This window comes from Podarcis muralis, chromosome 11 (assembly GCF_964188315.1).
Source record: "Podarcis muralis chromosome 11, rPodMur119.hap1.1, whole genome shotgun sequence".
Lineage (NCBI taxonomy): Eukaryota > Metazoa > Chordata > Lepidosauria > Squamata > Lacertidae > Podarcis > Podarcis muralis.
Genome location: NC_135665.1, coordinates 47,512,305 through 47,578,281, shown reverse-complemented (window position 1 = coordinate 47,578,281; position 65,977 = coordinate 47,512,305). Strand labels below are relative to the sequence as shown.

General features: G+C 45.0%; 3 protein-coding genes across 3 annotated transcripts; 2 read left to right on the top strand and 1 right to left on the bottom strand.

The window, feature by feature from the left end:
- Positions 1–5,325: 5,325 nt before the first annotated feature.
- On the bottom strand, positions 5,326–12,279 carry LOC114606712 (F-box only protein 4-like). The gene is made up of 7 exons (XM_028749206.2): positions 11,955–12,279; positions 11,344–11,579; positions 10,067–10,287; positions 8,457–8,526; positions 7,299–7,468; positions 6,871–7,049; positions 5,326–6,292 (listed from the first exon to the last, which is right to left on the bottom strand). Exons 1-7 carry the CDS (start codon positions 12,144–12,146, stop codon positions 6,203–6,205), a joined length of 1,158 nt encoding a protein of 385 aa, XP_028605039.2. The 5' UTR covers positions 12,147–12,279; the 3' UTR covers positions 5,326–6,202.
- A 6,175-nt stretch (positions 12,280–18,454) lies between these two features.
- On the top strand, positions 18,455–28,782 carry RIMOC1 (RAB7A interacting MON1-CCZ1 complex subunit 1). Its single transcript, XM_028749051.2, has 6 exons — positions 18,455–18,809; positions 20,946–21,052; positions 22,691–22,837; positions 24,698–24,829; positions 25,549–25,663; positions 26,754–28,782. Exons 1-6 carry the CDS (start codon positions 18,470–18,472, stop codon positions 27,038–27,040), a joined length of 1,128 nt encoding a protein of 375 aa, XP_028604884.2. The 5' UTR covers positions 18,455–18,469; the 3' UTR covers positions 27,041–28,782.
- An 842-nt stretch (positions 28,783–29,624) lies between these two features.
- LOC114606640 (F-box only protein 4-like) lies at positions 29,625–39,476 on the top strand. Its single transcript, XM_028749090.2, has 7 exons — positions 29,625–30,145; positions 32,275–32,510; positions 33,290–33,510; positions 35,295–35,367; positions 35,848–36,017; positions 37,777–37,955; positions 39,322–39,476. Exons 1-7 carry the CDS (start codon positions 29,975–29,977, stop codon positions 39,409–39,411), a joined length of 1,140 nt encoding a protein of 379 aa, XP_028604923.2. The 5' UTR covers positions 29,625–29,974; the 3' UTR covers positions 39,412–39,476.
- Positions 39,477–65,977: the final 26,501 nt, after the last annotated feature.

Genomic DNA, 65,977 nt, shown 5'->3' with positions numbered 1-65,977 from the left:
CATACATTGAAAGCAGTATGGTACCACTTTAAGAGTCTCTGCTCCCCAGAATTCTGGGAACTGTAGTTTGTTCAGAATTAGAGCCTCACAGAGCTACACTGCTAGAGTAGTGCAACAATCCCTGCCCTTTAGCTTGTTGATGTTTGGGGGGTTTCAAGGGGCTAATCTCCCTTTTGGGATGGGTGTTTCACCCCTTGATTAAAGGAACCTAGTGATGGTCTGTCCTCTGAGAACCTCTTGAAGTCTGGCCTGCCATAAGTTGTATGTGCAAAAGACCTCTTTTGTGCAGTTTTACATTGGATTTCTCTGTGTTTAATGTCCCTGCTACGTCCAAATAAATGTATTCAATCACTGTGAAGCACCCCTAGAGCTGGGGAGCACATTTTTTTAATCACGGAGTCCAATCAGTTTTGCAGCACAATACCTTTCTATCACTCAGGCTACTGTCTGCAGAACAGAGCAGGACCCAAAAGTAAAGGATGTGTCTGTCCCCGGCTTAGAGCAGTCAGCTTCTATGTCAGCAACAGACATCTGACAGCCTGAAGTTAGCATTTGAACCCTGCAGTCATATGTCATGGTGTCATTTTTCAGGAAAAGCAGGAGTCAAATGAATATTAGGGTTTGGGTTTCAGGGTTTAAATATGCCAGTGCAATGAAGCAATTGAATTAATGCACGTTATGCATAGTCATTGCATGGCTCCTTCTAATGGTACTTTTTTATGGCTAAACAACAATACGCACAAAGAAACATGAGAGTGAGCATCTACATTGGCTGATAAAACTGTTTCCCAAATATCAGGCATGCCGTAGTTGTGGCACATTTCAGTTTTTTAGTCAGATCAGTGCAGTTTAGCGGCTAAGAGTTATGAATCAGGAAGACCCTGGTTTGAATTCAGCCTCTGGTATGAATTTCCTTAGCAAGCCCCTCTTTTGCAGCTTCAGTATGGCTATTGGGAGGCTTGGGCAGAGGAAGGGGAGTGCGGTGGGGGCGGGGCACCCCAGGTGTCACTACCGAGGGGGGTGACAAAATGCCGGGCGGCACTCATCATCATCATCAACAACTTTATTTCACTAGCCAAAGGCCATGGCATCATTCACAAAGGGAACAAAAAGAAAAGCAACAATAACCATAAAGACATCAGGCACTGCAGATGCAATAAACCACTATCACGTCTCCTAAGAATTATTTGTTGCATACGATAGAATAGCAAGGGTTTCTCAGGTAGAATGTGCCAGGTTAAATGTCCGAATCACCTTTGCAATTGACTGCTATTTTATCTAGTTCTTTTCTCCTAATCTTCTTAGCTGCCAATGCATATTGTTGCTGTTTAGTCGTGTCCAACTCTTCGTGACCCCATGGACCAGAGCACGCCAGGCACCCCTGTCCTCCACTGCCTCCCACAGTTTGGTCAAACTCATGCTGGTAGCTTCGAAAACACAGTCCAACCATCTCGTCCTCTGTCATCCCCTTCTCCTTGTGCCCTCAGTCTTTCCCAGCATCAGTGTCTTCTCCAGGGAGTCTTCTCTTCTCATGAGGTGGCCAAAGTATTGGAGCCTCAACTTCAGGATCTGTCCTTCCAGTGAGCACTCACGGCTGATTTCTAAGTTACAATCACCACAGGGCCTGCAGCGCACCCGACCCACGCATCTCTCCTGGGAGTGACGCGGTGGGTTGGGCGCGCACAGGCTCCCTGCTGCCCAGAAATTCATCCGCTGCCTCCCCTCCCCCCAGCTGTAGGGCAGCTGAGTGGGAGGAGACAGCCAGACTCCTTGGAGGCCCCACAGAGCATCCTGCCCTGGCTGGCCCCATCCCTGGGCGCAGGGCATGCGCGATGCCCCGGGCGCCCAATTGGCTTGCTCCTCTGCTGATTGGAGGTGGGTGGTATGGATATTATAACTTTAAAACACAGGGCAAATGAATATTAACTTACCTAAGCTTGGGATACCTCACTTGGTTAGAGCATGGTGCTGGTAACACCAAGGCTGCAGGTTTGATGTCCATAAGGGATAGCTGCATATTCCTGCATTGCAGCGGGTTGGACTGGATGATCCTTAGGGTCCCTTCCAGTCCTATGAGTATGTGATTACAACCAGCTAATGTAGGATAAGAACCTTGAGCCTGTTACACAGTGGACCTGGTTATGAATTTAAGATCTTCTTTATAGTTGACTGCATAGTTATGTACTCACACATCTGATTCTGTGCTGCTCAGCAGTCTGACCAGCTTTTGTAGACTGATATTGCTTTTAAATTTGATCCTATATTCTAACATTTTTTAACTTCTTCCTAGTTTTTTTATTATGTGCGGAAATACCCTATCTACCCATCTATGTTCTTAATGTTTGCTGGCAGTGGAGATTCAGTGATGCAATACATTGGAAGAAAAATAGGAATTAAAGAGATGGAGAATGAATATATAATGTTATAAAAAGAACTGGGATATATATGAACTGATTCTTTTACTTTAAAAAATCAAATTTATCTATTTTTCTAGTTTTCTTTTTCTACATATAGCTGCAAATTAAATTAGATGTAGATGTATCATACTTGCATTTTAAAAATTAAGTGCATACTGTACTACTGAACACACATACTCCCATCCTTGCCATTCCAGAAAGTACAGTACGTTTGACGTGAATTTTCCACTACCATTTTGAGTTTTATTTGAGTAACACTGGCCAGCAAAAACAAACCAAAAATCATACATTTTGCAGGGAACAGTAGCTGGAGTTTGGAACTTCTTATGCTGAACAGGGATAATTTGCCAGAGTTAATGTGATGGAAGGAACTAAGTTAAACCTGTTGCAAGTTAATCATTACTGACACCAGTCTTAATTTTCTTAAACCTTAATCAAAACCATTAGAACACTAACTGGTCATAGCAGTATTGGAAGCAATCCAAGGAAAACACGGTGTTAAAGGAATGAATAGTCATGAGAACTTTCCCAAATTCATCTCCTCGGATGGAGCACACTTTTTATTTTTATTCCTACTTTTCTTTTCCTGCCATGTTGCAAGGATGAATTGCAGTGCATGTTCAATTCATTTTATTTGAACTACCACCACCTAATTTGGTTGCTTAGACAAAGAAATCATTAGTTACACAAGGTCACCCATGGAGAATCATGGCTCAAAAGGGATTCCAAGTAGAGTAGGAGGAGTAAATTGATTTTGTGTTGTTTTTTTTAATAAGAAGCTACCTGATCTGCACTTCTTGAACCGGAACACAGCTATCCTTTGAAACTCTTATTGATCCCAGTTTTGTGACACAGCCTTCCAACCAAAGAATACGCACAAAAGTCAATAGAATGGGGAAAATAACAAATTAAATTTATTATATATGCTACCCTACTAGCTGCACTTTCTGAAAACAATGGAAGAGGTTTTTGTGCCCAGTTGCATGAATGTGTCTCTGTCATGTTGCATATATTTTGTATTGCATTGTCCAGGACTGCCTTTCATTTGGTTAGTGCTGGGTCACGGGAGATTCACATTCACAACTCCATTTAGCTGTGATCTTAATTGGGTGATCATGGGCCAAACGCCATCTCTCAGCACAACTTACCTCACAAGGTTGTTGTGAAGATAAAGGAAAGGGGAGATAACCATGTGTACAGCCTTATGCTCCTTGGACGACAGCCAGGATATAAATATAACTACAGTGGTACCTTGGTTTACGAACTTAATCCATTCCGGAAGTCCGTTCTTAAACCAAAGCGTTCTTAAACCAAGGTGTGCGTTCCCATAGCAGCGGGGGACTCAATTTACAAATGGAACACACTCAACAGGAAGTGAAACGTGTTCTTCTTCCAAGGCAAAGTTCGCAAACCGAAACACCTACTTCCGGGTTTGCAGCGTTCTTAATCCAAGCTGTTCATAAACTAAGCTGTTCTTAAACCAAGGTACCACTGCACTCTGCTCCTTGCAGTGCTAGTCACAGATGATCTGTGACAACAGCCATATCCGATCATCCCTGGTTTCTTTACTATTAGCAGGGGAAATCGCTACATGAAGAGTACATAACAAGATGATGAGATTGAAGCTAAGACAGTAGCACTGTTATAAGCAGAATCCTCTTAGCAGCTGACAACCAACATGCCAATTCATGTCTGATAAAACCTTCAAGAACAGGATTTTCTGGACTGTAATACAATATTCAAAGGATTATTTCTACTCTGTTCATGTAACACACTGTACGTGTTACACTCTCTATATAAGCTCCATGGTGATATTGTCCTTAAGGATTCTCAGGAAAAGGCAGGAAAGTGCTTCAGGCGGAAAAACGCCTTGATCCAGTCCTGCCCTGCTCAATACAGCAATCTCTGCAACAAACTCTAGATTTGCTGAACACATTGCAGTACTATAACTGCAGTCACAAAACCTTTCGCCAGTTTGAAAGCCTTCAACAGGTATGTTCCCAGCCTTGTTCTCCTGACATCAATCAAGAGCTTGACTGGCAAAGGAGCTGCTATATGTGAATGATTAAGCTGGTTGGATTGAGGTACGTCTAGAGGGCTTGTCATAAAGACTAGGGCTAAACACAGACCTCAACTAGACACAGGCAGGAGAGTTCGGAGCTGACTTGTAGGTGCCCCTGGAGAAAGCAGGTGATCAAGACTCTCTTCAGTCTGTTGCATTATCAGCTTACAACACTTTTTAGTGATACCTGATCCATGGCCATCTGATGTACCTTTGGGGACTATTAATTTGGTATATATTTATTATTGGTTGGTTAACATGCAGGCCTGTCATTTCTTTCACTGGACTGTATTTGAATGTAATGGTTTTCATTTCATATTATTGTTAGCTGTTACAGTCATACCTCATGTTATGTCCGTTTCATGTTACGTTCTTTCAGGTTACGTCCCGCGGTAACCCAGAAGTACCAGAAAGGGTTACTTCCGGGTTTCGCCGCTCGCGCATGCACAGAAGTGCAAAATGACGTAACCCGCATGCGCAGAAGCGGCGAATCGCAACCCGCGCGTGTGCAGATGCGCAGCTGCAGTTGCGCTCTTTTCATGTTGCAAACGGGCCTTTAGAATGGATCCCGTTCGCAGCCAGAGGTACCACTGTATCAGTTCATTATCTTGGAAGAACTGTACTGTCTGCTGCTGTGCTCGGAACACCCTATTGCAATGTTTGGAGCACCCATCATCTCATGTTTGTAGGATATTGTCTGTGGAAAGGCATTCTGCCTCCATTTCAGTAATCTTTGACTTACCACTCCTACCATTCATGGAACATTTATTTGATTCTTATTCGTTTGTGACTCCATGCACATATTATATGTCTTCTGTTTATGAATTTTGAAACAGCATAGCGTAATAATAATAATATTTTATTATTTATACCCTGCCCATCTGGTTGGGTTTCCCCAGCCACTCTGGGCAGCTTCCAACCAAATATTAAAAACAATACAGCATCAGACATTAAAAACTTCCCTAAACAAGGCTGCCTGTTATAAATAATATTATCAGTATATTATCAGTATGTTGATGACACACGGCTCTGTTTTCCCATTCCATCTGAACTGGGTGTGCTTTTCTGCCTGTGAAGGTGTTGGACCTGGAAGCTATGGTGGACTGTATGGGGCCAGTAAAGTGAAGTTGAATCCCAATTCAATAGAGTTGTTGTAGTGGGGGATTCTTATGTCTGAGTATTAGGTCTGAGTATTCATTTACCAAGTGGCGCTGTGGGTAAAACCTCAGTGCCTAGGACTTGCCGATCGTATGGTCGGCGGTTCGAATCCCTGCGGCGGGGTAAGCTCCCGTCGTTCGGTCCCAGCTCCTGCCCACCTAGCAGTTCGAAAGCACTCTTAAGTGCAAGTAGATAAATAGGTACCGCTTTATAGCGGGAAGGTAAACGGCGTTTCCGTGTGCTGCGCTGGTGCTGGCTCGCCAGCTGCAGCTTCGTCACGCTGGCCACGTGACCCGGAAGTGTCTTCGGACTGCGCCGGCTCACGGCCTCTAGAGCGAGATGAGCACGTAACCCTAGAGTCGGACACGACTGGCCCGTACAGGGCAGGGGTACCTTTACCTTTTAACTTATCAGAGTAGACAAACATCAGTGGAAGAAACTGTGAACACACACGTGCCAGGGAGAAATTTATCCACCCATTCATGCCCAAGGACATAGTGACATTCTCCTTTGCCACAAGTGGGCATGCAGTAATGTATATGTGAATGAATGTAAACAAGCCTAGTTACTGGGCATTTTTACATTTGATTTGTTCCAGTAGCCACTGAATTCCATCTACCAGTCCATCCAAGGTGGAAGTTTCAGTGTCCTGAACCTGTGAAATGCAAGAATAAGCAAATGTTAGTATCTTTCACAAAACAAAAGTGCTTGAGGCTTCAGCTTGATTGGCAAAGATGAAGGCCTGTTTTCTGCAGGCATTGCCTCTATGAGCGAATTTCCTGTGGGGTGAACGGGTTCACACTGCTGATCCAGCAAGTGTTGGAAGCCCACTTTCTCTTGGCAATGGTGGTGCACCTTACGGCTCCCAATTGGGTGCTGGTAGCTGCATCTCTACCTGTTCCTGATGGCGTCAGGTGTGGGCAGGTGAACCCGGTGTGGGGAAAATGGCCTTGTGGGCTAAATCTGGCCTGTGGGTTGCTATAGACACAATCTCAATGAATTTGACCAACCCTTAAAAAAAGAAAAAGGCATCAAAGGTATAGGCCAGTTCTGTAACCTACAGTGAAATTCTATGCATATATACCCAGAAGGCAGTCCCTTTGGTCTAACAGGCATTACTCCCATATAACTGAGAATAGGATGGCACGATGTGGAATGGTGCTTCTAGAGCCTGTTGTCAATCAGTTTCATGATCCCAGATACTTAAACAAATGAAACAAATGAAAATGCTACCATCCATGGCCGCGGGCCAAGCAGGTTCAGCTGCAGCTGATGCGCCATGTAAACACAAGGAATTCTTTCGATCTCAGCACAGGAAACGCAGGACAGGACAAGCAGAGGCCTATCTGTAGGGCCAAGGACTGGGTCAAGCATCGCGGCCAACCAGTCAAATTCAAGTTGACGGTTGTGTCCTGCAAAAAGAGAGTGAGGGAGATAAAGGATTTGCCACCCTCTGCCAGCTGTACGCTAAAAGCTATGTTGGCATCATTCAGAAGCCCTTACATTTATTTATTTTAATTTTTAAAAGGTTTTTGTTGGTATAAAGCACGTGCACACAGCAAACAATAGAAAATACAACAGATCCCCCATTCTTAGACCCTACTGGGTTGTATAGCCACATAATTATTCCTTTTTGACCCTTATGGCGCAAAGCTCCTTACTTTCATGAGTGTCAGCATATGCAAGATAGATGAACCCATCCATTAGTCTGCATACGTTTTTTAAATGTTTGTTCAGACTGTAATGCATTTTCCCATCAACACCGGACTCCGCAGAGATCACCTTGTTGACAGGACTGGTGTTCTCTTCCTTTTCTGTGAGACTTTCCTCACTGGAAAGAGAGGAGAGAAACCAGTTTGGTTTTTTCCAGATACTGTGCAGTAAGAAAGGGAGAAACTATGCAGAACTGAAGGTGTTGAGGACTAGTGCCTTAAGAAAGAACAGTGTTGTCTTTTGTACACATCTAGGCCAGGCAGTTCAAGCAAACGAACAATTCACAGGTCTACTCTGGCTCCTAGTAATCTAGGTCCCCCAATTCCTGAGTGAACTGAGCAAATTAGGCCATGTCCCAGACTGTGGCCAAACGTTTCCTTGAAAGAAACGTGCACAGAATGAGCACTTAGAATCATAGAGTTGGAATAGACCACAAGGGCCATTGAGTCCAACCCCCTGCCAAGCAGGAAACACCATCAGAGCACTCCTGACATATGGTTGTCAAGCCTCTGCTTAAAGACCTCCAAAGAAGGAGACTCCACCACACTCCTTGGCAGCAAATTCCACTGTCGAACAGCTCTTACTGTCAGGAAGTTCTTCCTAATGTTTAGGTGGAATCTTCTTTCATGTAGTTTGGATCCATTGCTCCGTGTCCGCTTCTCTGGAGCAGCAGAAAACAACCTTTCTCCCTCCTCTATGTGACATCCTTTTATATATTTGAACATGGCTATCATATCACCCCTTAACCTCCTCTTCTCTAGGCTAAACATGCCCAGCTCCCTTAGCCGTTCCTCATAAGGCATCGTTTCCAGGCCTTTGACCATTTTGGTTGCCCTCCTCTGGACACGTTCCAGTTTGTCAGTGTCCTTCTTGAACTGTGGTGCCCAGAACTGGACACAGTACTCCAGGTGAGGTCTGACTTCTTGAAACGGGCTTGCTCTCATCTTCAGACAATCCTATTACTATTACAAAATTCCCACATGCATTGGCATGATGATGGAGATCTAGAATTTTCTTATTTGGGGATAATCCTATCACCGTTGGAATACTGTTACTTGAAGGGGTGGGGACGCAAGCAAGCAAAAAACACCTCAGATAACACTTACATGGTTTCTGTACACAGTGTAATATTGAATTTCTGGCCATTCAAATGATATGTGACTCCTAATTCTATCCCTGTTTGAGACAAGGAAAGAAGAAAAGAAAGGTGAAGAATTTGAGACCTGTTTAAAACTGATAAGTTCTTAAAAAGGTAAAGGACCCCTGACAGTTAAGTCCAGTCGCAAACGACTCTGGGGTTGAGGCGCTCATCTTGTTTTACTGGCCGAGGGAGGAGATGTTTTGTCCACAGACAGTTTTTCCGGGTCATGTGGCCAGCATGACTAAGCCGCTTCTGGCGAAACCAGAGCAGCGCATGGAAACGCTGTTTACCTTCCCGCCGGAGCGGTACCTATTTATCTACTTGCACTTTGACGTGCTTTCAAACTGCTAGGTTGGCAGGAGCAGGGACCAAGCAACGGGAGCTCACCCGGTCGCGGGGATTCGAACCACTGACCTTCCGATCGGCAAGCCCTAGGCTCAGTGGTTTAGACCACAGCGCCACTCACGTCCTTCTAAGTTCTTAGATTATAAATGGCAGCTAACAGATTGAGGTTGAATCCTGACAAGACAGAAATACTGTTATGGGGGGACAGGGGGCAGGCAGGTGGGGGGGGGACTCCCCTGAAGGAGCAGGTGCACAGCCTGGGAGTCATTTTGGACTCACAGCTGTCCATGGAGGTTCAGGTCAATTCTGTGTCCAGGGCAGCTGTTTACCAGCTCCATCTGGTACGCAGGCTGAGACCCTACCTGCCTGCGGACTGTCTTGCCAGAGTGGTGCATGCTCCAGTTATCTCCCGCTTGGACTACTGCAACACGCTCTACGTGGGGCCACCTTTGAAGGTGACCCAGAAACTGCAACTAATCCAGAATGTGGCTGCCAGACTGGTGACTGGGAGTGGCCACCGAGACCATATAACACCAGTACTGAAAGACCTACATTGGCTCCCAGTACATTTCCAAGCACAATTCAAAGTGTTGGTGCTGACCTTTAAAGCCCTAAACGGTGTCAGCCCAGTATACCTGAAGGAACGTCCCCACCTCCATCATTCAGCCCGGACACTGAGGTCCAGCGCCGGGGCCTTCTGGCAGTTCCCGCACTGTGAGAAGTGAGATTACAGGGCCTTCTTGGTAGTGGCGCCCACCCTGTGGAATGCCCTCCCACCAGATGTCAAGGAAATAAACAACATCTGACTTTTAGAAGGCATCTGAAGGGAAGTTTAAGGAAGTTTTTAATGTTTGAAATTTTATTCTGTTTTTAATGTTCTGTTGAAAGCCACCCAGAGTGGTTGGGGAAACCTAGCCAGATGGGCAGGGTAGAAATAATAAATTATTATTATTATTATTATTATTATTACTATTGGAATACACAGAGCCTCTGTTCTGCCACGGACTCATTGTCCCTCATAAACAATATAGTACTACTAGATAAGTACTATATATTTTTGAAAAGCTGTTTCTTCTCTTTCTGTCTAATGGAAGGGCTGGCCCCACTCTGCCTCCAGTTAAACTGCGTTCTGTAGCTGGGTTAGAAAATATCCCACTCAGAATAAGGAGGCTTCAAATGTTCACCATTGCCCTTTCTGTTTGCTTGCTTAAGATAAAGAAATCATGTTACCATGCAATTGTCCAGAAGGAAAACCAGCCAGCGGCCAAATCTCCGGACACACCGCCATTCTGTACAGCAAAGAGTCGTCTAGCACTTCCAACACAGGCCCAAACATTGCAAAGCGAGGCTCTGTCTGTGTGATCACCGACTGTAACATGGAAGTGACAGATCCGGAAGTGGGTTGGCTGGGTTTTGGACATCTTTTACGCCAGGAGCAACACTTTCTGTACCTGTGTGTATATAGAATGTGTGTGTGTGTGTATATACCCAGAAAAAGCAACAACATATAGAATGTGTGTGTGTATAACCAGAAAAAACAACAACACACACCATAATAATGAAAACTGATTGTAAAACCTTAAAAGGAGTAAGACAAGTTTTTCAGCATGAGCTGAAAGGTCCCACAAATAACAAAAAAAATGCTCAGCACTGTTAACGCAGCTGAAGCTAACTAGGTGGGACAATTCTGCGAGCCCAAAGGAAGCTGCTCAGAGCTTTCCAAGGAAGAGTGAGCTGTACATTTGTTAGCTTTGAAAGTACTCAAACTTACTGTGACACTTACTGTTAACAACTTCATGGTGAGTACCAGCACCTATTTTTCCTAGAAAAAAAAGCACTGCCTAAAACCAACACTTTGAATATATGCTAATAGCAAACTCAGTTCTCTGAGCGTGGATCCTTATGCCATCAAAACATCGCCATCTATGGTCAAGAGGGAAGCAACAAAGAAGCCTTAAGCAAAGGCTGTGTTGTAAACAATGGAGGTACAGTGGTACCTCGGGTTAAGAACTTAATTCGTTCTGGAGGTCTGTTCTTAACCTGAGGCACCACTTTAGCTAATGGGGCCTCCCGCTGCTGCCACGCGATTTCTGTTCTCATCCTGAAGCAAAGTTCTTAACCCAAGGTACTATTTCTGGGTTAGTGGAGTCTGTAAACTGATGCGTCTGTAACCTGAGGTACCACTGTAATATGATTCTATGATGGCATACACTAACTGTCGAAGGCAATCTGCTAACACACAAAGGTAAATCTGGGGTGGCATAAAATTTAATGATATATTAGTGGCAAGTGTATTATTGATATCCCATGTTTTATAAAGTTTACAAAAAGAGGAGTAATTGTAGAATCAGGTTTTAGTATTACTGAATGTTTATAGCTGTTCATCAATTTATGCTATTTTAAATCTGTTATGTTTTTGGTTAAAAAGATTAGGAGACATACAGAACAAAACTTCATATGCCTATAAAGATGTACGTTACCTATATGGAATTTTAGAGGATACTTACGCAGCCATGTAGTCACTTGAGGCACTATTATGATGCTCAAAAAAGGATTTATTAAATATGTTTGCATCAGGGACTGACTCCCAATCAATAGAATGACAGGAAGGAAGATCGCGGATGAGAAAATAACGCCATAGTAAGGGATCCTGGACTGTTATACTCCAGTAGCGATTGGTGCTTCCCAAATTACTCAGATCTTTGGGTGTGAGGAAGGACATAATGTATAACTTCACATCAATCTGGAAAAAAAAGTTTAAATATTTAGGAATCATTTAGGAATCATAAAAACATAACAACAGCCCCTATCATATATACCGGTATATGTCATAAAGACACCAGAGTTTCAACTGTGCCTCATTGCCAAAAGGAAACACGGACCCTGGGTAAGTGCCTGGAACCCCTGGAATGGGGGTGACGCACAGCAATATATTAAAATAAAATAAAATAAAGAGTGCAACTGCCTGGCGTCAAAGGGGCGGGGCCGTGAAGGGACCAATGGGAAGCCGAGCGAACGGGAAGATCCATCGGAGAACTTTCTGCAACACTGCTGGATGCGGCGGCCGTTCGCCTGGCTGGGATGAGCCAGGCGGGCTCGGGGGCGACGGCGCGCTTACCGGCAGGGCCTCCAAGGCGCTGGGCGGCGGCGGCGGCGTCTGCTTCTCCTCCTCCTCCTCTTCCCCAGCGCGATCGTCGCTCTCCGGGAGCCTCCCCGGCTGCTGCTGCTGCTCACACTTGCTACGCAGGACGCGGAGGCTGCTTCGTAGGAGCGTCTCCAAGCTCTGCCACTCCCCGCCGCCCTGCGCCATCGCTCCGGGGCGCACCGGCAACCCTCCCCGTCTCTTACTTAGCTGCGATTCAGCATCCCCGGCACTGCAGCAGCTGGAATCCCGCGCCCTTTGGCGTCGGAGCCCGGATCCCACCAGGAGGTGGGTCTCAGTAGGAGGAAAGCGGCGTCCGCGCAAAGGCGAAGCGCGCAGTGACCCTCTGCGGCCACTACTTGTGCGCAAGTAAGAAAGGGAGGTCTGGCGAAGAAGAAGCCGCGCCCCCCGGTTTGTTCCGGAGGCGTGGGAGGCATTCGGACGCCTCCCCCGCAGTCGCACTGGCAAGTGCGCGCTGCTGCTCCGGATTCTAGTCCTGGGTTAGAGCCCGAGCATCGTAAAAACAAAACCCCCGCGATTGATTATGCATTCGCGGCCGCGTGGAAGTTCCAGAAGTCGTGGTGCAATAAAAGTATGGCCCCCACATTCCGCTGCAAAATACAGTACACATAAAACCTTCTAGAAATTTTAATTATTATATTTATAATTTTTAAAGATTATTGTCATATCAACTATATTCCTTTGCTTTTCTGTTAGGATCATATGACGTTTAAGATGATATGACCCAGCTAGACATAGACGTCCTTTACTTGTTCCTCTATGGTTTCTTAATCAGTTGAGAATGCTTCCTTCCTACTTAACAACCATCTCATAAGGTATGCGCCTCTTAAGGTTTACTTTGATGCAAGTCCCTTGTTTGTTCAAATGGCCTTACTCTCAAGTAATACGTTTAAAACTTCAGCCTCAATAAAAAAAACAAGCGAACACCTTAAATACTATTAGTCAATAAATTGTGGCATCAGCTTTCAGTTTGTCAGATTTGTGTTTACTGGCTGAAATTCATTCTCATTCATTTAATTTGCAAGAGCAGATATACCAGAATGTCCCGTTCTGCAATGTGAATGTTACTAGCACTGGTTGTAAAATGGGGTCAGGGGGTCAGCTCAAATTAATAGCATGTCTACCTCTAATCCCAAAAGCAAACCAAAAGCGTGGCTTTTGAAAGGGGGTTATAAAGTGAAACTTCTTTTGGACCTAAGTGAAGGCCAGCCTAGGACTACAACTCCCATCAGCCTCAGACAGCACATCTCTGTGCATAGCATCTGGAGGAACCTAAATTGGGGAAGGCTAAGCAGACAACACTGGGCAGATTGTAGTAGGCTAAGTAGACAAATAGCCTGAGCATCTTATAAGGCAACTTCCTGTGTGCTTTTTAAAGAATTGGATTACACTGTGGACTAACATCATGCATGTAGTAAATCTGGAATAAAAAGTATGGCTTTGTAGGCACATTGTGGGATGTGGAATCCTTTAAAAAATGTAATATAATCTTTTGGTACAGCAAATGTCAACATTTTAATCAACTCTGATTGAGACCGATTACATTTATTCACGTTTGCTGCATCTCTGTGTTGAGCTTTTTCTGATTAGCAGATGCTATTCAACCTGCTGCAAGATCTGCTACTTAAAACTCACTTCTGAGACACTTCATTATATCAAAATTGGACGTGTGCCACAAGATAGCATTCATCTAAGTTTCTTATGATAACTTTGAGTATCCATTCAGGTATACAGAACACCTTATTTGGCAGTTACTTTCAAGCCACCTCACATAGTGTGCATTTCATGTGCTCCATTCATGCATAAGTAATCCAGTGCAGAATGAAAAAGCAACAAAGGCCGCCTCTAGATGAGCTGTTTATTGAGCATTCATACAAATTTGGCCCAAGGTTATGCAAAGGTTAGATTGTGAGTTTTACTGTGCATTTGTTCCCATTTGTTTGTGTGGAAGTCATATGACAGCAGAGTATTTTTCTGCTTCAGAAACGTGTGAAGAAGCACAATGGCTTAGAGCAGGGACCGATCCACTGTCCTTCAGAGCCTGTGGGGGGCCGGACTATATTTTTGGGAGGAAAAGGAATGAATTCTTTTGCCCCACAAATAACCCAGAGATGCATTTTAAATAAAAGGACATATTCTACTCATGTAAAAACATGCTGATTCCCGCACCGTCTGCGGGCCGGATCCGATCCCCAGGCCTTAGTTTGCTTACCCATTTTTTTAAAACAAAAAAAATTCCTTGCAGTAGCACCTTAAAGACCAACTAAGTTAGTTCTTGGTATGAGCTTTCGTGTGCATGCACACGAAAGCTCATACCAAGAACTAACTTAGTTGGTCTTTAAGGTGCTACTGGAAGGAATTTTTTTTGTTTTGACCATGGCAGACCAACACGGCTACCTATCTGTAACTGGAACTATGGAAGGCACCATTTTTTTAATTTAGAGGATCTCAGAATGCCAGATTCTAAGCTCATTAAGGTTATGGAAGACAATCAGGGTTGTCTGAAATTGGTGCGGCCAGAGAAGGTAAATACACGTACTAAGCACATAGACCTAAAATGTTATACAACAACAGATTTGAGCCAGAATGGGTTTATTGAAATGCAGTATCGTCCAACAATGGAAATGACAGCTGATATTTTAGCAAAGCCTTTATTGAAATGAAAGTTTTGAGAAGTTATGTGCTAAACTAAATTTTATTAATTCAAATTAGGCACAGTGAAGAGATTGTAACATTTGTGACATTTATAAGGATGTCTGGCATCAGGTGGGCAGGGCTTATGTGTTGTGCTCTGGAATCGGCCCCTCCTTTCGGGTGTTCGGTTAAGTTCAAATGGACAGGCCAACTGTCATTCTTGCCTCATGATGCTGTTTTAGTTTCTCTCAGACAGTATGTTATGTTACAATTTTCTTTATTATTAAAGCTTTGTTTGACTTATACAGTACTTGTATTGAACAAATTCCTAAAAGAAAAGAAACATTGCTAAAAGAAACTCTGCTAAAGAATGGTGGAATATCCTAAACTGGGTGGGGGGATATTCCCAGACTCGCCAGCATGCCCCATCCATAGTGTCACTGAGGCTAGCTGTGCCCTGCAGGTGGCTTGGGTGCCTTGCAGGTCCTGCGCTGCCTGAAAAAGCAGTGCGAGGCTGGCATTCGCCTGCCGCCTCCCCCTCAGCTGCCCTCTGGGTGGAGGGTGCCTGGGAGGGACGCAGCAGCTTGGGCGCAAGCCCCACGCTTCTTTGCAGGCAACATGGGAGGGACACAGCTCCAGCAGCACACAATCCTGAGGTCTGTGAACCACACAGTGTCTCTGAGGAAGGCATCAGGGTGGCACCTTTCTCCATCATAATGGCTGTGCTAAGTAGCATCTGTGCCATCTGCCTTTTGGGGGGGTTTTGCCCTCCATTACCTGAATGAAATGAAGGACTGGTGCAGCCAGGGGCTGGAAGACGGAAGCATGAAATTCTTTAGAAGGTAAAAAGAAACTACTTGTCTTCCTACCTACCCAGGGGCCTAGAATGGGGGGGGGGGCATTGCCCTGGGCATTTTTTTCTTCGGGGGTGGGGTGGTGGTGCATCAAGGCACCCTGCCCCGTTGTGAGTTGGAGGGCGCCTGGGAGGGACACAGTGGCTCGGGCGCTGCCCCCCACACTGCTTTTGCAGCCAGCGCAGGGCCTGCAGGGCACCTGAGCTGCTGCATCCCTCCCAGGCACCCTTCTGCTGGAGGCCAGCTGAGGGGGAGGTGGCAGGCAGATGCCAGCCACTAGGGCTCTCTATGCCACTGCCTTAGGGGCCCAGGAAATCTTTGTCTACTCCAGAAGATCAGCCAATGGGAGTTCTGGAGAACCTTGGGCTGGTGAACTCACAATGGGGGCCATGCATGGACAGGGAAATTCCAGAACGCCTTCAGTTGGCTTTGGAGTCAACTGCCACCTGGCTGAGTTCATGGCTGCTCCAAGTGCACTTTGGGACTTAGTACAATACGCTGCCCAGCTGGCTGATCCTGAGGGTCCCATGAGCCGCCATGACTGTATCCTGAGAGTGTCACTGAGTTATTTGAAAGGGAAGGGGAATCTACCTGTCTTCCTATCCACCTACCTACCCATCCACCCCATTTATCTTCATCTCTTCCTCCAAAGAGTTAAGACAGCAAATCTACTTCTCCTCTCCCCCATCGTATCCCCACAACAACCCTGTGAGATAGGTAAGGCTGAGAGACAGTGACTGGCCCCCAAGGTCACATCCTCTTTTTCAGTGTTAAAAATGGTGTCCAGGCGGATTTCTAGAATTCGGCAAAGCATCCAGTTGTTTGGTTTTGTATGGCTGCTGTCGGCAACCAACTCTCACAAGCCTTGGGCACGCAGGGCATCGCTGCTGCGGCTTGGGGTGGCGTCATTTCTTATTCTTTCTCAGCTGCTTTATTCTGGGACTATGAGGGACCCTAGCAAATAATAATAGTAATTTATTATTTGTACCCCGCCCATCTGGCTGGGTTTCCCCAGCCACTCTGGGCGGCTTCCAACAAAGATTAAAAATACATTAAAATGTCACACATTAAAAACTTCCCTGAACAGGGAATAGAAGGAAGGGGTCCTGCAAAAGGCAGGTCAGGTCATCGTGGAGAGTTAGCCATCTGGTTTCCAGGATAAAAAGGTAAAGGAACCCCTGACCATTAGGTCCAGTTGCGGGCGACTCGGGGGTTGCGGCGCTCATCTCGCTTTATTTGCCGACGGAGCCGGCATACAGCTTCCAGGTCATGTGGCCAGCATGACTAAGCCGCTTCTGGGAAACACAGTTTACCTTCCCTCCGGAGTGGTACCTATTTATCTACTTGCACTTTGACGTGCAACGGGAGCTCACCCCATCGCGGGATTCGAACCGCCGACCTTCTGATCGGCAAGTCCTAGGCTCTGTGGTTTAACCCACAGCGCCACCCGTATCCCTGGTTTCCAGGGTACAGGCCTCGAAATCCGACACGCGGGTGAAGGCAGTGGGTTTCTTTAGGGTATCGTAACCCAGGGCGACGACAAAGCCGGCAATGCCGCGGGCCTCCCATCTCCTCCGTCGGTAGCCTCGCAGTTCATGGGGACGCCAGTCACCCTTGCAGCCGGCGCGAATGTCTCCTCCGGCAAATATAATCTGCCGCCGGCAGATGAGACACCCGCAGCAGGAGGAGAGCAGAAGCAGCGGGAGCCGGCGGGGTGGCTGCTGCTGTGGTGGCAGCGGCGACATCCCTTGCCCGCTCGCCCTAGCTTTGCCTTCCTCAGCGCCGGGGCTGGCCTGAGACAAGGCCCCGCCGGGCCTCCTTTCCCTCGTCCTGACAGGACGTGGCGAGCGGGGCAGAGGGCGGCCGAAAGGGCGACGAGGGGAAACCCCGCCCGCTAACGACAGGAAAGTGACGGTTGCTGAGCAAAGGGAGGGGCAGCGTCCCGTGCGCGGCTTTGAATTCAAAGTCAATTCAAAGCGGCGGGAGGGGCGGGGCTGCTCTTCCCTTGCCCTGACGGTGGCTCCCTTGGGACATACTGCGCAATGGCGGAGCGCGCCCCGCCTCCCCCGTGACTCCGCCTCTAGATTCGTGGCCAAGCGCCGCGTAGTGTTGGGTTCGCGCGCGCATTGCAGAATCCACACGATAGGCGATGCAATAGCGGCCGCGTGGAAGTTCGAGAAGTCGTGGTGTAATAAAAATACGGTTCCCATCCCCAATTCCAGAATACAAATAAAATCCCCTAGAAATTTTAATGGTTATGTTTTTACCCTTGATGATTATTGCCCTATCAACTATTGCTCTCCTGTGAGGGTCATTTAATGTAGATGAAGATAGGTACAGGTAGAAATACGTCCTTTACTTGTTCCTGTTTGGGTTCTTAATCAGTCGAGAATGCTTCCTTCCTACTTAACCACCACCGCATAAGGTAGGCAAAAAATAATAAATCGAAATTATAGATGGGGCCTTTGGAGGCATAAATAATGGGTGGTTTAAGCTAGTTTATATCCAAGATAGCTTTGGTTTATGGTTCTTCTAAACAACTCCTCTGAAAGAAAATGAAATATTTATCATCATCATTAATCTAGCCTTGTCTGTGTCTGTAACAAGAAGTCCTCAATGGGGTGGTGAGTACATCTGAACTCAAGCATCTTCAAGAAACCGAAGGGGGTGGGCGGGAATAAAGTGCTGCTCATTTTATATATTTAGGCTGTGAACGTCATCCCCCCATTTTGAAAGAGCGTTCAAGTTTGTTTGTTTTTCTTACTTCCAAACTCAAAAGCTCAAAAAACAAACGGGACCCTGGCGCCAGAGCTGATGGGTGCAAAGGAGCTGCTGACTTTACAACAATTCCCACCCACCCAAAATAAAGGCGGTTATAGTCCTTTAGACCTACAGTCAGGTCACCTTTCAAACCGATTTTGTAAAGAAAAAGAGACAAATGCTCCACTGTGAATTAAATCTGAACCAAGATCTGCAGTATCGATGGCTGGGGATGTGCGTGTCCCAAAACCCGGAAGTGGCCTCAGCGGTTTTAAAACCCAGGAATCCAGGCAAGTTGCCCCCTCTATACTTTTCCTATCTCTCGTGGCTACAAAGCCTCCGCGGCGCGATCCTCCTCCTCCTCTGGGCTGGAGCATATCACGTGACGAGGAAAAGAAAGAAAGAGGCGTGGTCTGCGTAGCAGCTGCCAGTCTGGACCTGGGAAGCGAGCTCCGCGCGTTCCAGATGGCCGGGGCAGGTTTCGCTGCCGAGCTGCGGCTGCGGCTTGCGGCGCTCAAAGGAAGGCTGCAGCGCTCGAGCCAAAGCGAAGAAGCCTCCGAGGGTAAGAGCGGGGTGGTTAAAACTGCGAAACCCGCTGCGGGGAGAAGCGCTTCCTGTTTGCATTGAACCTCCCATTCTCCCCTTTAAGCTTAATTGGGCGGTCCTTGGTTTTAGGGTCTGTTTTTTCTTAATTAAAAACCTCCCATTTCTTGGGTTTTTTCGCCGCCGGCAGCATTTGTGGGGTATGTGCCCAGTGCCGGATTTACGTATAAGATAAACAAGCTATAGCTTAGGGCCCCACTCTCTTGGGGGCCTGCAAATAAAGGGGGGGGGATGGATGTACATTTCCAAAATATAAGAAAAAACACACAAATAAAACCTACATACAGCAACAATGTTTTGTGTTGTGTAGGCTCCTGTGATGTAAGTAATGGGCGCCACCTGCTAGCCTGCTCCCTAAAATATCACTGGTTTGCTCATTTCTATATATAGGGTGCCTTACATTCTGCATGGACTGGTTCCATTGTTGTTGTTTAGTCGTTTAGTCGTGTCTGACTCTTCTTGACCCCATGGACCAGAGCACGCCAGGCCCTCCTGTCTTCCACTGCCTCCCGCAGTTCGGTCAAACTCATGCTGGTAGCTTCGAGAACACTATCCAACCACCTCATCCTCTGTCGTCCCCTTCTCCTTGTGCCCTCCATCTTTCCCAGCATCAGGGTCTTTTCCAGGGAGTCTTCTCTTCTCATGAGGTGGCCAAAGTATTGGAGCCTCAGCTTCAGGATCTGGCCTTCCAGTGAGCACTCAGGGCTGATTTCCTTCAGAATGGATAGGTTTGAGCTTCTTGCGGTCCATGGGACTCTCAAGAGTCTCCTCCAGCACCATAATTCAAAAGCATCCATTCTTCGGCGATCAGCCTTCTTTATGGTCCAGCTCTCACTTCCATACATCACTACTGGGAAAACCATAGGTTTTACTATACGGACTTTGTTGGACTCGTTGCATGGCAACGTGCAAATGGCTTTAGATACCTATTAGATCAATAAATTACCATATAGTATATATTCTGTTGAAAAATGGCGACAATCTGTTGTTGACAAAGGACAGCTGGACATATAAAGGGCCTCGCTACCTTCGGTAGCTTACGGCCTTATCAAACCTAAATCCAGCCTTGTATATGTCCATGGATGTGCAACCAGAAGCAAGGCCTTCTCCCCAGCTTAGATGTCTAGGTCTGCATAGGATTGTAAACCTAAGGACGTAGGAAACTGCCTGATCCACACCATGGGTGCATATGGTTTGTTGTTGCCAACACTGGCTGGCAGCAACTCTCTGATGGATTCAGTCGAAGACACCTTGCCAGCCCTACCTGGATGAACCTGAGGCCTTGGCATGCAAAGGAGGTGCTCTGCCGCTGAGAGCAGCTGCCTTCTCCTGGATTTGTAAAGGGTTTCTCATTTATGTTGTAAGGGTTTTGGGGGGTGGGCTTCTGTATCACACTTGAGTCCCTTCTAATTTCTTGGGGGTCATGGATCCAGAAAGGGTTGAAAAATCTAATGGATTGTTGTACTAGTCAGGCAGAAAGGGACGTGGGTGGCGCTGTGGGTTAAACCACAGAGCCTAGGACTTGCTGATCAGAAGGTCTGCGGTTCGAATCCCCGTGATGGGGTGAGCTCCCATTGCTCGGTCCCTGCTCCTGCCAACCTAGCAGTTTGGAAGCACGTCAAAGTGCAAGTAGATAAATAGGTACCGCTCCGGCGGGAAGGTAAACGGCGTTTCTGTGCGCTGCTCTGGTTCTTCAGAAGCGGTTTAGTCATGCTGGCCACATGACCCAGAAGCTGTATGCCGGCTTCCTCGACCAATAAAGCGAGATGAGTGCCGCAACCCCAGAGTCGGTCACGACTGGACCTAATGGGCAGGGGTCCCTTTACCTTTACCTTTACTAGTCATGCAAGTTTTTTGTAGCACCTTTGTAGCTCAGTATGAGACTTTTGCTTCGAACCCCACATTGGGGACTCTGGGTCGCATGGAAGCTTTTGCACCCTTGTGGTGCAGGATTGGGTCATACATAAGCTTTTGCATGAGCCGCTAATGTTTTACAGGTTCTGAATACTGTAATATCTCAATGATGTTTGTGGGGGAAATACTGTCTTATATGGATTGTGTTTTTGATGAGGTCTTTGTCTCTTTTCATCAACAGATCCCTTCTTAATGCAAGCTTCTGCTACACTGGAAAACTTGACGGACCTTTGTAACCAGCCTGGAGAAAATGGCACACTTTCCAAACTCCTGCAACTTTATACGCAGGTACTGTGCAGTGATGAATTTTCAGCTTTTTAGGCTGCAATTTTAAGCACGCTTGGACAATAGGATTCATAATATGTGAACTGTAATATGGTTCGTACTGGCAAATAAGAGAATTTCCCAGTGAAAGTCAATATGAAATAAATGCTTTGTTTGTGGTTAATCTGGAATGGGGTTAAGATTAATAGCACTGTGAATACATCTTAGAGTTGTATGTTTAAAGGAACAGACAGGGCAGTCCATGAACTAGTTTATGGGTGTTGTATAAATATTATTTTTATTGATTTATTTACCCTATTTTGTATGTATAAACTGAAGTGCTGTTGTCAAATTTCAGTGACACAAATAAAAAACTAGCTTAATGGTGATTAAGATCAGCTTACATTTGTGATTCCATTGACTTATTAAATTGGCTTAAATGCAGTTTTCTGCCTTGATCTTTCTGTGGCTTAAAATGTAGAGTAGTTACGTATTCTAGTTTCTGTTTCGTTTTTTAATTTTATTTTAAAGAAATTAGGAGGGCTTGATATGGTCACTGCTTTTTTCCGGGGGGGGGGGGACGATGCATCCCCTAACCATTTTGTGAATCTTTGTACTTTTGTCCATTTACTGTATTTATTTTCCCCGATTTGAACTATAAAACGGTGATTTTCTTGAGTTAAAAGAGAGTACCCCTAAAAAAAAAATTTTAAGGGAAAAAAAGCACTATATAGCCGTAACATGATAACTTCTGACCTTCACTGTTCTTAGATTTGCTCAGACTGCTTGCCCCAGATATAAGTGAGATGACTTAAGACAGTGGTTGATAAACACAGCAATACTTGCTAGCACAAATTCTTGCCAGCGTAGAGCCGGCACATAGGAAACTGCCTTATCAGGCTTTTATTGATAAAGTCAAGCTTTGCCCACTCCGATTGACAGCAAGATTACAAGGTCTTTCTTACCACCTAGAACCTAATCCCTTTTTAACTGGAAATGCCAAAGACTGAAGCTGGGACCTTCTGCTTGTAAAACATGTCTTATACCACTGAAGTCGACCCCTTCCAGAACAGCCTTAAAACTGAGGTGCTGAGCTGATTCATTGCATCAGTATATTTGTCAAGGCAGAGACTAGCGGACCTATTATGCTAATATCCACCACAGGATGCTTAATTTTCAAATTCTGAGGTTACAGAGAAGGTATTGGTGACCTGGAAGTGTTGAAGGTAAATGTGGTCTTGCAATGATCAGTGATGCGTGTCCCCCCCCCCCCCTTGTTTGTATATTCTAACATGCTATTCTGATCTTGGGAAAGGGATTCTAGGATACAGCAATGAAAATACTTGTGCAGGTTGAATCCAGCCCAATGCTGGCATTAGCAAATCCATCCTTTGCACTGTGGTTTGTAAACTTATGGTTTAGAAATCCTTACAGCCTGGTCAGGGGAGAGCGGGAAATGTAGAAGGAACTTGCTTTCAGTCCCTTTCTTAGAAAGTTGCCTTAACATAGTACTTTGTTTAGTCATTTAGTCGTGTCCGACTCTTCGTGACCTACTAGTAACATAGCACTACTCAGAGCTTACTTGGACAAGGTGGACTGTCAACTAGGGAGGACGAAACAGGTTGCAGATTGTGGTGCTGATATTTTTCCACCTTTTTAAAGGCCGTCCTGGATATCACATATTTTGAGGAGAACCAGCTTGTCGATGAAGACTTTCCAGAGGAGTCCTCTTTGCAGAAAGTTGAGGAACTAATCAACACACTTTCAGAGCCAGAGATCTTGATCAATGAAAGCGGTACATCTCAAGAAGTGAGTACTAAGTGTTAAGTCTCATTCGCCTGTATTTCTTTAAATTTCATGTAACACACAAAAGCAACCTCTAAGCCCTGTTGCCTTCAGTGTCTCTGCTCAGATTGTATTCTCATTTTCTTTGTTTTGAATTTTTCAGCCCATAGCATTCAGTGGTATTATCAGCAATAAGTACTGACTTGACACCCGATGGTTGTGTTGAACTGTGTTAACTTTTATTTAGGGAAATTCACTGTTGTCAGGCCTCAAGCCAGAATTTTTGTGTTGGTGGTGGGTTCCCTAAAATGTGAGAGGATAATGCAGTACAGTGGCCTGCATCTAAATAAAGGCAACATAACCTAATTTAAAGTTTTTAGGTGCTATTTAGCCAAGTTTTATTCCGAGTAATTTCCTGCTGAAATTAATGAAACTCACCTGGTTTGTTCATGAATTTCAGTGGCTCTACTCTGAGTAAAAGTTAAATACCACCCATTGAGTTGCCTTAAAATTGAATTTTAATAAAAGGAAATGAAATTATATATTTAAAATAAGCACCTGTTGCTTATAATTTTACCTCAGTGCATTTCTACTCATTAGCTAGATTACTGGAATGCAGTGTGACACAAATCTTATGCATATTTCATGCAAAAGTAAGTTTCACTGTAGTTAGTAAGATTTGCTCAAGGATACATTGGATTGCACCCATTCTGATAGGACCCTGCCTGCCTGTTTTGTTTTATTTCGCCACAATAAAAGGCGAATGACCTTTTCTCTCTTTAAATGAAAACTAAATTCAGGAGCTGGGTCTCAAATATCCGTGGAGACAGATGTCACTTCACACTGATATGCCCTTGAGTTCTGGCATAACCTCCCATCTGCTGAATAGGGTGGCAGCAGGACTTGAAGGGATGGGGAACTGGTATTCCTCCAGATGTGGTTTGATTATAATTCCCTTCAGCCCTAGCTGGTGTGGCCAATGGGTAGAGATAATGGGAGCTGTAGTTCTGCTGCATCTGGACAGGCACAGATTTCTCATCCTTGACCTAGGGAAACTGATGCAGGAAGGCCGATGCAAAAGTAATACCTGAATATTAGTGGAAAGGGTGTAATCTCAAGCAACTGCTTCTCTTTAAATGTTATTTATGAAACTATTATTTGTGGTTAAGTCAGGGAATGACTGTTATACTTTGCAAAAAGAACAATTTTTTTAAAAAAAATAGTTTGGTGTGTTACCTGCTTCCAATAGCATGAGTGAAATGTGCACAGCTCCTTTTAAGGCAGTACAGTGGTGCCTCTGGTTACGAACTTAATTTGTTCCGGAGGTCTGTTTGTAACCTGAAACCATTCTTAACCTTAGGCACTTTAGCTAATAGAGTCTCCCACTGCCGCCGTGCGATTTCTGTTCTTATCTTGAGGTAAAGTTCTTAAGCCGAGGTACTACTTCCAGGTTAGCGGAGTCTGTAACCCAAAGTGTTTGTAACCTGAGATGTTTGTAACCCGAGTTAATACTGTAATTGAATATAATGGAGATAATGCAATGAGGGAAGCCCAGAGGGGAAATAAATTGAGACAGGCTTTGCGTGTGGAAGTTTTAGTTGTGCACCCAGTCAGCTCTGTTCAACATACGTAGTTCTACAAACAGTTGGGTTTCCTGTGTCTTGTGAATGTGAATCACTGAGAGTGTGGATACAGCATACAAATCTGATTTGTTTCATGCCTTTTGGAGACATTCATATTAAAAGATATGAAACACTATTTTTTTAAAAAAAACCTCAAGCTCATTCCACCAACTCATTTCCAAATATGCTATGTTTGCCCTTTTTATTCAAGGTTTAGGCATCTTAATCATTGTGGATATCTGATTTATTTATTCATTTCCAGCCACTTGCAGTGCTTGGTGTAGAACTGCTGGAATGTCTTTACTGGAGGAGAGGAGCCTTACTCTACATGTTTTGCCACACGGTGAAAGGAAGGAAGGAGAGGTTGATGAATAAGACCGATTTGTTCAAAAAGGTAAATCCTTTTCTGCTTAAAAAGTTGTTGTTGGCACCCATCTGTTTTGAGACAACGGCGGAGAGAGCAAGGTTTTGCCTTCAGTCCTGCCCAGCAGAGCAGCAGGACTGCAGATACAGCCGTGGCGACAACACTCCATCATGCTTTGTTGCTGCCCAGCCAGGGTTAGGATTGCTCTGTTAGCTGACGTCATGCAAACTTGGTAAATAAAGCCCAGCATGTTTAGGATTGCATAGATCCTGCCAATCTTCGTCCAGATTTAATTTACAATTTAATGTTTGTCTCTTTTCCTTAGTATATGAGAGAGGTTTGAAAGGTTACCTGACTGTAGGTAAAGGACTGTACCACAGTGGTAGACCCCGTATTTTGCATTCAGAAGGTCCAGGTTCAATCTTTGCCATTGACAGGAGTCTTGCCCAGCCCTGAGACACCAGACAGCTACTGCCAATCAGTGTAGATAATACTGAGCTGTAAAGTCCAATCACCTGGCTCAGTATTAATGCAACAGCTTGTGTTTGCCTTCTTTAGGAGTTGTGTAAATTAAGTGGTTCTTTTGCACCCGACTGCTCTCATGCCATGACTGAGTCCTGTTTGTCATATTTACGGTAGTACTGTTTTTTCAGCTTTGTGACTAGAAGAGGGGGGACATTCTTTCAGAAGGAGGAAATGAAGTTTAAGACTAAATACATAAAATGCAGGTCTTATATTTTCTCCTTCAGTTTCTTAATGAAGGAATCCAGTACTTGGTGAAGATGCTTGAGTTCAGATGTTCTGATCACCCCATTGAAGACTTCGTGTTTCAAGACACAGACACGGCTAGATTAATACATGAAGGTAAATATTCCGTATGGTGCTTTTTTGGTCTACTTTTCTTTTAGAGCAGTTGTTTAAAAGAACCACAAATCAAAGATAATCTTGGATATAAGCTATTTTAAGCCACCCACTATCTTTCCCTCCAGAGGCCCCATTTATAATTTTGATTATTTTTTGCCTACCTTAGGAGGTGGTTGGTGAAGTAGGAAGAAAGCATTCTCAACTGATTGAGAAACCAAACAGGAACAAGTTAAGGACATACATTACTAGCTGCCTTCTCTTCTACATTAAATGATCCTAACAGCAAAGTAAAAGAACACAGTTGATGCGACAATAAGCTTATTTTTGTTTTTATTATCACAGTCTAAAAAAGTATCACCCTTGAGTAAATTGTGAGATTTTTGTCAATGGACCTCTTACACCCACACTTGAGCCCAGGTCAGGTACAATGCTAAACTATGGTTTACTGTTCCATGCATGGGCCACTGGCTTGCACACTCCCCTTTCCACAAGGACTACACTGGTATCCCAATTGGAATAAACCACCTGTGACCAGTATCTTGGGAACTTTATGCTGCACACTACAGAACTTGTAGGGATGCGGGTGGCGTTGTGGGTTAAACCACAGAGCCTAGGGCTTGCCGATCAGAAGGTTGGCGGTTCGAATCCCCACAATGGGGTGAGCTCCCATTGCTCGGTCCCTGCTCCTGCCAACCTAGCAGTTCAAAAGCACGTCAAAGTGCAAGTAGATAAATAGGTACCGCTCCAGCGGGAAGGTAAACGGCGTTTCCATGCACTGCTCTGGTTCGCCAGAAGCGGCTTAGTCATGCTGGCCACATGACCCGGAAGCTGTACGCCGGCTCCCTCGGCCAATAAAGCGAGATGAGCACGCAACCCCAGAGTCGTCCGTGACTGGACCTAATGGTCAGGGGTCCCTTTACCTTACAGAACTTGTGAAGAGGAACAGGTGCAATTTTAGGGATTTCTCTTGTATGTTTGTCGCTCACAAATTGCAGCCTTGTCATTTGCAAAATGTAGCTATTAGATAGAAGTTGTGCCTATTCAGAAACGCTGCTCGCCTTCAGCTGCTTCTCTCCCCTACCTTTGGCAGGCATATTTAGCGACACCCACCTGCTGGCTATGATGTACTGCGGAGAAATGTGCTACTGGGGACTGAAGTACTGCAGAGAAGTTAAGGAACGAAGTCAAAGCGCGGAGGCAGGATCGAGCAGGGAGCAACCTGGAAGCTCACAGAGCGAAGTTCTGGACCATCGAGAGACGGGAGAGAAAGTGCTCCTGAAATACATAACTGTGTGCGAAGGACCGTTGAGACTGCATGACTGGGATACCAAAAATGCAAAGCTCATACTGGACTATTTTAAGCAGTTTTCTGCCTAATTGACTTAAGGCCACTGAGAAATGGGGGGAGGCCACATTATTTTTCCTTTTAGAAGCTACATTCCCTTGCAAATAATCCATTGGGGTCCACATGACACGGGTGGTTAGAGCACTGCTTTTTTTTTTCTTCTCCCCACAAATTACTTTTTCCCCTTCCCCCAAATCTTCACTTAACCACGGTGCCAAGGATGCTTCCCCTACCTATTCCCAGTGTCTTGTCTGGCTCATTCTCCTTGCAGCAGCTTCCACTTTTGCGGGAGAGAATTGCGAGTCAAGAAAACACCAGGGAGCTTGGAGGCCTGACTACAAAGAATGGCAACTAGAGCTTCCCAACTCTCCTCCCAGCAGCCATCGCTTTTGCTGAGCGGAATGAGGAAGGGTCTGGAAAGCGGGGTTGGCTTGCAGCAGAGGAGATGGGGGGGAGTTGCAGAGGAGGGGGTTGCGGCCTAGGTGGAGGCACCCGAGGCCAGGTAGAAAGGTGTTGTGGGCTGGGGTCGGCAGAGACGCTGGTAGTTGCTTGTCCCTGATTTAAGAGGATGGTGTGCTTTCCCAGAACAAAACTGGGGCAACCTTATATAGCTCCTTGCGAACCTGAAGTTGTAATTTGTGCCTTTAAACAAATACACAACATTTCAGAGCATATCTTGACTTAATTTCTGCACTGTTTACGAAACTGCTGTACAAGTTACTTTACAGTAATCCTTCTGAAGCTGCTCCAGTTGCTGACAGAGTATAAGTCTCCAGGTAGGGTTTCAGGTAAACCTAAGTTGTTGGCATCCGTCTAGAGACAATGGAGTGCGCCGGGGCGGGGAGTGAAGCCAAACTGCTGTGTTAGCAGCACCAAAGAAAGATGTTCTGGTTAAAATCCATATAATTTAGCTTTGCTTGGTACATAAAACATATGCGGAATTGCGTAGAAATAACTAAAAATGATTACCAAGTAGCTGCAGTTACATTATATATTATTATTGCTGTTATTAATAATTATTATTATTTTACCCATTGAAGATATCTAAGACTTTGGAGGAAACCCAGTTTGGCATCAACCCCATACACAGAGATAAGCAGCACACAAGGATGCAAAATAGAAATTAGATGTCATTTCCATATTTGCAGGAGTTCTAGGGTTGCTACCACTTCTGAAGTGACTTTGATGTTGCTGAATTTCTGCTCCCCAGCAGAGAAGTGAAAACTGCAGCAATGTCTCAGTAAATGCTGTTTCTGGGTGTCTGCCTTTTCTAGAATATTTCATTCTCCCAGCCACTCAGCATCACGTGGCCACTGAATGCGCTCAGTCCTTGCTGGGCTGCTCTGGCGATGTTGTTCTTTGACAACCCTTTTTGCATTTTGCTGCCTGTTCATACTTCCCTCTTCTACGTGGATTAGGTGGAGGAGAACAGAATAACCTTCCCATTTAATGCTTATTCATTAACATGGTTTAATTCCCACCTTGGAACTGTTGCATGCTGCAGGGAAGGACTAACAATAAATATATGCTTGCATCCTACATCAGGTTTTTAAAGGGCCTAATTGGCACGGGAGAGACAATTTGGGAATGACAGCAGGGCAGACAGCTCCTCCTTGAAAATCACTGTCCTCTCCTTGCAACATTTAAGCTTTTTAAAAAAAAAGTTGGTGTGCAATGGAAGCTTTTTATTTATTTTTTAAGTTTGTATAAATAAAAATGTATCACTGCAAAAGAAAACCCAACTAATAACATTTCAATAAACTGAAAACAACGTGAGGTTGTACATTGTCATTGTACTTACCGTATTATTCCAGTATATCAGGAACACTCTTTTCTCCATACATTTAGTGGGTCAGTTTGCATTCTCCTCTAGTAGGTTAATTTAGCCATTGTCACAAGAGACAAGACCTTTTTGAGCCTTTCAAAAATAATAGGAGGTAAGCTCTTTCTCTAGGGTTTGTTTGTTGTTGTTTTTTTTGCAATTGTAATTTTTGTAGTCATAATTAGGTCAGATACCACTTATGTATCATTTTGAAACAATCTTCAAAGCCAAGTCTGCTAGTTCTTTTTTTTAACATGGGGTGGTGGGGCTGAGGAACAGAGCTGATGGGGGGAGGCCAAAAATTGGAAGGGGGGAAAGCTGGGAGGGTGGGATGGGTTAATGTGTTTGAAACAGATAGGAGATAATGAATGGAATGGATTTGTGGAAGTGTTGGTGACTCCTGCCATGTCATAGAATACTGTGGAGTTTGAAGGGAGGACAAGGATGAACCCGTCCAATCCCCCCCCCCCCCCGCAATGAATTTTCTGCCCAACGTGGAGCTGGAAACCACATTCCTGAGACTTGAGTCTCATGCTCTGCCGATTGAGCGAACTCCTTTCTTGCAACTTTAAGCCACTGGTTCGTGCCCTACCCTTTAGAGCAGCAGAAAACAAGCTTGCTCCATGCCCACTGTAGCCAACCAGCGGATGTTACTGACTACAACTCCCATCACCCCTGACCACTATTCATGCGTACTTTGGAGCGTATTTTTATTGCACCACGACTTCTGGAACTTCCACGCGGCTGCGAATGCTTAATCGCGGGGGTTTGGCTTTTGCGATGCGCGCTAACCCAGGACTATGTGGCGCTGGCTACGAATCCGGAGCAGCAGCGCGCAGTTGCCAGCAGGACTGGAGGGGAGGTGGCCCGAGTGCCTCCCACGCCTCCGGAACAAATCGGAGGCGGAATCCCGGTGGGGCGCGGCTTCTTCGCCAGACTTTACTTGCGCGCAAGCAGCGGCCGCAGGAAGCCACTGCGCGCTTGGCCTTTGCGCGGACGCCGCTTTCCTCCTCCTGAGACCCACCTCCTGGTGGGATCCGGGCTCCGACGCCAAGGGGCGCAGGATCCCAGCTGCTGCAGTGCCAGGGGTACTGAATCGTAGCTAAGTAAGAGACGGGGAGGGTTGCCGGTGCGCCCCGGAGCGATGGCGCAGGGCGGCGGGGAGTGGCAGAGCTTGGAGACGCTCCTGCGAAGCAGCCTGCGCGTCCTGCGCGGCAAGTGGGGACAGCAGCAGCCAGAGAGGCTCCCGAAGAGCGACGATCGCGCTGGGGAAGAGGAGAAGCAGACGACGCCCAACGCCTTGGAGGCCCTGCCGGTAAGCGCAACGCCGCTCCGACCCGCCTAGCGCATCCCAGCGAGGCGAACGGCCGCCGTTTCCAGCAGTGTTGCCGAAAGTTCCCGGTTGGAACTTCCTGTTCACTCGGCTTCCCATTGGTCCCTTCACGGCCCCGCCCCTTTGACGCCAGGCACTTGCACTTTCCATTTTTTATTTTATTTTAATATTATAAAGATCTGTGGTGCTCAATGTTTAGGTTTAGTGAATATTAGTTTTTAAGTAAAATTTCTGTGTTATAACTGGGATATGTTATATGACAATCTCTATGTATTAGAAAGGGAGTTATGCAAGGAGGTTGAGGTGTTTATGCGTAATGACTGGATCTTGAGAATGTCATCAGGATCCAAGGGTATTGGAATCTGTGGACTTAAGAGCATCAGCAATTAGCATGTGAAGAGGTAAAGGTAAAGGGCCCCCTGACCATTAGGTCCAGTCGTGACCGACTCTGGGGTTGCGACCCTCATCTCGCTTTATTGGCCGAGGGAGCCGGCGTACAGCTTCTGGGTCATGTGGCCAGAGCAACACACGGAAACGCCATTTACCTTCCCACCGGAGTGGTACCTATTTATCTACTTGAACTTTGACGTGCTTTCGAACTGCTAGGTTGGCAGGAGCAGGGACCGAGCAACGGGAGCTCACCCCATCGCGGGGATTCGAACCGCCAACCTTCTGATCGGCAAGTCTTAGGCTCTGTGGTTTAACCCGCAGTGCCACCCGCGTACCCAGAGTAAACCTGGGTAAATGTCCTAAGTGTGTCCCAGTCTTTAATCCCAGCCAATCTACAGGTGCTGATGAATTAAGGGGAACCCCTTTGTTAGGTGACACCTGGCGGGGGGGGGGGGGAGATTCACCATTAGTACTTCAAAGCACCAAAAGAGCTGGCCGTTAGAATGCAACTGAATAAAGGAGGCTTAGTTGTTGGGAACAGCAGAATTAGGATAAATGCCTTGGACTCCATGGCTCGGGGAACAATCCCCTCTTGAAATGACCATGCTGTAAGATCTGGACTCCTTCCATGCGCACTTGCAGGTGTAAACAGGTGAATAAAGCATATTTCTCAAAGCTACGACAGTCTCGGTTATGACTTCAATTCTCCAAGGGAATGCAGACCCTGGGTGAGTGCCTGGAACCCCCCGGAATCACACAGAGAGTGGGAGTGGCACCCAACTTTTGTAACAATATTTTGCTGCGTTCCATTCCACTCTGGGGGTCCCAGTGCCTATTCACCCAGGGTCTGTGTTTCCTTTTGGGAATGAGGCACAGCTGAGATTGCAGTGTCCTTATGATATCTGGTTTATTTACACATATATACAACCTGAGCCTACGATGGAGGGGTTCGCAGAACAAAAGGGTCTCGTTTTCCCCATAACCACAGCCTTGGATTGCAGCAAAAATCTTCCGTGGGTTTTCTTCTGCCTTTCCAGACTGCAACTTTTTCCTCTAGGTCGAATCACAGCGAAAGGTGCTCTCAAACTCAGGATTTTGTTCTTATCTGAGAGCTGGAGGAGGGGCCCCACCCATTTGGGATCTTGCATAGAGACCCCTTTCCTTTGCTCTCTTAATGGTCCATCACCCAGGCGATTACTTGGCTTGATGTGCTTTTCACACTTGCTGGACCCAATGATTAAATGTCTGGCACCCTGTTTAGCACCCCTAGCCTTGATTAAATTCTAATACTTGCTGGATCCAGTGATTAAAGATGTCTGGCTGTTATGAGACATTATTAGGTAGATCAGGAGCTTATTTGTATATATTATTATGTCATTGTTATTTTTATTTGGAGGTCCATTGCTGGCCAGATTCACATTGAAATCATATGACTTCCCCCAAAGAATCCTGGGAACTCTGGTTTGTTCAGGGTGCTGGGAGTTATAGCTTTGTAAGGGGAAAACTACCATTCCCAAGATTCTTTCAGGGAATTCATGGGTTCTATATGCATAGTGTAGATCTGCCTGCTTCTGGTACCGTTAGCATATATTTTGCAGTAAACCTTGTTTTTAAAATATGCATTCTTATATACGTGAAGAGGAAATTTTGTCAGGGACTACTGTTAAGTTTTTATGTTTCCTAAATGATTTATGAATAAATATTTAAATTTTATTTTCCAGATAGATGTGAAGTTATACATTATGTCCTTCCTCACACCCAAAGACCTGAGTAATTTGGGAAGCACCAACCACTACTGGAAGCTAATAATCCAGGATCCCTTGCTATGGCGTTATTTTCTCATCCGCGATCTTCCTTCCTGTCATTCTATTGATTGGGAGTCAGTCCCTGATGCAAACATATTTAATAAATCCATTTTTGAACTTCATAATAGTGCCTCATGTGACTACATGGCTGCGTAAGTATCCTCTAAAATTCCATATAGGCATATGAAGGATTGTGCTGAATGCCTCCATATTTTATATATATATATATATCAGGGACGCGGGTGGCGCTGTGGGTTAAAGCCTCAGTGCCTAGGGCTTGCCGATCAAAAGGTCGGCAGTTCGAATCCCCGTGGCGGGGTGCGCTCCTGTCGCTCGGTCCCAGCGCCTGCCAACCTAACAGTTCGAAAGCACCCCCGGGTGCAAGTAGATAAATAGGGACCGCTTACTAGCGGGAAGGCAAACAGCGTTCCGTGTGCTGCGCTGGCTCGCCAGATGCAGCTTGTCACGCTGGCCACGTGACCCGGAAGTGTCTGCGGACAGCGCTGGCCCCCGGCCTATAAAGTGAGATGGGCGCACAACCCTAGAGTCTGTCAAGACTGGCCCGTATGGGCAGGGGTACCTTTACCTTTACCTTATATATATATTTTAAAAAAAAGGAAAAGGATTTATGATAGCATAAATTAATGGACTACTCTTCAGTAATAAGTAATTTAAAGGTACAATTTCATGCTAAAGACTGATTCTAAAATTACTCCTCTTATTGTAAACATTCTTTAACTCTTGGCATCAATTATATACTTGCCCATTCGTATATCATTAAAATCTGTTGGGCTCTCTGAGTTCTCAGCACTGAGCATTTTCTTGTGTGGGGCCCTTCAACTCATACTGAGTCTTGCCTTACTCCTCCTAAGATGTGGCAATCAGTTTTCATTATTATGGGGTGGGTTGTTGCTTTTTAATTTTTACACAGGTACAAGAAGTGTTACTCCAGGCGTAAAAGATGTCCGAAAGCCGGCCGGCCCTATTACGGATCCGTCACTTCCTTTCTGCAGTCGCTGATCACGCAGGCAGAGCCTCGCTTTGCAATGTTTGGGCCGGGCTTGGAAAACCTGGACGACTCCTTGGTGCACAGAATGATGGCGAGCCCACATATTTTGCCGCTGGCCGGTAGACCTTCTAGACAAATGCACGGTAACGTCGTTTTCTTTTCTTTTAAACAAGCAAACGAAAATGGCCATGGTGAACATTTGAAGCCTTCTTATACTGTGTGCGATGTTTTCTGACCCTGCTACAGAACGTGGTTCAGCTGGAGGCAGAGTGGGACCAGCCCTACCCGTTAGGCAGAGAGAGGCAGAGGCTTCAGGTGGCAAATGCTGGTGGGGAGGCAGTGATTGGATGTTTGTGTGTGTGTTATGCAGCCTGCCCCCTGTAGGCCCCAAGCTACCCTTTGAAGAAGTAAGATTCAGCTGATGGCCCAGTGGGTTGTCTTGCTGTCTCAGGGAGAGTCATGTCTTGGGCGGGTCTGACAGAAGGTGCCAAGTATTGTGCCTTGCCACTGACCCATTGTCTCTCCTAAAACATGCTGGCCAGGTTGGTGGTTCTGTGAATTAATGGAGGACTAAGATTTGACTAAGATTTAAAGGGACGCGGGTGGCGCTGTGGGTAAAAGCCTCAGTGCCTAGGACTTGCCGATCGAAAGGTCGGTGGTTCGAATCCCCGCGGCAGGGTGCGCTCCCGTTGCTCGGTCCCAGCGCCTGCCAACCTAGCAGTTCGAAAGCACCCCCGGGTGCAAGTAGATAAATAGGGACCGCTTACTAGCAAGAAGGTAAACGGCGTTTCCGTGTGCGGCTCTGGCTCGCCAGAGCAGCGGTGTCACACTGGCCACGTGACCCGGAAGTGTCTCCGGACAGCGCTGGCCCCCGGCCTCTTGAGTGAGATGGGCGCACAACCCTAGAGTCTGTCAAGACTGGCCCGTAAGGGCAGGGGTACCTTTACCTTTTTAAGATTTGACAAGGGGATGCGGGTGGCGCTGTGGGTTAAACCACAGAGTCTAGGACTTGCCGATCAGAAAGTTGGCAGTTCGAATCCCCGCAACGGGATGAGCTCCTGTTGCTCGGTCCCTGCTCCTGCCAACCTAGCAGTTCGAAAGCACGTCAAAGTGCAAGTAAATAGGTACTGCTCCGGCGGGAAGGTAAACAGTGTTTCCATGCACTGCTCTGGTTCGCCAGAAGCGGCTTAGTCATGCTGGCCACATGACCCAGAAGCTGTACGCCAGCTCCCTCGGCCATTAAAGCAAGATGAGCACCGCAACCCCAGAGTCGGCCACGACTGGACTTAACTGGATTTGACAGGACCAAGCAGTAGAGGATCAAGTTGGCCTATTTGTCCACATGCCCAAAGCCAAGGTTGGTCAAGTTATTTCGGCACCTGAATTAGAAAATTCACATAAGCCCTTCTGTCCCTCTCTGAAGCAGAGCCTAAATAATTTATTGCACAATTTAAAAACAAAACAAAAAAAGCCACACTGTTGTCCATGACACTTAAAACAGCAGCTGCTTCAGTTTGCCTAATATCAGTGCCAATCTATTATATCTGGGGAATTTAAAGCTCATGCTTTCAAATGACACACTAGGCTGTCTCTGAGGGAACCGGGCAGAGGGCCTTCTTGGTAGTGGAATGCCCTCCCTTCAGATGTCAAGGAAATAACCATACAACTTTTAGAATACATCTGAAGGCAGCCCTATATGGGGCCATTTTTAATGTTTGATGTTTTATTATGCTTTTATACTTATTGGAAGCTGCCTGACCAGAGTGCAACCCAGTCAGATGGACAGGATTCAAATAATAAAATTATTATTATTATTATTATTATTATTATTATTATTATTATTATTATTATTATGATATGATCTTCTGAAAACCTACCAGCTCTCAAATTCTTTGCCTTTCATTTCTTCTTCCTTTGTTTCAAACAGGGATAGGATCAGGGGTCACATTTCGTTTGAATGGCCAGAAATTCACCATTCTGACATTGTATACAAAAACTAGGTAAGTTGTTATCCAAGGTGCTGTTTTTCGCTTGCCTGCTTTTTTCTTCTCGAGTAACGGTATTCCAACAGGGATAGGATTGTCCCAAAAGAAGAAAATTCTAGATTCTATCATCGTGTAGATTCACACAGGAATTTTCAAACACTAATTGGATTGTCTCAAGAGGAGAGCAAGCCCATTTCAAGAAGTGCTTATTCTGTGCAAGTTTATTCCAAGGAAACCTTTGGCCACAATCTGGGACATGGCCTCATTTGCTCTGTTCACTCAGCAGGAATGTGGAAACTTGGATCCCCAAGAGCCAGAGTAGACCTGTGAATTGTTCGTCTGCTTGAACTGCCTGGCCTAGATGTGTACAAAAGACTACACTGTTCTTTCTTAAGGCACTAGTCCTTAGCGACTTCAGTTCTGCGTAGTTTCTCCCTTCCTTCCTTCCTTCATGCATAGTATCTGAAGAAACTGGTTTCTCTCCTCTCTTTCCAGCAAGGAAAGACTCAGAGCGAAGGAAGAGGACACTGATCCTGTCAACAATATGTTCTCTACGGAGTCCAGTGTTGATGGGAAAACGTATTACAATCTGATCGAGCCCGTTAAAAACATGTGCAGACAAATCGATGGGTTCATCTATGCTGCAGATGCCGAGGTTGATAAAAGTAAGGAGCTTTGCTCTGTGTGGGTCAAAAAGGAATAATTACACTGGGCAACAGTTTTTTTACTTTTTGAACGTTGTCTAGATTTCTACAACTGATTTAGGATATTTTTGCACTGCTGAATCAGGAAATGGCATCCGTTTCTCTCCATCAGGTCAGGTTTACTGTAAACTGAATGGTGGGCATTGATAAAGGTAAGTACATGTAAATTGCATGTTGCTTCACCATTTTTCAAACTTCAAGGCTTGAACTTCCGTTTCTTGGAACTCCTGGAATGCTCAGCGGCAGGGAGGTCTCTCTTCAGAGTCCAACAGTAGTCAGCCATCATGACTGCGTCCCAGCGACCCTGATACCTGGTCTCCATCTCTTTCATGTCCTGATGGAATCTCTCCCCCTGCTCGTCACTCACTGAACCCAGGTTCTCAGGAAACCGGTCCATATGTGAAAATAGGTAGTGCATCTTGACGCTCATGTTGCAGCCCAGGTTTCTGAAAGCAGTCAGCATGTTGTTGACAAGTTCTGCATAGTTTCTGGCCTTATTGTTGCCAAGAAAGTTCTTCACTACCAGAACAAATGCCTTCCACGCTTCCAGTTCCACTTCGTTCATTGACTTTCCAAACTCTGGATCTCTGATGAGCTGACGGATCTGAGGACCATCAAAGATGCTAGCTTCTCCATGGTCAATCCTGGAAAAGCCTGGCACAAGTAAGTGAAGCAGTCACCATCCTTGTCCAGAGCCTTGGTGAACTGCTTGATGAAGCCGAGCTTGATGTGCAGCAGTGGGAATAGTATTCTGTCTCTGTCCACCAGAGGGTCGTTGATGATGTTCCTTTCTTTGCAAGGCACCAATTCCTCCCACACAGGCCAGTCCTTCTTCGTGTAATGCTGAGCACGGTCCCTACTATCCCACATGCACAGAAAACATGGGTACTTGGTGAAGCCAGACTGTTGTCCCAACAAAAAGTTCACCATCTTCAGGTCAACACAAAGAAACCACTTATGCTGATCATAACCAATTTTCTCCAGCACATACTTCACCACTTCATAGTTCTCCTTCAGTGTATTCGAGTGAGTCAGGGGTATAGAGGCAAACTGGTTGCCATTGTGTAGCAGAAGACATTTCAGTGATCGCTTGCTGCTGTCAATGAACAGTCTCCAATCTTTGGGTTCGTACTGTGGCACTCCAAGCCCCATTAACTTAGTTTTGATCCCCCAACTTTATGCTTTGCCGCACCAATTTATGGAAGATTTCGAGGTTTTATGACTTCAAACTGATCCCTTTTCGACATAATCACCCAGAACTATCGGACCTGAATAGTTCTTGTCATTAAAATAATCATTTCCAATCAAAACAATTATTCGACATGGCATTTTACCCCCACCAACTTCTTCTAAAATGCTCCACACAAGTGTACATGTGAACAAAAACGTAAAAAAATGACATGTGGCCATAGCTCAAAAACTTGACCTGATTGAGCAAAACCAATGTGATTTTTGGATTCAGCGCATCAGATTTGTCCTAAATCAACTGAAAAAAACGCAGACAACAAATTTGTTGTTGACCAGTGTTATGTTATACCACCCAATCTGTTGGGGGATCTGTTGTATCCTGTATAGTTAGTTGTGTATATATGCTTTATACCAATGAAAACCTTTACAAACTAAATAAACGTAAGGGCTTCTGAATGATGTCAACATAGCTTTTAGGGTACAGCTGGCAGAGGGTGGCAAAGCCTTTATCTTCCTCATTCTCTTTTTGCAGGAAACAACCGTCAACTTGAATTTGACTGGCTGGCAGCAATGCTTGACCCAGACCTTGGCCCTACAGATAGGCCTCTGCTTGTCCTGTCCTGCGTTTCCTGTGCTGAGATCGAAAGGATTCCTTGTGTTTACATGGCACATCAGCTGCAGCTGAACCTGCTTGGCACGCGGCCATGGATGGTAGCATTTATTATTATTATTTTGCTCTTGTTCGTTTTGTTTAAGTGTCTGCCCCAGCCTGCATTCCACTTTTGGAATTATGAAACAGATTGACAATAGGTTCTGGAAGCACTATTACTCCACTTGGTGTAAATTGAGGCTGCCAATCTATTCTCAGTTATATGGGAGTAATCCCTGTTAAACCCAATGTGACTGACTTCTGAGTAGATCTGTATAGAATTTAACTGTAGGTTACAGAACTGGCCTGTCCCTAGGATGGCTTTTTTTTTTTAAAAAACCAAAGGATTACAGTTGTATCTTGGGTTACAGACGCTTCAGGTTACATACGCTTCAGGTTACAGTCTCCGCTAACCAAGAAATAGTAGCCCGGGTTAAGAATTTTGCTTCAGGGTGAGAACAGAAATTGTGCAGTGGTGGCGCAGCGGCAGCAGGAGGCTCCATTAGCTAAAGTGGTACCTCAGGTTAAGAATGGACGTCCAGAACGAATTAACCCGAGGTACCACTGTACAGTCGTATCTTGGATTCTGAACACCCTGGAACTCGGACGTTTTGGCTCCTGAACGCCACAAACACGCAAGTGAGTGTTCTGGTTTGCAAATGGTCTTTTGGAACCCGAACGTCCAACATGGCTTCCGCAGCTTCTGCTTGGCTGCTAGAGCTTCCTGCAGCCTATTAGAAGCCACGCTTTGTTTTCCGAATATGTTGGAAGTCGAACGGACTTCCGGAACAGATTCCATTCGACTTCCAAGGTACGACTGTATGTCTATAGCAGCCTGCAGGCCAGACTTAGCCCACAAGGGCATTTTCCCTGCACTGTGCTCACCTGCCCACACCTGATGTCATATGTGATACCAGGTGTGGGACAGGCAGAGATGCAGCTGCCAATTGGCAGTCTTAAGGTGCATTGTGAGTTGTGCATTGCCAAGAGAAAGCAGGCTTCAGCTGGAGACTGGTGGAGCCAATGCCTGCCAGATAAATGCTGTAAAACAGTTCACTCCACAGGAAGTTCGCTCACAGAGGCAATGCCTGCAGAAAGCAGGCCAGTGTGGTGTAGTGGTTAAGAGCGGTGGACTCGTAATCTGGTGAACCGGGTTCGCTTCCCCGCTCCTCCACATGCAGCTGCTGGGTGACTTTGGGCAAGTCACACTTCTTTGAAGTCTCTCAGCCCCACTCACCTTACAGAGTGTTTGTTGTGGGGGAGGAAGGGAAAGGAGAATGTTAGTTGCTTTGAGACTCCTTTGGGTAGTGATAAAGAGGGATATCAAATCCAAATTCTTCTTTCAGCAACATGCCGATCAAGCTGAAACCTCAAGCACCTTAGCTTTGTGTAAGATACTGACATTTGCTTCTTTCTTGGCTTTTACAGGTTCAGGATACTGAAGTTTCCACGTTGGGTGGACTGGTAGATGGAATTCAGTGGCTACTGGAACAAACCGAATGTAAAAATGCCCAGTAAATCAGGCATGCTTACAAATGCCAGTGTGATTTAAAAGAAAAAGAAAACAAATGTCTTATTTACAAGCAAGACTTGAAGCAGGCACATTTTCTCCCTAATTTGACACGAGCTGAGAAGAGGTTTTTGTGCATAACACGGACCAACATTGCCCTAAACCTGTTTCTATTTGAAATGCAGACTGGATAATACAGAAAAGGGAGGGATTATACCTTAGGGGGGGGCATTGGCATAGTGGTGGCGCTCCTCTTATTCTAGTTCCCCTTCCCATTGGCAAGTTTGTTGTTGTTGTTTAGTCGTGTCCGACTCTTCGTGACCCCATGAACCAGAGCACGCCAGGCACTCCTGTCTTCCACTGCCTCCCGCAGTTTGGTCAAACTCATGCTGGTAGCTTCGAGAACACTGTCCAACCATCTCGTCCTCTGTCGTCCCCTTCTCCTCATGCCCTCCATCTTTCCCAACATCAGGGTCTTTCCCAGGGAGTCTTCTCTTCTCATGAGGTGGCCAAAGTATTGGAGCCTCAGCTTCAGGATCTGTCCTTCCAGTGAGCACTCAGGGTTGATTTCCTTAAGAATGGAGAGGTTTGATCTTCTTGCAGTCCATGGGACTCTCAAGAGTCTCCTCCAGCACCATAATTCAAAAGCATCAATTCTTCGGCGATCAGCTCTCTTTATGGTCCAGCTCTCACTTCCATACATCACTACTGGCAAAACCATAGCTTTTACTATACGGACCTTTGTTGGCAAGGTGATGTCTCTACTTTTTAAGATGCTGTCTAGGTCTTGGCAAGTTTATCCAGTAGTAAATCTCCTCTGAGAGGTGCCAGGCTGCTGCCATTTAAATTTCCCACAATGACTTCAATGTAACATTGCTTTGGGGCAGCATCAGAGAATTACGATGGTAGGCACTCAATCCTGAGCACCAGATTTATTTATTTTTAAAGTAAAGTGGGGGGGGGGGACGGGGACTGGCAGCTGCCCAAAGATGCCATGTGGTGATGCCAGGCTTGCTGGATTCTAGTTGTGTTAGGCTGTTTATGGTGATGACAGTATCCAGTGCAGGTTGGAATGTCAGGCTTTTAATCAGGTAATTCTGGACCATAATGCACACGTTTAGTGGAATCTCTGCAACAGTGCAATAGACGGGTAACTGATGGACATTTCTTGGAGTGGAGAATATGAACAACCATTTTATCAAGTGCACATAAGAGAAAAGTTCGCCGTGTGCCCCCACCCAAGTTTGTTGTTAATGCCCAACATGTTTCCGAAAATGATTTTCCTTCTTCAGGGGTCAATCTAAAACCCATACAAAAACTTTCTTTCTTTCTTTCTTTCTTTCTTTCTTTCTTTCTTTCTTTCTTTCTTTCTTTCTTTCTCTCACTCTCTCGCTCTTACCGTATGTCTCAGAAAACCACTTAAAACATCTTAACAACGAAACTTGCTCTGGTCAAATTCATTGGGAACAATCAATCAAACCTTACCTCTTGTTCTCTAACTCACACCTGCAAAACAGAAAACCGTTGCTGGTATAAACCAAACACAATAACTTGAAATACAATGCAATGTCTTTCTGAACCCAGTTCTTCTGGAAACTACAAATATTGCTTTCTCAGGAGGAAAAAGGGGGTGGGGATTGGTGAAAGAGAACAAATAAAACGATATCACAGCACTTTCTATTTACTCTTTTTGTTGGAACATTGCAGGAAGAAAAAAATATTATGGAAGTTTTCTCCTTGGCCATATGAAGCTATGAGGTTGAATGCCCTACTAAATGTTCGCTTATACAGAGGGGGTATTTTGAAGGTCATTGAGTTTGGCCGACTGTAGAAAATATTTTCTTTTTACAAACACATTCAATCGCATTCACATTACTGCATGCCCACTTGGGGCAAGGAGATTTTCACCATATCTTTAGGTGGATAAAGTTCTTCATGTGTGCCTACTGTTTCTCACAGTGATGTGTGTTTATTGTGATAAGTTGCCAGTTGTTAAAAACCAGAACAAGGGAGGCGTGGCACCGGATACAAGAAAACAAAGGAGAAAAACTCAAAATGGACCTCCAAAAGTTAGCTGTAGTTAATAATTCTGCCTGCAGCAGTGGCAGGAGAGCATCGCCATCGTGGCTATCAGTGATCAATAACCTTATCCTCCATGAATTTGTCTAAACCAGGGTTTCCCAAACTTAGGTCTCCAGCTGTCTTTTTTAGATTACAACTCCCATCATCCCTACCCAGCAGGAGCAGTGGTTGGGGATGATGGGAATTGTAGTCCCAAAACAGCAGGAGACTCAAGTTTGGGAAACCTTGGTCTTAACCTTTTTTAAAAGATGCTGGCCATGTTTTGGTATTGTGTATTTGGCATCCCCAAGTTTTGGTATTGTGAAACAGGAAGAACAACCTTTCTCCATCCATTTTCTTCCTCCACGCCGTGTGTGCCCACTCTTACTTGCTTTTCCTATGAACTGAAGGTAAAGGGACCCCTGACCATTAGGCCCAGTCGTGGCCAACTCTGGGGTTGCAGCGCTCATCTCGCTTTATTGGGCAAGGGAGCCGGCGTACAGCTTCCGGGTCATGTGGCCAGCATGACTAAGCCGCTTCTGGCGAACCAGAGCAGCGCACGGAAACGCCGTTTACCTTCCCGCCGGAGCAGTACCTATTTATCTGCTTGCATTTTGACGTGCTTTCGAACTGCTAGGTTGGCAGGAGCAGGGACCGAGCAACGGAAACTCACCCTGTCACGGGGATTTGAACCGCCGACCTTCTGATCAGCAAGTCCTAGGCTCTGTGGTTTAACCCACAGCACCACCCGTGTCTCTCCTATTAACTAAAAGGTCCCAAATTCACAAGCCACTTTCTTTTGAGTACGTGCCTACAGCATAATCTATAGCCTAATACATATATAAATACATAGAGAGAGAGAGAGAGAGAGAGCGCTAAGCTCTGCCACCGCCTTGCATTGCTATGCCCATTCCCCTGAAGTAGGAAGTCTTCCTGCAGAAGTTGGAGCCAGTGTGGAATAGTGGTTGGTGGGCTAGGACCTGGGAGATGAGAGTTCGAATCCTGAGGCTCACTTGGACCAGTGGCTGTCTCTCGCCTTAACCTACTGTGCAAGACTGTAGTGAGATTGGCGGAGGCATGGACACCACCTTGAGCATCTTAGCGGAAAGATGGGGTATAAATGTAAAAAAAATTAATGTAGACTTCACTAGTGGAGGGCAATAGACAAAGCAGCACACTGGAGGGGGGGGGGAGTTGTAACAGTTGTAGATACAGACGTGTTTTAATTTACTGCTAATTGTCTTTAAATGATTTTAAATTGATTATTCTAATATTTCTTTTAAACTGCCTGAAGGTTTCGCTACAGTCAAATTATATTATTGTGTTTTGTTAAATAAATAAATAAATTAATTAAAATGTATGAATCGCCTTCCCCTCAAAGCTAAGGTGACTTATGTAAAAAAGCAATGTACCAAAAAGATGAATAAAGCTAGGTTTTTAAACTATACAAAATGAACACCTTTTGGGCCAGCTGGAAAAACCTGTTGAAACAAATAAGTCTTCAGTTGTGTCTCAAAAGTACAAGCTGGGGGCACCTACTGTGTCTCAGCAGGGATGCTGCCCCCCGGAACAGCCCTGCTCCTAAGTTGCTGCGGAGTTGGCTCCTGATATTTTAAGGGCTCCCAAAAGAAACTCCCCTGCACAACAGAGTAACCTATGTTTACTCAGAAGTATGTTTACTATGCAGTTCAGGCTTTACCTGCAAGCAAGTCTTCAAACTATTGCACCTCCTTCCCAGCCACCAGGTGTCACCTATGTTACACAGGAGTGAAGAACAGAATTTAGAAAAAAATAAATCTAGCTCCTTTTTATCTTATCTGCATTTTGCATTCAGGTGTGAATGTGTGAAAGAGTTGTTGAGCTTTTGGGGGGGGGGACTTCTGAAGTTTTAAAGCACTTTTTCTGCAAAAACAACAATTTCGGAATGAGTTGCTGTTCGTCCAGGTTTTCCCAGATGTTTTGCCAATTGCTGAGAATTCGAGGGCCGAATCCTGTATACACCCAGGACATTTGGCAGCCCTAGTGTAGCTGTTGTGTGTGTGCATATGGGGGATACTATAGACTCATTGACCTTGTGCATAACTATGAGTTTGACTTCCAAAACATTTGGAAACCGAAGTGCGGCTTCTGGTTGGTTGCAGGAAGTGGAAGCCCCGCTGGACATTCGGCTTCCAAAAATAGTTCGCAAACCAGAATAGCCAAAACGTTTGAGAACTCAGCTGTTCGAAAACCAAGGTACGACTGTACTGCTCAGCTGTGTACACAGATACACAGATTGTTCCCTCACTGAATGTAACATGGAGTTCCCTACAAAGGAGATTGAGGAAACGGCAACCAAGGAAAATCAGAAAGTGCACTCGGAATAGGGGCAGAGTAGAGAAAGCTGAGCAGGCTTGCTTCGTAAAAACCAAAAGTCTGATTTTAGATCCCTTTTGACTGACTTTCTGTATAATAGACTCATCCTCTGGACCGACCAAAAAATGTCAGGTCTTGACTCTGCCTCCTGTCTAAGGGAGCTTCATATTGTAAGGTGTCATTCAGATCTCAAAATGGGGGATTGGCAACAGTCTACTTTTTCATGAAAAACTTACAGGATTCCTTCTACCACCACCCTACCCCAGAAGGATAAAACTGCATTAACCTGTGTGGATGCTCCCCCAAAAATGATGAAATGCTTGTCTGAGCACCCACCCCACAATAAATCCTTCTCTGAAAGCATTGCAAGATCTGTTCAGGGTAGACTTTGCCGCATAACCCATAGGCATCCCATCCAAGGCTCTGCCTAGGGACCAGAATCTCTTATTTCCAGATTTGGCATCCCTGGGAATGACTATCCCTCTCATAGACCAAACCTACCAGAGAGGCTGTAATAATAGTAGACGTTCCAATGTGCTGTTTTGCTAGCAGATGATTCCCTCTGCTTGCGATTTAGTCTCCCAAAGGATCGGCATACCAAACAAATGTAACAACGATATTCTAAATAAGCGCCATTAGCAAGTCTGTGAAGCAGCATCAAACTGCCAGTGTTTATTCCTGTGGGCATTTTTGCTGAAAGTTGAATTAGCATATGAGGTAACTGAACCAAAACAAGTGCTTTTCGCTTTGGAAACTGTGGAAGGTAGGGCTTGCGTATTACTTGACAAATGCTAACATCAAACTAAATTGAAGCCGTTTAAAGGAACAAACACAAAGATTAATTTCGCCATGGGAGAATAGGAGCTTGGCGATGTTCCTGTTTAAAAGTCTGCTGGCTCATTTGCGAAGTTGGGCTGGGGGAATCCAGACTGGAAGGGTTTGGAATATGTACTCTCAGCAGCCAGAAGCATCATAGCCAGATACTAGAGAGACCTGTCAGGAGTAAGCATAGACCAATTGTATCAAATAGTATGGGAAACAGCCTTATTAGAAAAACTAACCAACAAACTGAAACTGACATGGGGGCAAATAGAAGAAGATGCCCTTCACCCAGTATGGTTCCCCTTTATAACATACGTACTTGGAAAATCAATACAACCCAGGTGGTTAAGAAAGCCCAACAGACACTCCATCTCCTCAGAGTATTGCGAAAGAACGACGTCAATCAACATTTGATGATCTCCTTCTACCGGTCCACAATAGAAAGTGTCCTTTCATACTGCATCATGGTGTGGTACGCTGGTTTGACATCAACTGACAGGAAGTGCCTACAGAGGATGGTGAATACAGCACAAGATATTATGGGCTGTCCCGTGAATCTGCTGGATGACATCGCGGGAGAACGTTGCCTCAGTAGAGTGAGGAAAATTCTCAGGGATGATTCACACCCTGGCCGGCACTTTCTTGATCTCCTGCCCTCGGGCAGAAGATATAGAAGCATGATTAGTCACACCAACAGGGTAAAGAACAGCTTCTATCCGTGGGCTGTTAGGCTGCTGAATGAAAAGATAACAACAGGGCAACTGACTTTCGGGTTTGGTGTGTGTGTGTCAATAAACGAGGGGAATTAAGACTAAGAGAGCTGAGTGGGGGGTGCTCATGTAATCTCATTGTATACAAGTTGTACAAGTGACAATAAAGTAGTTCAATTCAATACATAGCCCAACAAGACAACAAAGACCCACCAACAGCATTTGAATCAATCTGCCTAACCTGATCCAAACACACACACACCACTCACACATGAAAACAAATTTCACTACAGCCAATCAAAGACCACCAACCACACCTTAGGGCAGTGATGGTCAAACTTGGCCTCCAGCTGTTTTGGGACTACAACTCCCATCATCCCTAGCTAACAGGACCAGTGGTCAGGGATGATGGGAACTGTAGTCCCCAAACAGCTAGAGGGCCAAGTTTGGCCATCACTGCCCTAGGCCAACCCCAACCTCTCTCACCACCAAAGGAATGCAAGCGAATAGTAAAGAGAACCCGCACAAGCGACGCTGACACAAAACCCAACACATACACTAAGAAGAATAGAAGCATTAATACCCGACCCCACCCCACTCCACCTCTTTCCCCCTTTTCTTCCTAATGTAACACTAATGTCTCAACAAATGAAACTGATCTGTGGAAAATGTAACTCGAAAAAAGAGACATTGCACATACCGTACTTCTGTAAAACAGGAAATCTATATCTATCATCTATCTATCTATCTATCTATCATCTATCTGCTGGCTCTCCTCAGGGTGCTTTCAGATTTTTTAAAGTGGTTTTGTGCATCCCTCAGGCCCAACACATTAGTAAGTTAACTTTTTAAAAAATATGTATTTTTTTAATTGATTTTTCAATATTCCAATAACAGCCTCATTGTAACAATACCAATTCTAGCCAATTAATACAATTATTAATGCCAATTATTCAAATGTCAAAATTATACAGTTTAATTAAACTGGCCCCCTTGCATGCTAGAGTTGATGAGTTCATTCTACATTTTTTCTGCGTTCCAAAATTTTAATAATTTCCATTACATTCTATTCAGATATAATGATCCCTTATATAACAGCTACAATCTTGTGATTTCAATTTGTGTTGGCATAATAGGTAATTTATAAAGTTTCAAGTGAGGAACTTTAGCTATAATCCTTATTCTTTCCTGTGTGTGGCAATTTTCCCCATGGTGTTTCCCCATCCATATATGGTGTATCCTTTATTCCTGCAACTGTTGATGGTTCCTGTCATGTCTCAGGAGAAGCTGTTATCTCACAGTTTCCAAAAGTCACAGCATCACTTCGTCCCATGATTCAGCTTCCAGTAAACAAGCCGTCTTTACAATTTTTCCAGCCTAGGAAGAACGGTCTGAATCCAGACTGCAGATAGTTAATCCAAAAACTTCTATTCTCCCAGCTAGTCGACTCCTTTCCTCCCTGCCACTGATTTATGGCCATTTATCCTTATCTCAAACACATTCCTTTGGGGATAATGGAGGTTAGGGAGGATTTTGCTCTATATTTTAAAAGCACAGCATTTCTTCCCCCCTTCCCTCTCATTTCCTTTCTCTCAAACACGAAGTTCCAATTCTGTTAAATTCCATATTATATTCCAATTTCTTCCATCCTCACTTGTGCAGATATTTTAAAATAAAACTTGCATTCGGGTGTGTGTGGGTGTGGGTGTGTTGCCATATCATAAATGTAGAGAAAAACCTTAAGCAAGCAAACTGTGGGCTCCCCTCCCCTCATTGTCTCTTTCACTGAATGAAATCTGTGTGATTCTCTCATCTCATTTCAGGAAGTGATAATTTCCAGGGAATGTACCGTATGTGTGCGTGTGTGTGCACAGACATATATAGAAACCTAATATATAGCAGGGACTAGTATGAAGTAAACAAGCTGATATTTCTCCGAAGTCTGCAGAGAACCAGGAAATAAGCAGATTTACACACAGTGCTATAGGTATGTGGGTGCTCATAGTCACAGCTATGCACAAGCTGTTGGGGCTTTTAGCACTTTACTTGTGTGTTGCTGGGTCCCCTTACAGCATGGCTCCTTCCTGCTTCACAGAAGTAAAATCAAAAGCTCTGGAAAATTTGAGTTATGTCAGAGACTTGGGGGAGGGAAATGGAGTCACTGGGGAGAAGGGAAGGGAGAAGCTGAGAGTGGAGTGTGTGTGTGTGTGTGTGTGTGTGTGTGTGTGTGTGTGTTTGAATACTGGAGTGTTAGAGAATGTGTGTGAGACACAGCATCTTTTGTTATTTTGTGAGACAACATCTTTTAGATGTGTGTGTGTGTGTACACACACACACACACACACACACACACACACACACACGTCCCTCTGAATGGGTTGTACATTCATGATAAATGCTTTCGTCAGTAGAAGTGCAATTCTGTTATTCTTATTTGATCTCTCTGTGGACACTTAATGACCATGGTATCCTTCTGAGCCAAATTAGTGGGATGGTTTAGAATAAGAGAACAAGAAGAACATACGTTTAGAGTGGATTGGAAAACGGTTATTGAATGTAAGGGAAATAACTGTGTACAGCTGAAAATGCTGGCAGCATTAAGATAAATTCAACAGAGTAAACAAGTTATGATGGATGTAATAATGGAATACTGAATGATATAGTTTCTGTAAAGTATGCAGGGATTTATTATATGTAAAATGAACCATGGAAAGAAGGAAAGTCACTGATATCTTAAGGATGTAAACTGTAAAACAGAAAATGTAATTATATATATAAAAACAAGTTAGTGGGATGGGTATTGGAGGTACTGTTTTACAGTTCCTCTAAGCCTGTCTCCAAGGTTGGTTTCAGAGAATAGCATTGGGCTCTTGTCTTTCAGCCCTCCGGCTGTGCTAACCTATGAGGTGCCTCAAGGTTCCATCTTGTCCCCAATACTGGGCGCACAACCCTAGAGTCTGTCAAGACTGGCCCGTACGGGCAGGGGTACCTTTACCTTTACCTTAAAGTTTCTGGGAGCAGTCATTAGGAGATGTGGTGAGGTGTCATCAGTGCACTGATGATATCCAGCTCTGTTTCTCTGTAATGTCTGAACCAGGAGAGGTTGCGCAAGCCCTGGGCTAGTGCCTGGACTCCATGGTGGGCTGGATGAGGGTCAACAAACTCAGTCCCGGCAAGATGGGGCACTGTGGGTGGATGGTTCCCAAGTCTGCACCCATCCAAAGGTTTGTAGTTGCAGGGGGTGATCTGGGATCCATCTTTGTTGATAAATGCCTAGGCAACCTCAGGAACTAGGAGTGGAGTGCCTTCTGCCAGCATCAGCTGGTTCAACAGCTACAGCTGTTTCTGAACCAGGATATCTTGATCGCTGCTGCGCTGGTAACTTCCAGGCTGGCTTGCTGCAATGCAGTCTTGCCATAGAGATTGGTCTGAAAGCTGTAACTTGTGCAAAATGTGGTGGCACATTGGGGTAGGATAGTACCAACATGATATCCAGCTGTTGAAAAAAAAACTACACTGACTGCCATTTAGGTACCAGGTGCTAGTTTGAGTGTATAAAGCCCTATACATCTTTGGAACGGGATACCTGAAAGATCACCTTACCTATGTCCTGCAGGTGAGGACCTCCTGCAGAAACCATCTTACTAAGAGGTCTTTTCCACACAAAATAGGAACTGAATATTTAGTCTTGTGGCACCTACCCTTTGGAATCCCCTACCCTTAAATACTCAGGGACGCGGGTGGCGCTGTGGGTTAAAGCCTCAGTGCCTAGAACTTGCCGATCGAAAGGTTGGCGGTTCGAATCCCCGCAGCAGGGTGCGCTCCCGTCGTTCGGTCCCAGCGCCTGCCAACCTAGCAGTTCGAAAGCACCCCCGGGTGCAAGTAGATAAATAGGGACCGCTTACTAGCGGGAAGGTAAACGGCATTTCTGTGTGCGGCTCTGGCTCGCCAGAGCAGCGATGTCACGCTGGCCACGTGACCCGGAAGTGTCTGCGGACAGCGCTGGCCCCCGGCCTATAGAGTGAGATGGGCGCACAACCCTAGAGTCTGTCAAGACTGGCCCGTACGGGCAGGGGTACCTTTACCTTTTAACTGTACTGATTACATAGTCAAGACCTTGAGGAGTTTCTCTGTAACCAACAAACAGTGTTCTTGAACCTCTCATACAAAATTAAATCTAAGCCACAGCCTTGTCTAAATGAATAAGCTCAGGGTACAATTCTCAGGCAACCAGAAGCGTTTGGATCCCCCCCCCCAGTACTTCTTTGTTCCTGAAGTGCCTTAGCAGTTTCTCTTCAGACAGCAGTCAAGGGTCTCCCGCTGCTGAAAATTTGTCCGTATAAAAACCTTCTCTGCACAACAAAAGCTAGAAACCAGGAAGGCATTGTCTAGCCATTGTCTCAGATTTCATACCCATAGTCCTTGGCATGCTTCATCAACAGCGGAAATTGAAAATGAAATTGCAGGACCAGTAATCCCTTCAGATCTTTGCATTTGTGAGCCACCCATCGTGGCTTCCATGGAGGGATCTGCTATACCAGGCCTAGGCAAACTCGGCCTTCCAGATGTTTTGGGACTACAACTCCCATCATCCATGACCACTGGTCCTGTTAGCTAGGGATGATGGGAGTTGTAGTCCCAAAACATCTGGAGGGCCGAGTTTGCCTATTCCTGTGCTATACTGTTTAACCTGCAAGTGTGATCAGCATATAGGCGGGCTCTCCAAATGTGCTTGGACATCCCCAACCATTAGCCATGCTGGCTTGAGATGATGATAGTTGGAGCTCAACAACACCTGGATGGCCACAGACCATAAGCCTCCCCAATAATAGAACATATGCTTCTTTCCTCTGCTTCTTCCCCATATTCCTGGGCTGATTGATAGCCCCCTGGCTGGAGGGAAGGGCAACAGAGCCATCACCCTAACCAATAACCGCAAGGCAAGCATACTGGTTTAAACCTCCCTTTCCCAACTGCAAATGTGGTAACTACCACCACCCAGTGGCGCAGGAACCCTCTCTGGCACCCGGGGCGGGGCTAATGGCCCTACTGCGCATGTGTGACAGCTTGCATGGACACCATGCGAGCTGCACCTATACTGACTGCATGCGCACCCTCAGCCACTCTACAGCTGGGGGGAGGCAGCGAGCCATCTTGTCACCCCTCCCGAGTGGTACACGGAGCAACCCGCCCCCTCCGGCCCCCTTCATACGTCCCTGCCATCACCACCCCAGCGTGGCAATTACCATCAAGTAAAAACCCTCCCTTTAGCGACAATGGGAGTTTGTTTCCCTAATGTTGGGGGTGTGTGTGTGTTTTTGTTTCTTACCAAGATTGTGGCTGCTGAGAGAAGACTAAAACCATCTCTCTATGCTGCAGTGCCCCCTCGCCCCCCGCACACCTGGTATTTTGTTTTTTAGGACTCATGCGGTTGCTAATCTTGTCATTAACATAACTTGTAGTTAGCCTCTTTTCGGAGCTTCTGAAAACATGGAGATTCAGGGTCTATTTTGTCCCCAGTCTTAAGTGGCCACACACACCATCTGCCACCTGTTTCTTAAATTGAGGGGAAGGTAAGCAGCGGCTTGAGATTTTTCTTTGGCACAGCTCCTGTGCCTTCAACAGCACAAATTCGGCAGGCAAAGTATTTCGTCAGCACAGAGAGACCTACATAAAACGGCTGGCAGGGACATAGCTCGGCAGTAGAGCATCTGCCTTGCAAGCAGAGCGGGGTGCCAACTTAAATTGTTGGGGAGGGCCTAGGTAAGTCCCGCCCCGCATAATCAATCACATGATGCACTGCACGCACAACATTTGAATGGCAATGCCCATCAACTTTGCGGGGGGGGGGGCAACCCCCTCAAATACTTTATTGTGGGGGCTGAAGCTCCCACAGCCTCTAGGAGATGGCACATGCACACAAAGAATCATGCTAAATGATGCTTTCATTTAGATTTGCTGCTGCTGCATCCTTTTTCAATTGTGGTAGAGTGGACTTTAACCTTCTGTGCATTCCTCTTGTTTAAACTTTCTTGTGAACTAGTGCTGTGTTAATTCCCTTTTGTTTAATTCTTTCGAGGTTTGCTATGACCTTTGGTCCTCCACAGTGAAATAATCCTGAACTTTAACTATGCGACATTTGTCTTTGATATGTAAGAAAGTGTATTTGTTCACCTCTTGGAGGAAGGAGAGACAGAGAGAGACAGAGAGAAATGCTGGGATTGGACTAGTCTATATATATGATTTATTTACTCAGTGGTGTGAGTGGTGTGTGGGTGGTGGTTTTTTTTGGGGGGGGGAATGTCTAGAATGCCGAGACTGCTTGACACCATCACACTCGGAATAAAATGTTCCGGAGTCACAAATTACTTAAATTCAGCCTTTTGGAAGTAAACACATTTCCATTTAACTGGGAAGAACAAAATAAAATGAAGTGGTTTGTTTACCTTCGCTCAGCACGAGAAAGAGAAGATTGATGTTCAATAAAAGCAGAGATGTAATTGCTCGGGAGTATTGATGGCGGGTGGGGAATCCACTTCCTTTTGTTATTAGTGTGCTTAATCCAAATTGAACGCAACTGTCCAAAAGTAATATTTTTGTATTGCTATAGCGATAACTGACTAGATAAATGTTTTACTAGTTGCCTACCAAATGCCGCTAATCGTTGCATGGAATTACATGTACCTATTCTTGCCCCCTCCAAAACCGTGGTGATGTCTGTTACTTGGAGTTAGATGGCCTTTCAAGGGCCTTCAGATGTCTTCTAAAGGTTCTTTAGCTACTTATCTCCTTGGTTTGGGGGGGGGGGTCGCATAACTCCACACCCTCCAACATTTCTCTGATGAAAATAGGGATGTCCTAAGAATGGCCACCTCATGAGAAGAGAAGACTTCCTGGAAAAGACCCTGATGTTGGGAAAGATGGAGGGCACAAGGAGAAGGGGACGACAGAGGACAAGATGGTTGAACAGTGTTCTCGAAGCTACCAGCATGAGTTTGACCAACCTGTGGGAGTCAGTAGAAGACAGGAGTGCCTGGCGTGCTCTAGTCCATGAGGTCATGAAGAGTCGGACACGATTAAATGACTAAACAACAACAAGGAAAAGTGGGACATTCCAGGATCAAATCAGAAACCAGGACAGCTTCTGTGAATCCAGGCTTGTCCGTGGAAAATAGGGACACTTGGAAGGTCTGGGGTTGCAATCCCATGCATTTTTAGCCACCGAAAACAATGGGGCTGACTTTTAAGTAGACATGTATTGGATTTCATTCTATGTTGCCTGGAATTTGGTGTGATTAGCTTTCAAGTAAACATGCATACATTGTACAGCAGACTAGGACCAGGCAGAACTTAAAGGGCTGAATTTGGTTCAGAGGAAAGTGTTGCAATTCTGTCCAGACAAAATCTGCACAACTAAATGAATGTTGCCTCGCAAGAGGTTTTCCCAAGCTTATTTATGTTGTAAAATCTGTTGGTAAGTTAGAATGTCAGCAGGTTACATGCTTCCTGCAATCCATTGCCCTAGTGTAGACTGCACTAAACATCTTCACTGATGTGTAATAAACCTCCTACATATAACAGGCAGGTGTTTTGGTGTTGATTTTAGTTCCTATGCATTTAAAATGCTTGAGGCTGAAGTTTAAGCCCTGCTGCCTATCCAACATACTATAGTGAGGTGGGAGAGCTGAAAAGAATGCTGAAATATTTCACATCTAGCAACCAATGGGCCACTTTGGTTTCAGACAGTACATGTGTAGATGAGTCTAAAAAGGCCGACACTCAAAATTTCACAACCCTCTAGCAGTTATGGTGGCTCATTTAACAAAAGTTATGTATTGTATGACGATGGGACGACAGCCGCAGCCCCCAGGGATAATAAGGAAGGAATAAAGACTCTGACAACATATATGGAATTAAAATTAGGCCACAACTTTATTAAACTTCCAAATGTAGGAAGACCTTGGCTTAGGCCTTGGGCGTGTTGTTAAGTTGTGGGTGGACATATCAGACGACACAGACGATTCTTCACACAGCTCTTGTTTATTCAAAGGCCAGAACAGAACTGAACTGAAGGGTTCAGCCAGCCTGCTTATATAGAGATCCACTAGAACGCAACAGTAACCATTTTCTGTAACTAGCCAATCACTGAACGTCACTTTCAATCCCTTATTTGCATATGTGGACCTGAGTGAAAACTATCTACAGTATCCCTCTGCTGGCCCAGGGTGAGAACTTCAGTACATAACACATGTATCCCTCCCAGCCCCTCAGCTGGGGGGAACTGGGGCTCATCAGAGTAAATGGGATAAGGGGGTGCTCTGCGAGACGTAAGTGTAGCAAGCAGCCCAGCCCATATCCCTGCACCCAGGGTAGTTCACTGACGACCTTTCGGTGTATGGCCAGTGACACACCCAAAATATAACCCCTTTAAGAGGGGGACCCTGGAATCGCTGATGCAGGGGGTTGATCACCACTTCACAGCCCCCCCCCCCCATAGGGAAGAAAAGACTACAGGATTCCACCCAAGGCCATAACCGCCAAAGTTGTGGCAAATCGCTACGGGGAAGATAAAACCTGCCAATGCAGGAAAATTTCTCTGCGGTCCTTCAACAGCAACCAATCAAAGACCGCAGCAGGGCCAGCTGAACAGGAAGAAAAAGTTAACCTGCAAACAAGAAACATTAAACAAAGGGAGGGTAAAGGTAAAGGGACCCCTGACCATTAGGTCAAGTCGTGGCCGACTCTGGGGTTGTGGCGCTCATCTCGCTTTATTGGCCGAGGGAGCTGGCGTGCAGCTTCCGGGTCATGTGGCCAGCATGACCAAGCCGCTTCTGGCTAACCAGAGCAGCGCACGGAAACGCCGTTTACCTTCCCGCCGGAGTGGTACCTATTTATCTACTTGCACTTTGATGTGCTTTTGAACTGCTAGGTGGGCAGGAGCAGGGACTGAGCAACGGGAGCTCACCCCGTCACGGGGATTCGAACCGCCGACCATCTTATCGGCAAGTCCTAGGCTCTGTGGGTTAACCCACAGCGCCACCCGTGTCCCTAAAGGGAGGGTAGGGAGCGTGAATCTCCAGAGCCGACTGCCTGGCTATTGCCTGCTCCACCCTCTATTTATAAATGGGGCTGGCTCCACCCCCCAGCAATGAAACTTGATTACTGAAGCTGGGTGTGAACCTCCAAAAATTAACACAGAGGCAAGCCAGCTCCTGATTGCCAGTAAGCTCCTGAGAACTGTAGCGCCATCCCGCAAAGGGCACCCATGATGTAAAGCGTGAGTGCTTGTTTTGCATTAACTCAATTCTGAAACTAACTGAGCTCCCAAGAGCAAAATAAACGTGAGGATTACCTCCCTTCCCCCAAATATCATAGAACCATAGAATTGTAGAGTTAGAAGGGACCCCCAAAGGTAATCTAGTTCAACTGCCTGCAAATATGACCATAAAACCTTCAGTCCCCCCCCCCATTTGATTTAACAGCATCAAATGTGAAAGAAAAGAAAATACTTGCCAAGTGTACATCATGTTTCAGAGAGAGAAACATCCATCCCACTGTATATAGATAGCGCTCACAATTCACACTGTCACTGAAAAGAAATAATAAATAAACATCTGGGCCTGAAAGTTACATATAATCAAGTGCAAGAAGTATCAGCCACAGTAACAAATGTACTGTGTGAACAATACAGGGGAAATGGTGTGTGCCCATTAGCTGTGTCCTAATAATAATAATAATAATTTTATTAGTTTTGGCCCAGCCACCCAGGTAGAAAGAGGACAGGGGAAATATTAGAAAAGAAATGTGTGGGATGGAAAACACATTAACACCCCAGAAGCAAATCAGCACCAATATTCATGGTCATATGACCTCCGCACAAATGAATGGGAACAAATGATTAGTAAAACTCATAGTATAACGTGTGCATAGCCTTGGCCCAGCAAATTTGGATGAATACTCAATAAACAGCTCATCTAAAGGAGGCCTTTGTTGCCTTTTCATTTTGCATTGGATTACTTGCACATGAATGCATGGATGGAGCACATGAAATGCAGCATGAAAGTAACTGCCAAATAAGGTGTTCTGTATACCTGAATGGATACTCAAAGTTATCATCGCAAGAAACCTAGATGAAAGCTATATTGTGGCACATGTGCAATTTTGATATAATGAAGTGTTTCAGAAGTGAGTTTTACGTAGCAGACCTTGCAGCAGGTTGAATAGCATCTGCTAATCAGAAAAAGCTCAACACAGAACGTGAATAAATGCAATCAGTCTCAATCACAGTTGATTAAAATGTTGACATTTGCTGTACCAAAAGATTATATTACTTGTAATGTCAATCACATTCTTGATTCCACTGAACTGAAGGCTCATTAGGGAAGTTTGTAACGACTGATGTTTTAATGTATTTTTAATATTTTGTTGGAAGCTGCTCAGAGTGGCTGGGGAAACCCAGCCAGATGGGCGGGGTATAAATAAATTATGATGATGGTGATGATCAGTGGGATTAATCCAAATTTAAGTTAATGTTTTTAAAGAATGGAATCCTCCTTTTATACACACTCCAACACCCAGAGTGGAGCAAAGCATCTATTTCTGAAATAGGAAACATTTTCTAAAAGATCCCATGTCCCACAATATGCCTACAAAGACAGACTTTTTATTCCAGATTTACTACATGCATGATGTTGGTCCATGGTGTAATTCTTTAAAAAGCACACAGGAAGGTGCCTTAAGCTCAGGCTATTTGTCTACCCAGCCCAGTGTTGTCTGCTTAGCCTTCCCCAATCTAGGTTCCTCCAGATGTTATGCACACAGATGTGCTGTCTGAGGCTGATGGGAGTTGAAGTCCCAGGCTGGCCTTCACTTGGTCCGTAAGAAGTTTCACTTTACAGCCCCGTTTCAAAAGGCACACTGTTCGTTTGCTTTTGGGATTAAGGTAGACATGCTATTAATTTGACCTGACCCCATTTTATCACCAGTACTAGTACATTCACATTGCAGAACGGGACATTCCAGTATATCTGCTCTTGCAAATTAAATAGGTGAGAATGAATTTCAGCCAACAAACACAAATCTGACAAACTGTGAAATCTGATGCCACAATTCATTGACTGATAGCTTTTAATGTGGTTGCTTGTTTTTTATTGAGGCTGAAGTTTTAAATGTGTTACTAGAGAGTAAGGCCCATTGAACATACAGTGGGCTTGCATCAAAGTAAACAGGCAAAGGCTTGCACTGTTATGAACACTTTCAGTTTTTATTCATTTGTGTAAGCAGTGGATGGGGAACCCTTTTTAGCCTAAGGAACAGAACATCGGCACAGGAGGTGATGCCTTCTAGCTACGGGTGAACATGGGCACTATTTAAATGTAGGAGAGCCTTGTGCAGGGAAAGAGAAACATGTCCACTCTCTCAAAACTGAGGCAACATGAATTCTTCACAGCACCATATGCAGCTCTGTAGTGGAGGCTTAGTGAAATGTCAAAATCCCATTTGAAAGCGCAATGTAGCTGTAATTGCACATCACAGCCAGCTAATGTTTTGCCTGCGCTCAAAGCTGGCAGTTGTTAATGTCGGCCTTACAGCTGCTCAAACCAAACGGCATCCAAGCTCACTATTATGATGGAGATTGGCTCTGATGATAATGATTACCCACATGGAATTTAGCCAGGACTAATTAATTGTCTACATATGTGCTAACTGGAAGATTATTATTTTTGTTTTGCAAAGGATTGACCATAAGCTTGGCATAAACAATACTGCCACCATCAAACAGAAACTTTCCATCAATGGCTTCGTTAGCTGTGTGTGGCAAGCTCATGTTATAAATTGGTAAATTCTACCTGACAAAGTGAAGCATAAATCAATGTCTTTGGATTTAACATGATAATTTGAAATCCAGCATACTTCCTCAGTGCCGTGCAGCTGATTCCCTTCCCTTCTTGAAATCAGTACTCTATCAGGGTGCTTCCATATCCTTAAGGTGCACAGGAACGTTATGGACCACCATCAAAGTAAGACAGGACGCAAAGGTGAATGCATTACATTGATTTATACATTACAAATGAATGCATTACATTGATTTATGATGCTTTATGCAAACACGTGTTTGCAAGCAAACCTATCATATGAGTAAGGCGGTGGGAGATAAATTGCATTTCCCATTTCTTCCATGTTAAGCAGTTCCTTAGAGGATGCCTTGTCTGAGAGCCTCCAAAATCTTAAATAGAGGACCATCCAATCTCTATTTAAAAACCTCCATTGAAGGAGTCTACCACCTTCCAAGGCAGTCCACTTCATTTTGAGACTGGCGTTTGCTACACCTTCTCAAAATTCCAAATAGCCCAGAAAAAAATGGGTGACACCTGGTCCACCATATATATACATATGAAATACTCTCTAATGCAGTAGATATTCTTGCATGCTAATCTTTGCGCTACATGTTTTTTGTGACGTCCCTTCTAAATTTCCCAGCGTCTTCCAGATGAGGTGGCTGCCCCAATCTACCCAATGGCAGGGCCAGACCTGTGATTCTGGACTGGCCCCAGAGAAATGATGATTAGGCACAAGAAAGCACACGTTGACCAGAATGTTGCATTTTAGTGTACTAAGCAAACTCTTTGACGTGGCAGAAGCAGCCTAGACTTTAAATTCTTTTCATCCTATTCCATATCAGCCTTTGCAATCCTTTAAATGTCAGCTTAACTTATGATGCGTTAGCTAGGGAGAAAAAAGAGCTAGCTGGTTCACGTCTGGTCACATTTACCTTTGGATGAGTCATCACTGTTCTATTCCCAGACAGTTTTCTTTGGTTTTCGTCTGATCCAATTGGTTTAATAAATCACTCACTTAAAAAAAAAAAAAAAAGAGCAAACAGAACCTTTGGCCGTGCTTGTCCAAGCCACTGGTAATCAAGAATGTGTCTCTGCCAAAGGAAAAAGCGTGGTTTCAGAAAGTTCTTGTTGGTGTTCCAGAAAAATATCAGGATCTTTAATCCTGTGATACATGCACGTATTGCAGTAACCTGCTTCAGCTTATCACTGATTGCACAGAATGCCAATTAGCTCATGGGCTAAGTTCAAGGTGCTGGATTTGGTGTCTAAAGCCCTATATAGCTTGGGAGCAGGGTACCTGAAATATCATCTCAACCGTTGAGCCAGTCACTGTGCTCTGCAGATGTGGGCCTCCTACAGAAACCATCTTGCCATTGGCCTTGCAATAAAAGTTGCTTAGATTTTGCAGTATGTGTATGCTTATTCTCTTCCTCTGGTCTTCAGAAGCAGCCATAACTGTATGATAATGATAGGTAGCCGTGTTGGTCTGCCATAGTCAAAACAAAAAAAATTCCTTCCAGTAGCACCTTAAAGACCAACTAAGTTAGTTCTTGGTATGAGCTTTCGTGTGCATGCACACTTCTTCAGATACACTGAAACAGAAGTTGCCAGATCCTTCTATATAGTGAGAAGGTGGGGAGGGGTATTACTCAGAAGGGTGGTGGGAATGGGTGATTGGCAGATAGCTGTGATGAGCCTGTTGACGACTCTTAACGACTGCAATAGGTCTTACAGGAAAAAGCAAGGGGTGAGAAGGTGAAAAATGGCTTTGTCATGTATAATGAGATAAGAATCCAATGTCTTTGTTCAGACCAGGTCTCTCCATGGTTTTAAGTTTGGTAATGAGTTGCAATTCAGCAGCTTCTCTTTCCAGTCTATTTCTGAAATGCCTTTGTAGTAAAACAGCTACTTTGAGATCTTGTATAGAATGTCCTGGGAGATTGAAGTGTTCTCCTACTGGTTTCTCTGTCTTGTGATTCTTGATGTCACATTTATGTCCGTTTATTCTTTGGCGTAAGGTTTGGCCTGTTTGTCCAATATAGAGAGCTGAAGGACACTGTTGGCATTTGATGGCATACACAATGTTAGACGATGAGCAATTAAATAGTCCCGAGATGGTATGTGTGATGTTGTTGGGGCCAGTAATGGTGTTGTCCGGGTGTATGTGGCAGCAAAGTTGGCATCTGGGTTTATTGCAGGCTCTGGTGCCAGTGTCCGTGTTAAGTCTGGTTGTAGTATTATTATGGGTTAGGAGTTGTTTAAGATTGGGTGGCTGTCTGTAGGCAATGAAAGGTCTTCCTCCCAGAGCTTGAGAAAGAGAACTGTCATTGTCCAGGAGAGGTTGTAGATCTCTGATAATGCGTTGTACTGTTTTAACTTGGGAGCTGTATGTGATGACTAGAGGTGTTCTGTTATTTTCTTTTTTGGGTCTGTCTTGCAGCAAGTTCTCTCTGGGTATCAGTCTGGCTCTGTTGATCTGTTGTCTAACTTCATCTGCTGGGTATTTTAGTTCTAAAAAGGTTTGCTGTAGATCTCTTGCTGTGCCGCTGATCTGAAGGAACAGGTCATCACCGAATTTGAAGTTGTTGTGGGTAAGGACAAATTGGCAGAGTTTGGTGGCAAAGTCCGCTGTGGTTCCTGCTACAGTATGATAATGCTTTAAATGTTTAGTGCCAATGGATCCAAGGTTAGGACTTCAGTTTGTGTTGAAATTTACATTTAAGGCTACAATCCTTTGCACATTCACTCGAGGAATAATCTCCACTGAACACAGTGGGACTTATTTCAACATTTTTAGATGAATGGGCGTCCCTTCATCTTCTCCAGCTTCTCAAATCTGCAGCTCAGGAAGAAACAACCTCTAGCAAATTGTCCAGTGTTTAAAACGACCACCCCAGTATCTTCATGGGACACAATAGCATTTGTATGTCTGCCAGTTCTCTAATTTTCTCCAAAAGTGTTTTAAGGTTATGGAAGCTTGTTTATGTTTTACACCTCGAGCTTGCAAGGTCTAAGATTTACTTGCCTGCTAACTGATAAAATGTTTTCGGTTCAGGGTGCTGGTCTGCGGAAGAAGAGATAAGAAAGAAAACCACATCAGCCTTCAGACTGTGACAAAGGCTTGGGTGGAATTCTGTTGTCACACTCCTGGCATAAACCAGTAGAATAACCAGTATTCACATAATACATAATCAAACAAGAGTTTCTAGCGCTGGAGATAGCTGTGTCTGTTGCTGCTGCAATAAAGGTAAAGGTAAAGGGACCCCTGACCATTAGGTCCAGTCATGACCGACTCCGGGGTTGCGGTGCTCATCTCGCTTTATTGGCCGAGGGAGCCAGCATGACTAACCCACTTCTGGCGAACCAGAGCAGCACACGGAAACGCCGTTTACCTTCCCGCCAGAGCGGTACCTATTTATCTACTTGCACTTTGATGCGCTTTTGAACTGCTAGGTAGGCAGGAGCAGGGACCGAGGAACGGGAGCTCACCCCGTCACGGGGATTCGAACCGCTGACCTTCTGATCGGCAAGCCCTAGGCTCTGTGGTTTAGACCACAGCGCCACCCGCGTCTCTTTGCTGCTGCAATACTTGTTGCTAATAAGCCAAATGTGCCCTCGGGAGACGACAGTGTTGCTCTGCATTAAATGTGCTTTATGTATTTTTTAAAGGATCCAAACTGGCAGAGCAATCCAGAACCCCCTTTCTGTGGGCCTGAGGTGGATGGGGGATTTAGTGGAGGTATCCCTCTGTCCAACTCTCCCTCCACCCAGCTTTGCTGGCTGTGCCAGCCTCCCACCAGCTGCTGGTCTCGAAGTGATGCTTCTCTCTGTCAGGGCAGTATTCAACCTTTCACCCATTGAACAGATGGGTGGGATAGCAGCCAGGTTGCCTACTGACAGCAGCTAGCAGAAGGCTCCCAAATGCAGTGGCGTAGCATGCGTTGGCATCGTCCGGGGCAAGGTAAGGATTGCGCCCCCTATCCTCCTTGCGGGCATCGTGTGGGAGGTAACAGGCAGACTTTGCTGTGCCCCTGCTGCTGGTCACTACTCACGGAGGTCGCTTGCTGGTAGCTGCATTCGTCCTCTCATTTCTGCGAGCTCCCGGAGGAGAAACTGTGTGTTTATGGGAGATGCATTGGGCTGTCAGTGGGAAGAGGGCATAGGGACAGAGAAGCTAAGGCCCAGGGAAGGATGGATTAAGGTGGTTGGGGGCCCTGGTGAAGTTTCCAAAACATGCCCCCTTCTCCTGGGAAGCAGGGCTTTTTACCAGTCAGAACTCACCAGAACTCAGTTCCGGCACCTCTCAGGTGGATGCAATTGCCATTTTAAGAGAATAAGTACATGGTGAGTTCTGTCACCTCTTTTTCTAGAAAAATAGCACTGGGTAACCCAAAAGAAGCCTTGTGCTATCTTCAAGACTAACAAATTTATTATGGCATATGTTTTTGTGGGCTACAGAAAAAATATCAGCAGCATGTGTGTTTCAGAATAATTTTCTCAGAGAGGAATTCCTAAAGCCTGGTGCCCAAACAACCTGTATTCATCAATCACAGCTTTGACTTCACATGCTAGGTTTTTGGCAGCCAAGCTAGCTCTTCTCACAATAATGACTTAAAATGATGGTTGCCAACTTTTTTGAGCCCAGGAGGACATTCAGGTATTTGAAAGAGTGCCACAGATACCATTCACACAACTGCCGCCACAGGGTGTGGCCTAACACAAAATGGCTGCTGAAAGGTCTCTTTTTCTCTTTCTCTCTCTCTTTCTCTATTACACACACACACACACACACACAACCTGTCCCACTTGACTGTCTAGAAATGATGTGGTTTTAGTAAAAACCAAACAGGATTCAGATGCAGCAGAGAGGATGCAAGAGGCAAAATCTGGCATGCTTAAATTTTACGCATAGGACAACACTGCAAACCTCATTGATGCAGAGATCTTAAAAGTCATCTGCTTACAGTGCAGTCCTAACCATGTCTACTCTGAAAATCTTTTTGCATGTGTGTGCTTTCCATTTCACTCTCATGGTGACTTGTTGCCTCTATTCTATGGGAAGACAAATCACTAAAACTTTCCCCAAACTACTTCCAAAAAAAAAGGGATCAGTACTTGGCTTCCTTTAATTTCCATCCACCAAAAATGTGTGATCAATAAAATAACTGTTGCAACAAATATGACTTGAAATAGTAAGCTGGTTAAAATGTACTAATTTTGTACCCTCAAAGAGCACACTTACCCAACACCCACATTAAAACCCAGCAGGAAAAAGAATGCTAACTTTAAAAACTTTAAAATAATAAATTAAAATTCCTAACACTTGATCGATGTGAATCATATGCTTTTGTTCCATGTGTCATACTTAAGAGAAATTAATTTCTGGAAATACTTCAGATTTAGTTATGAAGGCTAGATCCATCTACCCTCAAAGCTTGTGAGCTGTCTGGTCTGAATAGCTGTGATTATAATTAGGTAATTGCTACAGCAATGTTGTTCTCTTGTGCAAAATGAAGAGATAACCCTCTTGCTTGCTAGCTGGTTGCACAGCCTGGTGTTTGGTAGCGCTGTCTCAAAAGATGTCCATCAGTTCCCCCCCCCTAAAAGCTTTATTTCCCTGCGAAAAAGGCTTCCGTCATTCCCAGAGCGCTTTTGAACTCCTAAAGAATTTCAGTGGTCGCAGGGCTAAGCTTACTCTCGCGAGGCAGCTAGGAATGGACAGATCTGTCGATTTCGTTTTCTCTCTGTGTCTCATTTTTCAAATCTCAATTGCGGTTCTCCACTTTTTGTAAGGAAAATTAAATATTCATGAAAATTCATTGGCATCTTGGTGTGAATTTCTCCTAATGAAAATGCTTTATTGTAACACAGTTTTGATTAATATATATGTTTTTGCAATAAGTTTTCCCAAATACAAGGCATTTTTGCACGTCCTTTTCTTGTGTAGCTAGGTGGGCGAGGTGTCCCCATTGTGCAGGCCCTGAGGTCCTTGGACATAGTCCCCTTCGTGGACCTCCTCCTTCTCTTCCTCTTTGTCCCAGAAATCAAACACTTAAGCAGCAGGCAGAGAACGCCAGAGATGATGGATTCCACAAAGTCTTGTTTAATAAGAATGAAGTTCTCAACTACAATGAATTTTAAAAGGTTAAGCAGGAGGAGCTTGAAGACAGATGACAGCCATCTGAAAATGGAGATGATGTATGTACTTTGGGAACCCAAGAAAATCTTTAATAAAAGCATTTTTAAAAAAAGATTATAGCCTAAATGCATGACTCACTATTTTTCCCGATACAATGCAAGCATCTTCATTGGGGTGGGAGGAGAGACACTGTTCCTTATGATATCAAATCCTTGCCAATAAATGCTATGTTGAGGTGAAAGATAGATGATTTGTCTCACGCTAGTTTCCAGAACATGGAACTCCTGCACTCCCTTCCATTAACTCCGGATGCATTTTGAAGTGAACTGTATCACATCTTCTGTATAGCTGTATAATTAATGGTAATAATAAACTGGTTGCCTTCAATCAAGTTTTGATACCCCAATCTAACTGCACAGGGGCTCTCCAATGTGCATAGCTGTCAACTTTCCCCTTTTCTTGCGAGGAATCCTATTCGGAATAAGGGGATTTCCCTTAAAAAAGGGGAAACGTTGACAGCTATGCCAATGTGCTCACAGAGGGTTGCAGCTAATTAAAGTCCAACTCAGAGTAGACCCATTTAAATGAATGAACCTAAGATAGCCATGTCCATTAACTTTAATGGGTCTCCTCTAAATACTCCCAAGAGCGTCTTTCACACTGTACGTTGAAAGAACTATGACACCACTTTAAACAGTCATGGCTTCCCCCAAAGAATTCTGGGAGCAGTAGTTTGTCAAGGGTGCTGACAGTTGTTAGTCCCATCACAAAGCTACAATTCCCAGAGCGGTTTAGTCATCAATCCTTCTACCAAGGGAGCTCCAAGAATTGTAGCTTTGTGAGGGGGAATAGGCATCTTCTAACAACTCTCAGCAACCGTGACTACTGTAACTACAGTTCCCATAATTCATTGGGAAAAGCCATGACTCTTTAAAGTGCTCCCGTGATGCTTTAAATGCCTGGTATGTGACTGTAATTTATTTCATGGTTAGTATTGAACCTTGATTAGTCAGTCAGGTCCTAGATGCATGTTGGCAATGTAACAAGTTCATTTTGCTTGCTTAAAATATTCTCGGGGATGGGGTGGGGGTGTGAGATTATCTTATTGTTGTAACTGAATCCTCCTGTGAGCTTAGGCGCACAAGAAAAATGAACCAAATACGTCACTGAATAAAACATAAAAACTAAAATATTTATAAAGTAATGATCATTAAAAACACAAATCCTCAAACTGCTTTTAGGGATAATATTGCAATATCAATCTGGAAAGACCTCAGAGAACAGAAAACATCTTCAATGGACATCTAGCAACAAAGCAATACAGTGGTACCTCGGGTTACATACGCTTCAGGTTACATATGCTTCAGGTTACAGAGTCTGCTAACCCAGAAATAGTACCTCGGGTTAAGAACTTTGCTTCAGGATGTAAACAGAAATTGTCCGGCGGTGCGGCGGCAGCAGGAGGCCCCATTAGCTAACTGTTCAGGTTAAGAACAGTTTCAGGTTAAGAACGGACCTCCAGAACGAATTAAGTTCTTAACCCGAGGTACCACTGTAGTTGTAATCCCAGTGGGAGGTCAAAGGTGAGGACTCGCAATGAAAAACAGACTTTTACATGTCTCTTATACAAAACTGCTTGGGACGCAGGTGGCACTGTGGGTTAAACCACAGAGCCTAGGACTTGCCGATCAGAAGGTCGGTGGTTCGAATCCCTGCGACTGGGTGAGCTCCCGTTGCTTGGTCCCTGCTCCTGCCAACCTAGCAGTTCAAAAGCACGTCAAAGTACTGTACAAGTAGATAAATAGGTACCACTCCAGCGGGAAGGTAAACAGCGTTTCCGTGCGCTGCTCTGGTTCGCCAGAAGCGGCTTACTCATGCTGGCCACATGACCCGGAAGCTGTACGCCGGCTCCCTCGGCCAATAAAGCGAGATGAGCGCCGCAACCCCAGAGTCGGTCATGACTGGACCTAATGGTCAGGGGTCCCTTTACCTTTACCTATACAAAACCATCCCCTAAAACTTCTTGAGTGGACCACAAGCAGAGCACACACATTCACAAACATACTCAAACCTGATCTTAGGGATGGAGTCAGATAGTACTGCAGGAGGCACTGGAGCAATTTAGGGCTTTATAAAGCATCACCAACACTTTGAATCAGGCCCAGTAGTTCACAGGCAGAAAACACAGTTCTTTTGGGATTGATGTTACAATCTCCCATCTCTGCCTTTGCTAATAACCTGGCAGCCACATTCTTCACTAACTGCCACTTCTGGACCATTCTTCAAGTGCAGCGCCACATCATGGGCTTTGCAATAATCCAAATGTGAACTTGCCAGAGCAAGAATTACTGATGCCAGACCGTCTTGGTTTAGGAATGGTTGTAGCTGGTCAACCAGCCATAGCTGGAAATGGGCACTGAATTTTGCAGCAGCAGCAACAACAAAAACCTTTCCCAAGAAATTTTGACTCACAGTACTATTCCATGTCTCCTCAGAACCAAGTTCAGGGACACTTATTCCCAGGAAAGTGTGAATATAATCATAGCCAGTGCTGAGTGAAACTAGTGGTTGAAGGGAACAATGAACTAAGAGTGGGGGACACAAAGGATTAGGGGCCAAGCCCATTGCTTCCTTCGGCAGTGTTAAA

What these genes read in the sequence shown, in the direction of transcription:
- RIMOC1 (XM_028749051.2), top strand. Translation starts at nt 18,470, where the DNA reads ATGGCTGGGGATGTGCGTGTCCCAAAACCCGGAAGTGGCCTCAGCGGT. An exon ending in AAGCGAAGAAGCCTCCGAGG is followed by an intron (nt 18,810 to 20,945) that starts GTAAGAGCGGGG and finishes TTTCATCAACAG; the next exon opens with ATCCCTTCTTAATGCAAGCT. An exon ending in AGACCGATTTGTTCAAAAAG is followed by an intron (nt 24,830 to 25,548) that starts GTAAATCCTTTT and finishes TTTCTCCTTCAG; the next exon opens with TTTCTTAATGAAGGAATCCA.
- LOC114606640 (XM_028749090.2), top strand. Translation starts at nt 29,975, where the DNA reads ATGGCGCAGGGCGGCGGGGAGTGGCAGAGCTTGGAGACGCTCCTGCGA. An exon ending in ACGCCTTGGAGGCCCTGCCG is followed by an intron (nt 30,146 to 32,274) that starts GTAAGCGCAACG and finishes TTTATTTTCCAG; the next exon opens with ATAGATGTGAAGTTATACAT. An exon ending in ACATTGTATACAAAAACTAG is followed by an intron (nt 35,368 to 35,847) that starts GTAAGTTGTTAT and finishes CTCTCTTTCCAG; the next exon opens with CAAGGAAAGACTCAGAGCGA.
- LOC114606712 (XM_028749206.2), bottom strand. Translation starts at nt 12,146, where the DNA reads ATGGCGCAGGGCGGCGGGGAGTGGCAGAGCTTGGAGACGCTCCTACGA. An exon ending in GCGCCTTGGAGGCCCTGCCG is followed by an intron (nt 11,580 to 11,954) that starts GTAAGCGCGCCG and finishes TTTTTTTTCCAG; the next exon opens with ATTGATGTGAAGTTATACAT. An exon ending in TCCTTCTGGACAATTGCATG is followed by an intron (nt 8,527 to 10,066) that starts GTAACATGATTT and finishes TGTCTCAAACAG; the next exon opens with GGATAGAATTAGGAGTCACA.